Source organism: Bombina bombina, chromosome 5 (assembly GCF_027579735.1).
Source record: "Bombina bombina isolate aBomBom1 chromosome 5, aBomBom1.pri, whole genome shotgun sequence".
Taxonomy (NCBI): Eukaryota; Metazoa; Chordata; class Amphibia; order Anura; family Bombinatoridae; genus Bombina; species Bombina bombina.
In genome coordinates, this window is record NC_069503.1 from 1,066,642,383 (window position 1) to 1,066,714,471 (window position 72,089).

General features: G+C 39.3%; 1 protein-coding gene across 1 annotated transcript; it reads left to right on the forward strand.

Annotated features, from left to right (window-relative positions):
* Positions 1-9,833: 9,833 nt before the first annotated feature.
* Positions 9,834-54,067, forward strand: SQLE (squalene epoxidase). Its single transcript, XM_053715347.1, has 11 exons — positions 9,834-10,361; positions 17,572-17,821; positions 18,226-18,406; positions 20,168-20,264; positions 23,462-23,575; positions 25,555-25,726; positions 27,699-27,794; positions 28,643-28,785; positions 29,124-29,220; positions 30,990-31,077; positions 51,423-54,067. Exons 1-11 carry the CDS (start codon positions 10,104-10,106, stop codon positions 51,613-51,615), a joined length of 1,689 nt encoding a protein of 562 aa, XP_053571322.1. The 5' UTR covers positions 9,834-10,103; the 3' UTR covers positions 51,616-54,067.
* Positions 54,068-72,089: the final 18,022 nt, after the last annotated feature.

The following is a 72,089-nucleotide window of genomic DNA, read 5'->3' on the forward strand; positions in this document are numbered from 1 at the left end:
GCTCACCGCTATTCTAATAAATGTATTAACCCCTAAAGCTAAGTCTAATCAGCCAATCGGATTGAACTTGATTCTGATTGGCTGATTCCATCAGCCAATCAGAATATTCCTACCTTAATTCCGATTGGCTGATAGAATCCTATCAGCCAATCGGAATTCGAGGGACGCCATCTTGGATGACGTCCCTTAAAGGAACCGTCATTCTTCGGGAAGTCGTCGTCGGAAGAAGATGGGTCCGCGGTGGAGGTCTTCAAGATGGAGCCGGTCCTCATCGGATGAAGATAGAAGATGCCGCTTGGAAGAAGATGGTTGCCGGTCCGGATCTACTCTTCTTCCCGGATAGGATGAAGACTTTGGACCCTCTTCTGGACTTCTTCAGCCGTCGGATGATGGATGTCTAGCCCCCTCTTGGGTTGGATGAAGATATCGGAGCCAGGACGGATCGGTGTGATACCCGGTGAGGTGAAGACAAGGTAGGAAGATCTTCAGGGGCTTAGTGTTAGGTTTATTTAAGGGGGGTTTGGGTTAGATTAGGGGTATGTGGGTGGTGGGTTGTAATGTTGGGGGGGGTATTGAATGTGTTATTTTACAGGCAAAAGAGCTGAATTTCTTGGGGCATGCCCCGCAAAGGGCCCTGTTCAGGGCTGGTAAGGTAAAAGAGCTTTGAACTTTAGTAATTTAGAATAGGGTAGGGCATTTTTTTATTTTGGGGGTCTTTGTTATTTTATTAGGGGGCTTAGAGTAGGTGCAATTAGTTTAAAATTGTTGTAATATTTTTCTGATGTTTGTAAATATTTTTTTATTTTTTGTAACTTAGTTCTTTTTTATTTTTTGTACTTTAGTTAGTTTATTTCATTGTATTTATTTGTAGATATTGTATTTAATTAATGTATTGATAGTGTAGTGTTAGGTTTAATTGTAGGTAATTGTAGGTATTTTATTTAATTAATTTATTGATAGTGTAGTGTTAGGTTTAATTGTAACTTAGGTTAGGATTTATTTTACAGGTAATTTTGTAATTATTTTAACTATTTTAGCTATTAAATAGTTATTAACTATTTAATAGCTATTGTACCTGGTTAAAATAAATACAAAGTTACCTGTAAAATAAATCCTAACCTAAGATTTATTTTACAGGTAAGTATTTAGCTTTAAATAGGAATAATTTATTTAATAAGAGTTAATTAATTTCGTTAGATTTAAATTATATTTAATTTAGGGGGGTGTTAGTGTTAGGGTTAGACTTATCTTTAGGGGTTAATACATTTATTAGAATAGCGGTGAGCTCCGGTCAGCAGATTAGGGGTTAATGTTTGAAGTTAGGTGTCGGCGATGTTAGGGAGGGCAGATTAGGGGTTAATACTATTTATTATAGGGTTAGTGAGGCGGATTAGGGGTTAATAACTTTATTATAATAGCGGTGCGGTCCGGTCGGCAGATTAGGGGTTAATAAGTGTAGGCAGGTGGAGGCGACTTTGTGGGGGGCAGATTAGGGGTTAATAAATATAATATAGGGGTCGGCGGTGTTAGGGGCAGCAGATTAGGGGTACATAGCTATAATGTAGCTGGCGGCGGCGTGCGGACAGCAGATTTGGGGTTAATAAGTGTAGGTAGCTGGCGGCGACATTGTGGGGGGCAGCTTAGGGGTTAATAAATATAATATAGGGGTCGGCGGTGTTAGGGGCAGCAGATTAGGGGTACATAAGGATAACGTAGGTGGCGGTCGGCAGATTAGGAGTTAAAAAAATTTAATCGAGTGTCGGCGATGTGGGGGGGCCTCGGTTTAGGGGTACATAGGTAGTTTATGGGTGTTAGTGTACTTTAGGGCACAGTAGTTAAGAGCTTTATGAACCGGCGTTAGCCCAGAAAGCTCTTAACTACTGACTTTTTTCTGCGGCTGGAGTTTGGTCATTAGATTTCTAACGCTCACTTCAGACACGACTCTAAATACCGGAGTTAGAAAGATCCCATTGAAAAGATAGGATACGCAATTGACGTAAGGGGATCTGCGGTATGGAAAAGTTGCGGCTGAAAAGTGAGCGTTAGACCCTTTTTTGACTGACTCCAAATACCGGCGGTAGCCTAAAACCAGCATTAGGAGCCTCTAACGCTGGTTTTCACGGCTACCGCCAAACTCCAAATCTAGGCCTAAGTTTCTATGGCCTAGATTTGGAGTTTGGCGGTAGCCGTGAAAACCAGCGTTAGAGGCTCCTAACGCTGGTTTTAGGCTACCGCCGGTATTTGGAGTCAGTCAAAAAAGGGTCTAACGCTCACTTTTCAGCCGCGACTTTTCCATACCGCAGATCCCCTTACGTCAATTGCGTATTCCTATCTTTTCAATGGGATCTTCCTATCTCCGGTATTTAGAGTCGTGTCTGAAGTGAGCGTTAGAAATCTAACGAAAAAACTCCAGTCGCAGAAAAAAGTCAGTAGTTAAGAGCTTTCTGGGCTAACGCCGGTTCATAAAGCTCTTAACTACTGTGCTCTAAAGTACACTAACACCCATAAACTACCTATGTACCCCTAAACCGAGGTCCCCCCACATCGCCGCCACTCGATTAAATTTTTTTAACCCCTAATCTGCCGACCGCCTCCTACGTTATCCTTATGTACCCCTAATCTGCTGCCCCTAACACCGCCGACCCCTATATTATATTTATTAACCCCTAACCTGCCCCCCTCAACGTCGCCGCCAGCTACCTACACTTATTAACCCCTAATCTGCCGTCCGCACGCCGCCGCCAGCTACATTATAGCTATGTACCCCTAATCTGCTGCCCCTAACACCGCCGACCCCTATATTATATTTATTAACCCCTAATCTGCCCCCCTCAACGTCGCCTCCACCTGCCTACACTTATTAACCCCTAATCTGCCGAGCGGATCTCACCGCTACTATAATAAAGTTATTAACCCCTAATCCGCCTCACTCCCGCCTCAATAACCCTATAATAAATAGTATTAACCCCTAATCTGCCCTCCCTAACATCGCCGACACCTAACTTCAATTATTAACCCCTAATCTGCTGACCGAATCTCGCCGCTATTCTAATAAATGGATTAACCCCTAAAGCTAATTCTAACCCTAACACCCCCCTAAATTAAATATAATTTAAATCTAACTAAATAAATTAACTCTTATTAAATAAATTATTCCTATTTAAAGCTAAATACTTACCTGTAAAATAAATCCTAATATAGCTACAATATAAATTATGATTATATTATAGCTATTTTAGGATTAATATTTATTTTACAGGTAACTTTGTAATTATTTTAACCAGGTACAATAGCTATTAAATAGTTAAGAACTATTTAATAGCTAAAATAGTTAAAATAATTACAAAATTATCTGTAAAATAAATCCTAACCTAAGTTACAATTAAACCTAACACTACACTAACAATAAATTAATTAAATAAAATACCTACAATTACCTACAATTAAACCTAACACTACACTATTAATACATTAATTAAATACAATATCTACAAATAAATACAATGAAATAAACTAACTAAAGCACAACAAATAAAAAAGAACTAAGTTACAAAAAATAAAAAAATATTTACAAACATCAGAAAAATATTACAACAATTTTAAACTAATTACACCTACTCTAAGCCCCCTAATAAAATAACAAAGAGCCCCAAAATAAAAAAATGCCCTACCCTATTCTAAATTACTAAAGTTCAAAGCTCTTTTACCTTACCAGCCCTGAACAGGGCCCTTTGCGGGGCATGCCCCAAGAAATTCAGCTCTTTTGCCTGTAAAAAAACACATACAATACCCCCCCCCCAACATTACAACCCACCACCCACATACCCCTAATCTAACCCAAACCCCCCTTAAATAAACCTAACACTAAGCCCCTGAAGATCTTCCTACCTTATCTTCACCTCACCGGGTATCACCGATCGGTCCTGGCTCAAAAATCTTCATCTAAGCCCAAGCGGGGGCTAGACATCCATCATCCGACGGCTGAAGAAGTCCAGAAGAGGCTCCAAAGTCTTCATCCTATCCGGGAAGAAGAGTAGATCCGGACCGGCAACCATCTTCTTCCAAGCGGCATCTTCTATCTTCATCCGATGAGGACCGGCTCCATCTTGAAGACCTCCACCGCGGACCCATCTTCTTCCGACGACGACTTCCCGACGAATGACGGTTCCTTTAAGGGACATCATCCAAGATGGCGTCCCTCGAATTCCGATTGGCTGATAGGATTCTATCAGCCAATCGGAATTAAGGTAGGAAAATTCTGATTGGCTGATGGAATCAGCCAATCAGAATCAAGTTCAATCCGATTGGCTGATCCAATAAGCTAATCAGATTGAGCTTGCATTCTATTGGCTGTTCCGATCAGCCAATAGAATGCGAGCTCAATCTGATTGGCTGATTGGATCAGCCAATCGGATTGAACTTGATTCTGATTGGCTGATTCCATCAGCCAATCAGAATATTCCTACCTTAATTCCGATTGGCTGATAGAATCCTATCAGCCAATCGGAATTCGAGGGACGCCATCTTGGATGACGTCATTTAAAGGAATCGTCATTCGGCGAGTAGGCGTCGGGAGAAGAGGATGTTCCGCGTCGGCTGGAAGATGATGGCTCCCGAAGAAAGAAGATTGAAGATGCCGTTGATAGAAGACTTCAGCCGGATCATGGACCTCTTCAGCTCCCGCTTGGATGAAGACTTCAGCCGGATCATGGACCTCTTCAGCTCCCGCTTGGATGATGACTTCAGCCGGATCATGGACCTCTTCAGCCCCCCGCTTGGGCTTGGATCAGGACATCGGAGGAGCTCTTCTGGATCGATCGGTGAACCTGGTATGGTGAAGATAAGGTAGGAAGATCTTCAGGGGCTTAGTGTTAGGTTTATTTAAGGGGGGTTTGGGTTAGATTAGGGGTATGTGGGTGGTGGGTTGTAATGTTGGGGGGGGGTATTGTATGTGTTTTTTTTACAGGCAAAAGAGCTGAATTATTTGGGGCATGCCCCGCAAAGGGCCCTGTTCAGGGCTGGTAAGGTAAAAGAGCTTTGAACTTTAGTAATTTAGAATAGGGTAGGGCATTTTTTTATTTTGGGGGCTTAGAGTAGGTGTAATTAGTTTAAAATTGTTGTAATATTTTTCTGATGTTTGTAAATATTTTTTTATTTTTTGTAACTTAGTTCTTTTTTATTTTTTGTACTTTAGTTAGTTTATTTCATTGTATTTATTTGTAGATATTGTATTTAATTAATGTATTGATAGTGTAGTGTTAGGTTTAATTGTAGGTAATTGTAGGTATTTTATTTAATTAATTTATTGATAGTGTAGTGTTAGGTTTAATTGTAACTTAGGTTAGGATTTATTTTACATGTAATTTTGTAATTATTTTAACTAGGTAGCTATTAAATAGTTATTAACTATTTAATAGCTATTGTACCTGGTTAAAATAAATACAAAGTTGCCTGTAAAATAAATATTAATCCTAAAATAGCTACAATATAATTATAATTTATATTGTAGCTATATTAGGATTTATTTTACAGGTAAGTATTTAGCTTTAAATAGGAATAATTTATTTAATAAGAGTTAATTTATTTCGTTAGATTTAAATTATATTTAACTTAGGGGGGTGTTAGTGTTAGACTTAGCTTTAGGGGTTAATACATTTATTAGAATAGCGGTGAGCTCCAGTCGGCAGATTAGGGGTTAATGTTTGAAGTTAGGTGTCGGCGATGTTAGGGAGGGCAGATTAGGGGTTAATACTATTTATTATAGGGTTAGTGAGGCGGATTAGGGGTTAATAACTTTATTATAATAGCGGTGCGGTCCGGTCGGCAGATTAGGGGTTAATAAGTGTAGGCAGGTGGAGGCGACGTTGTGGGGGGCAGATTAGGGGTTAATAAATATAATATAGGGGTCGGCGGTGTTAGGGGCAGCAGATTAGGGGTACATAGGGATAATGTAAGTAGCGGCGGTTTACGGAGCGGCAGATTAGGGGTTAAAAATAATATGCAGGTGTCAGCGATAGCGGGGGCGGCAGATTAGGGGTTAATAAGTGTAAGGTTAGGGGTGTTTAGACTCGGGGTACATGTTAGAGTGTTAGGTGCAGACGTAGTAAGTGTTTCCCCATAGACAACAATGGGGCTGCGTTAGGAGCTGAACGCGGCTTTTTTGCAGGTGTTAGGTTTTTTTTCAGCTCAAACAGCCCCATTGTTTTCTATGGGGGAATCGTGCACGAGCACGTTTTTGAGGCTGGCCGCATCCGTAAGCAACTCTGGTATCGAGAGTTGAAGTTGCGTTAAATATGCTATACGCTCCTTTTTTGGAGCCTAACGCAGCCATTCTGTGGACTCTCAATACCAGAGTTATTTTAAAGGTGCGGCCAGAAAAAAGCCAGCGTTAGCTACGCGGGTCGTTACCGACAAAACTCTAAATCTAGCCGTATGTTTCTGTGACAACACTGGGTCCAAGAGTAGCCCTTCATACCATGCAGAAAGAACCCAAATCCCCTATCATATTAAGATTTTGTGATCATTGGTCCAAAAGAGGCCATTACTTATTTGTACAGGGAACTATGGCAGTTTACATAAGACATTTTCCTATGTGTAATGCAATATTAATAGTTAAAAATAGAGCTTTTTTTAAATGTATTTACTGTTTGTTTTACAGGCAGGGTAGTCTGCAAATTAATTTAATTCTAGGAAGGCATTATTTGCATGTTTTTTTAAGTTGTGTGATCTTATTGCCATACAGTATATGTAAATATGAACAACTATTTATGGAAATGATTGATTTCAATATGGCTGTAATGTTACATTCATTAACCTCAATAAAAAAAACTTTAAAAAACCCAAAAAACTTTGCTCCTTGTACAGCAACCAACAATTTAAAGGGACATTAAACACTTTGAGATGGTAATATAAAATGATAAATTGTATATAATAAAACAACTCTGCAATATACTTTCATTATTTATTTTGTCCTCTTTGCCTGTAATTCCATTCAGAAAATATAACCTTTTCAGTTCCTGTTAGAAATGGAAGTGCAGAACACTGTTAAATCCAGCACAACCATTGGCTGCACACTCTAGTGACGTATTTATAACTGACCCTAATTGGCCACAGCAGAGAAGGTAACCTAAGTTACAGTTAACAATTAGATTATAAGCGCTAGAGAAGAACAGACCGGCTTAACTACTGAATTCCCCTCCAGGAAAGCAAGAAATCGAGAGCAAAAGGTCAGAAGGTAGTTAAGCGCTAAGAGCAAGGTTTGTGGGAGGATGTTATATATCTATAGATAAAACTATATATCGGTGTATATAGTGGATATAAAATCTAATACTGGATAGGTGATAAGTGCTGTGTACGTACCAGTATTTGGAAATAAATATATAAAGTGAATAAAAGATAAAGGAAGCAAGAAAAGTACAATTGTGGATACAATTTATTTAAAATAGGTTTAAAAACAATATATCAAATATGTGACAGTTAAAACATTTGTATCTAAAAGTATAGGGACGTCTCCCTTATTCGTTACTGTTTAGTAACACTTGGTAAAAGAGATCAAATGGCAGTGTAAAGTACTTGCGTTTTAAATTGCTGTTAGCAACTGTGAGATGAAAATGTATCTCCTTAGATGTTCAGTAGAGATTCGAAGTAGCAGTCGGGTAGTGGCCGCGTTGTATGCGGTTTGGCGTGGCGTTACCAGATGGTATTGATTTGCGCCTTTTTTGTAGCCGGTGTGACGTCACTAAAGCCGGTTGTGTGCGGCGTTTCTGTGGTAGCCCCTATTCCGCAAAAAATTGTGGAAGTCTTGGGGGAGTAAACTGTGGAACTTGGCGGTCAAAATACAGCAGAGAAGGTAACCTAAGTTACAACATGGCAGCTCCCAGTGTTTTATAGACACTAAAACTTTACACTTATTTTGTCACTTTTTAAACAACTAATGAAACATCTACATGTTAGTCATGGACTAATCTTTTCTTTGAATGCATCATTCTATCTAGCATGTATTTAGTGTTTAATGTCCCTTTAATCCCTTGCGCAAAACTGGACATATGTACATCACACATTTTTTTGCCCAGCGTACTGTGTTGATGACACAGAATCTATGTCCAACACAGATGTGCAAGCTGCAGTCCCCACTGTCAGCTTAGACTGGAGCTGGGGGCAGAAGGCATCTGCTTTCATATGGTAAGGGACCACTTATTGTGCTCCCTTACCATATGAAGCCAGATCGCTGAATTGTTACAGAGAGTGACACTGTCTGTGTCCATCGTGCTGAAGAGGGAGGGGGCGGGTGGCCCAGCGGAAAGGGAGTGGTGGAGTTCCATACACAACAGAAACGCAAGGCAGGGGAGAGGGAGGGGACTATGGTACTATATAGGCTGAAGGGGGGACCCTACAGTAATAACTTGGAGGGGGAGATGGAGAAGGGGGCTGCTACACTACAGAAAGAAAGAAAAAAAGGCTACTGGCAAACTGGCTGCAAGTAACAATTGGCAGTGGCAGTAGGAGGTCAAAAAGAGCTGATCAGGGAGGTGGGATTACTACACTACAGAAAATAAAGAAATATAATATATATATATATATATATATATATGTATATATATATATATATATATATATATATATATATATATATATATATATATATATATATATATATATATATATATGTATAAAGCCCTAAACTGCATACTGGCAATCTATTTGTCAGTACCCAAGAAGGTGGTAACCATGAGGGGGGGGGGGGCTGAGAGGTGTTCAGGGGGTAATCTATGCACAACAGAAAAAATAACCTTTAAAGCTACCAGAAGAGTTAAGGGGTTACTTAACTGCCAGGAATTTCAGAAGCCGGTGCACATCTGCAATTAACAAGCAGTCTAATTGCCAACCATACATATCTCATGTTTGTGAACATAGGGAGACCCTGGAGAAGCTTTTTCAAACATTTGTCTATGCAGTAATTGTGTGTAAATAATTTCAGTGAGCAACCCAGTTTGCTTGCCAAGTTTTTCTCTGAAATTCAGACAGTGAAGGGATAAACAAAGACAACACAGCGTTTACCCAAACTCCTGAAATATATGTAATAGTGACTACAGAAATAGTGTAGCACTAACTAAAAATGTACTAATACGACTGATTAGTTAGTGCTCTCGAGGCATCTGGCACGTAACTCAATGCTTTACACAATACTCGCGCCTCCAGCAGTTTACAGGTTAAATCTCCTCCTACCAACACGAACACATTTTCCCTTATACACTATAACTGAAACCTCCGATGCCGGGAAAGTCATCCTTCTCATGTTTACGTCACATCACACTAGACCTACCACCGCACTAGTTCGTGTCTGTAGCTAGGCGCCCGACCATTCCTATTGGTTGTTCCGCTCATAGGGTGAGCTCTGCTCACCTGGAAAGCGAGATTCGATTGGCTTAATATTTGATGGGCGTGTCTAGGAACGCGTATGTTTCACGAAATCCCGCCTTTTGCTCATTACCATTGAAAGTTCCACCTACAGGGATGATGCCACTTTTGCTTGTTGCCTGGCAACAGCTGCTGAGGCTGAGCGCCTGTCTTACACAATGCTTGTTGCATCCATCTTCATGCAAATTGACAACGAGCAGCAGAGAGTGAGCACCGTTACAGTAAATAAAATGGTCACCATTTAGTATTGTATATAGAAAGTATATGCAACTCCAGAGCCTAAAGGTGTGTGAGGCAGCAATAGGTGTGAGGAAAGGGGTAGGTACTACATGAGTTGCAAACAGCTGGTGATGCAGCCTGACAGCTATAGTACACACCCCCTGCATAGAAACAAATGCTCAGCTGCCTCCAGCACTGTTGGCAGAGTCTGATCACATGTGAATGAAGAGGACTGAAGACTCAATGCCCTTCATGTACAACTAATTTATTACATAGCAGAACAGGATTTTTTTTGTTACACTGGACTCTTTATAACGACTTTAAAAAAAGGAATTTAAACATTTTATTGTTTTATATGATTTCATCACATTGGAATCAGCACAATACAGACCATTAAAATATAGATTTATATACGAATTTGGACTTTGAATTGTCGGTACCATCCCCTGCATCCTCTACACCACACCATGTGGACCTTCCTTGGGGTCGCTACTTTTACCTACGTGTACAAGAAGTGCGATGACTTACTGACCTCCCAGCGCCTGGAGCTGGTGGTTGCCGGACTGCTGTGCTGTACCGCTGGGCTGGTTCTGTCTGCGCTGCGCTATAGAGGGAGGCTGGGCACGCAGAAAGATAAGACGGGGGCACCGGGACTCGTTTCCCGTTTATTAAACACGAACGGGACAGTGCAACCCGCAGGCCGGGGGCAGAAGGAGGTCAGGAAGGTATGTGACCCAGATGGTACTGATACATGTGTATACTCTTCTGCCGTGTCTGTATACATTATCTATCTAATCTGTCTATGTCTCTACTGTATATGTCTATAGGTGTCTGTCTGGTATCTGTCTATCATCTATTTATCTATGTCTCTACTGTATATGTCTATAGGTGTCTGGTATCTGTCTATCATCTATTTATCTATGTCTCTACTGTATATGTCTATCTACTGTATAATATCTATCTATCTATATCTATCTATGTCTCTACTGTATATGTCTATCTACTGTATAATATCTATCTATCTATATCTATCTATGTCTCTACTGTATATGTCTATAGGTGTCTGGTATCTGTCTATCATCTATTTATCTATGTCTCTACTGTATATGTCTATCTACTGTATAATATCTATCTATCTATATCTATCTATGTCTCTACTGTATATGTCTATCTACTGTATAATATCTATCTATCTATCTATCTATATCTATCTATGTCTCTACTGTATATGTGTATAGGTGTCTGTCTGGTATCTATCTGTCTATAATCTATTTATCTATGTCTCTACTCTACTGTATATGTCTATCTACTCTATAATTATCTATCTATGTCTCTACAGTATATGTCTATCCACTGTATAATTAATATCTATCTATCTATCTATCTATCTATCTATATATCTATCTACTGTATATGTCTATCTACTGTATAATATCTATAAAGGTGTCTGGTATCTATCTATCTATCTATCTATCTATCTATCTATCTATCTATCTATCTATCTATCTATCTATCTATCATCTATCTATGTTTCTACTGTATATGTCTATAGGTGTCTGTCTGGTATCTGTCTATCATCTATTTATCTATGTCTCTACTGTATATGTCTATCTACTGTATAATATATATCTATCTGTCTAGCTATCTATGTCTCCACTGTATATATCTATCTATCTATTGTATAATATCTATATAGGTGTCTGTCTGGTATCTATCTATTTATCTGTCTATCTATATATCTATGTCTCTACTGTATATGTCTATCTACTGTATAATATCCATATATGTGTCTATCTGGTATCTATCTGTCTGTCTATCAGCCGTCTGGCGGCCAAGTGCATCATCGTGTTTTTAATCTCTTTGTGTAATTTAATCTGTAACCTATCTATGCCACATATAATTATTGTCCAACATCACAGTCAGTGGGTCAGAATACCCTGAGCATTATATATATATATATATATATATATATATATATATATATATATATATATACCTGTGTATATATATATGTGTGTGTGTGTGTTATGTATATTTTCTGTTTGATGTTTGTCCCACCCTCCTTTCATTGCACTTAACAAATGCACATATTATTCATTTTATTGTGCATAAACCAGCTATTAAAAGGCTTCTGACAGTACAAATAATATGACATATCTACAACACAAAAGGTAATATACTGCTCTCATACTGTGGCCTCAAATGACCAAGCATGCAGTATCTGAAGCCACCATGAAAAAGAAAAGTCTACTTCAATATTCTGTATGCCTGACCAGTGAACTACAGACTTGTAGGCTGACATCCCCTTTCTATAGTATAGCAGATACAGTGTGTATAATATGCCCATTTGTTGTATTTTTGTAGACATACACTATCTATCTATCTATCTATCTATCTATCTATCTATCTATCTATCTATCTATCTATCTATCTATCTATCTATCTCTGTCAGTCTATCTTTCAATCTAGCTCTGTCTTATGGCAAACATTGAATTTTAGTTCTCACTGAAATACCAAAAAGCAGATAAACTGTTGATTTAAAGGCTCATTTAAATGGACACCTGCATCCTCCCTCGCAAGGTGCCAGATACTAGTCCAGTTCTTAAAATAAACATGGCACCATCTCAATGATGTCACCTAATTAACTTCAACATGTTAACATTTAGGAGGATGACTAAGTAGAAGTTTCAGATTTTCATTAAGCAACCACACAGCTGCCTACGGCAAAAGTGTTGCTAAATGCTTAATTCTGAAACCGGATAGGTGTAACAACTGTAACAGACTTTGTATTTGTCAGTTTTTATGTTATTATGATCAAGATACAGTATTGTATTCATTTTTCCAATCCGGCTCCTTGCAAAAATATCTGCCCTAACACTAGAACAAGATATATTTTTTGATGCAAATTCCGTGCTGGCAGTAACATTCTGTCCTCATTAAGAGAAAATACTCTTTCAATATTTACACAATTTCTCAAGTGAACAGAAAAATGGCACTTAAAGGGACATGAAACCCAAAAATTTTCTTTCATAATTCAGATAGAGAACACAATTTTAAACAACTTTCTAATTCACTTCTATTATCTAATCTGTTTTATTCTATTGGTATCATTTGCTGAATGAGCAGCAATGCACTAATGGTTTCTAACTGAACAAATGGGTGAGCCAATCACAATCAGTATATATATATATAGGCAGCCACCAATTAACAGCTATAACCTAGGCTCTCTGCTGCTCCTGAACTTGCCTAGATAAACATTTCAGCAAAGGATAACAAGAGAAGGAAGCTAATTAAATAATAGCAGTAAATTGGAAAGTTGTTTGAAATGGTATTCTCTATCTGAATCATGAAAGAAACAATTTGGGTTTCATGTCCCTTTAAACAGTTCATCACAAAACTATTTGTTATAGTTTCTCACTGGAATTGTCCAATATGTCTTCAATCCATTGTGAGAGAAAGTAATCTTTAAAGGGACACAAAACCCCCCAAAATCTTTAGTGATTAAGATAGAACATACCATTTTAAACAACTTTCCATTTTACTTCTGTTATCTGATTTGCTTTGTTCTTTTGGTATCCTTTGTTGAGAAGCATGCCTAGGTAGGTGCAGGAGCAGGGAGCTAGCTGCTGGTTGGTGGCTGCACATGTACACCTCTTATTATTGGCTTACCAATGTGTTCAGCTAGCTCCCAGTAGTGCATCGATGCTCCTTTTAATAAAGGATTCCAAGAGAATAAAGCATATTTGATAATAGAAATTAATTGGAAAATTGTTTAAAGTTGTATGCTCTATCTGAATCATGAAATAACAATTTTGTGTTTCATGTCCCTTTAAAGACTTGCAGTGATTTCTAAATAGAAAGAATTGAGCTTCTACATAAACATTTCTCCAAAACTAGTGTAATAAGTATAGGATCAAAAAGGCAAAGCACATAGGGAATCCTTTTATGATGTAGTATAAAGTTATATAGTGTGTCTAATATCCTGCAGACAGAAGAATTCCACTCATATTTTATAACCTCAACCCAAATCTGAAGTATTGTAAGAGAATATGTGAAATACTATGTTATTCTCCAGGTAAAATGTATTAGTACAGGTACTGTTCCAAACGCTTATGTAGAGAGGTTAAAACTGCCACTATAGAGAAATAGTGTTGATAATCATAACGTAAGGCAATTTTTACATCATTTTTAGAGGCTACCTTACCAATGTACTTAAAAAGAATGTATCTATATTATTTCACACTGCAGGTTAACAATGCATGTATATATTTGTGTTTGTGCTTGTGTGTGTGTTTGTATATGAGTGTGTATGCATGTGTCATTAGTGTGTGCGTATAAGTGTTTGTATGTGAGTATGCATGCATGTGTAGTTAGTGTGTGCGTGTAAGTGTTTGTATGTGAGTATGCATGCATTAGTGTATGTGTGTGTGTTTGTATGTGAGTATAAATGCATGTGTCATTAGTGTGTGCGTGTAAGTGTTTGTATGTGAGTATGCATGCATTAGTGTATGTGTGTGAGTATGCATGTGTCATTAGTGTGTGCGTATAAGTGTTTGTATGTGAGTATGCATGCATGTGTCGTTAGTGTGTGCGTGTAAGTGTTTGTATGTGAGTATGCATGCATTAGTGTATGTGTGTGTGTTTGTATGTGAGTATAAATGCATGTGTCATTAGTGTGTGCGTGTAAGTGTTTGTATGTGAGTATGCATGCATTAGTGTATGTGTGTGTGTTTGTATGTGAGTATGCATTCATGTGTCATTAGTGTGTGCGTGTAAGTGTTTGTATGTAAGTATGCATGCATTAGTGTATGTGTGTGTTTGTATGTGAGTATGCATGCATGTGTCATTAGTGTGTGTGTATGAGTGTTTGTATGGGAGTATGCATAAATGTGTCATTAGTGTGTTTGTATGTGAGTATGCATGCATGTGTCATTAGTGTGTGCGTATTCGTGTTTGTATGTGAGTATGCATGCATGTGTCATTAGTGTGTTCGTATAAGTGTTTGTATATGAGTATGCATGCATGTGTCATTAGTGTGTGCATATAAGTGTTTGTATGTGAGTATGCATGCATGTGTCATTAGTGTGTGCGTATACGTGTTTGTATGTTAGTATTCATGCATGTGTCATTAGTGTGTGTATGAGTGTTTGTATGCATGTGTCATTAGTGTGTGTATGAGTGTTTGTATGTGAGTATGCATGCATGTGTCATTAGTGTGTGCGTATAAGTGTTTGTATGTGAGTATGCATGCATGTGTCATTAGTGTGTGTATGAGTGTTTGTATGCATGTGTCATTAGTGTGTGTATGAGTGTTTGTATGTGAGTATGCATGCATGTGTCATTAGTGTGTGCGTATAAGTGTTTGTATGTTAGTATTCATGCATGTGTCATTAGTGTGTGTATGAGTGTTTGTATGCATGTGTCATTAGTGTGTGTATAAGTGTTTGTATGTGAGTATGCATGCATGTGTCATTAGTGTGTGCGTATAAGTGTTTGTATGTGAGTATGCATGCATGTGTCATTAGTGTGTGGGTATGAGTGTTTGTATGTGAGTATGCATGCATGTGTCATTAGTGTGTGGGTATAAGTGTTTGTATGTGAGTGCATGCATGTGTCATTAGTGTGTGGGTATAAGTGTTTGTATGTGAGTATGCATGCATGTGTCATTAGTGTGTGGGTATAAGTGTTTGTATGTGAGTGCATGCATGTGTCATTAGTGTGTGGGTATAAGTGTTTGTATATGAGTATGCATGCATGTGTCGTTAGTGTGTGGGTATAAGTGTTTGTACGTGAGTATGCATGCATGTGTCATTAGTGTGTGGGTATGAGTGTTTGTATGTGAGTATGCATGCATGTGTCATTAGTGTGTGGGTATAAGTGTTTTTTATGTGAGTATGCATGCATGTGTCATTAGTGTGTGGGCATAAGTGTTTGTATGTGAGTATGCATGCATGTGTCATAGATAGACATTAAAACTGAGACCCTGCCACAGGATATTAGGAATAAGGGCTACATCATTTCATAGAAGATAATTTACAAAAACCTTAAAAAAAACTGAGCCATTGTAGGTGCAAGATGATACAAATAAACACGTTTATTGGGATCATCATGTAACTAGTGGGTTAATTATATATTTGGTTGAGCTAGACAAGGTTGTTTAAACCTGAAAATCAAAGCTGATGATAAAGTTTACTTACAAGAGTATTACTTTTCATTCTCCTTATGCAAACATTCAGCTCAACAATGAAGAAATTCAGCTCTCATGAGCATTATGCAATCTGTGTTTTCCCTCTTACAACTAGGGTTGCCACCTCGGCCATGTTTTCCTGGACACATGCTGCAGGGTATGCAGGGAGGAACATGAATAGTGCTGTTCAGGATAACTATTTGTGTGCTATCCAAGGGTGCAATTCATGTTCCCCTCTGCACACCCTACAACATGTGTGACTCAAAAGGGTCCAGGATAACATGGTAGTGGTGGCAACCTTACTTTCAACACTGCAGCACAGCTTTTTGCAACAGGCTTATTGAATGGAGAAAACATTCAGCATTAAAATGTTTTTCTTGTAATTAAAGTGGATATTCATTAGTATATATTCCGCAAATTCTCTCCTGCAGTAATCCATATACACTGGTTAATCTGTTCTTTCAAGTGTATGACATTTATTTTCACTTAAAGGGACACTCAAGTCAAAATACACTTTTATGATTCAGAAAGAGCATGCAGTTTTAAGACACTTTCCCATTTACTTCCATTATTGAATTTTGCACAGTCTTTTTATATTCATACTTTCTGGAGCACTAGATCCTACCGAGCATGTGATTGGCTGATGTCTGTCACATGATACAGGGGGCCAGAAAATGGGAGAAAAAATGAATTTGTCAGAAAAAAATTCTACTGCTTATTTGCAATTCAGAGTAGGTGACAAATCATTGTCTTTTTATTATGCTATTGTTATGTGATTCTACTGCATTGAGCGGTCTTTTAAACAAATTTCTTTAAACAAAATTGCAGCAATTACACATTTAACTGAAACGGTTACACTACAAATGAACTTGCTTTTGCTTCTAGTTTAGTATATATACATTTTCTGTCAGCTAAATAAGTGTATTGTGAATTTTGAGCAAACGTCACCTGCATACAGCTGACAAGATTAATCAGCTAGACCAGCTTGTGTCTTTCACAAGAATTGTGGGAGAGCATCAGACATACCCTGGGAACTCCCCTGTTCAGCCCGGGGAACTTCCCTGTACTTCCCACTTCCTGAAGCTGCCAGTTTTATTTTACAAATAGAACAAATACAAAGTGTGGTGTAATTTGTAAAAGATACACAGAAATATACAAAGTATGGTCCTAATTTGTTAAAGTAACACAGAAACATTCAATGCATTCTCAGAATTTGTGAAATCACTGTTGTATCTAAATCTAAATGCATTAAAATACAAAATAGAAAGCGCAAAGCTTGAATGCAATACAATTTAAAGGACCCAGTCTGAAGTGTAAAGTAATAAAAAATATTAAGTACAAAATGTAAATGTAACAAAACTCTCATGTTGTGCAGAGCTATATTGCATTGAGTTTGTCTTTCCTTCACATACAGAAGTGCATAGAACGCCCCTTAGAGTACTGTATAGAAAAATTTGCTTGTCTAGAATTTTGCCAAGAGAGCGGATAGCTTTATGGGAGGCATCTGTCATCTCTTTTGGGACTTCCAGGTTCCGCCCTTTTTCTTACAGCATTTAGTAAGTTCAGCCCCTGTGAAGTCTGTACTATAATTTCTCTCCAAGCAGGCCCTATATGTAGGGGTATCTTCAACCTCTTAGTGGAAAGATCAATAGAATCAATAAAATAACATAATGTAAGCTTGAAATCTAAATGTAATCTAAAAATAATAATTTTATTTTTAAAACCTGATCCTATTTTTGACCTTGCAGGGCAAAGTAGAAAATCGCAAATTAGATTCCACACAGACAGATGGTTCCACGGCTTCTGCTACTGCTAATTGTGATCCTGAAGTTATCATTGTTGGATCTGGTGTTCTTGGCTCTGCACTTGCCGCAGTGCTATCTAGGGATGGGAGAAAAGTGGCAGTCATAGAAAGAGACTTGAAGGAACCTGATCGGATAGTTGGAGAGTTACTGCAGCCTGGTGGATATAAAGCTCTTCGAGACTTAGGTCTTGGTGGTAAGTACCATAGATTTTTGTAGATAAGAAACATAGATACTAAATTTTGACAACAGGTAAAAGCTGGATGACCCAAATTGTGTGCACATGTAGGACTTTCAAATGCTCCTAGACTTTGTTTTAAAAAACCCTATAATTATTCTATAAAGATTTAAAGTTACTGATTGATGAAAATTAAGAAGTATTATTGTGGTTAAGGTTAGAGTTAATTACTTGTATTATAAAGAGGGCAACATTTCAGTGGACACATTTTGTTAGTGGGGACACTTTGACATTTGCAAAATATTAGGTGTGAGATTGTGGCAGCTGTAATGTTACAGTTCTGTATTACTATGGTAGAAAACAACTATTTTGGGATATTTACCATGTTCAGTACAGTGTATATATCGTGTGTATATTTTTAGATGCGGTTGAAGGTCTGGATGCTCATGTTGTGCATGGGTACATTGTCCATGATATTGAAAGTAAAGCAGAGGTGGAGATTTCTTACCCACTGAATGACGACAAGCAGCCACAGTGTGGAAGAGCATTTCACCATGGGCGCTTCATCATGGGACTCCGAAAAATTGCCATGGCAGAAGCTAAGTAAGTACCAAATCAGCTGACTCTCTCTGGTGCTCCCTACCCTCTCACCCTCTCAAAGGGGTCAGTTTATCATATCTAGGCACTGTGTTTTCAATGTTCTCTATGAGCTAGATTACAAGTGGAGCGAATTCGTGAGCTCAATAGTGATTTATACTAGAATGATTACCGCAATTTCAGGGCTCTGGTTAACTGTGTCACAAAACAAATAAAAAATACATTTAGAAGTACAGTTACACTCATAATAATACTATCTAATAAAAATAATTAAAAAAAAAATCCAATAAAAAGTTATAAGGGCTTATATGAGACTGCAAAGGGCTTTAACATAGAGATGCATACATACACATGTCTAAATATGTATATGTGTGTGTGTACATATAAACATATAAATATATATGTTTATATGTGAGTACCTATGTATTTATATGTGTATATATGTATTTACAGACATATATACACATATAAACACATAAATACATATGTACACATGTGTGTGTGTGTATGTATATATATATATATATATATATATATATATATATATATATATATATATATATATATATATATATATATATATGTACATTGGAGCCCGTTGCAGTCAAGTAGATGAAAAAATTAAAGATCATATTTATGCAATATTCATGTTTAATAAACTGTTATACTGTGTATGTACTGTAAACATTTTACATTCCAATGTTCTTCACATAAGGGGAATATGCTCTATGTATTTTTAAATAGATATTCCTATATATAGCTGTATATGTCTATACCTATATATAATCATGTATATATAAAGGTATAAATATATATTTGTGCAAAAATCCATCAGCTATACATAGAACATATTCCTCTATGTGAAGAACACTGTATTATGAAATATGCAATATTATCTTCTTATTTTGCGCTTTTAAATAACCGTGTTTGTGTTTGCGCGACTTGCAGGTACTGGTTCAAAAATTGGGTATTTTGTTAGCTGGTGCAAGGATGAGGAGAGAGTAAGTGGGAAAAAGAGAAAAGGCTAGTGAGGGGAGGGAAGAGAGAGCACGGGTAGAGGGGAAAGAGGGAGAAGCAGCGAGCAAAAGAGTTGAAGGGATAGAGGTGCAATGTAGTTAATGAAAGGAGACTAAGGTTTGAGGGCATATAATTGAATGAGAGGTTTAAGGACCATAAAATAATTGTCTGAAGGACTTTCTGAAAGTTCTATTATTTTTAGCACTTATATTTTAAACATTTTGCCATTAAAAGTGTTTTGTATTTTATATGCAGGGGCATCTTATATGCCAAATAGGAATCTTATAGGCTAATGTATGAAGTGGCTCAAAGAAGTATAGAATTAGACAACATATAGGAATATTTAGCTTTCATTTTTCTTAAACTATTTACAGTCACAGATAATCTTTGATTAAAACTGCTTGTTGTAGTCCACCATAAATCTCCCATTTAACTGCTACCAACTATATTAGAGTAGTATGTCTTGGCCCAGCATTTATTTCTCTGAAATATGCTTCCCTTTGTACATTCATGTATTATATTGTATCATGACTATTCTAATGATATTGTATCATGACTATTCTAAAAGAAAAACGTTATTATCCTATATACCACAAAGTAGTAAAGAGACGAGTGCTGCAGAGATTTTCTTTAAAATGCCAATTGTCCCTGTTTTTCTGCTAAGAACCTAACTAATATTTAAAAAGCCATTTGAATTGTTAATTGAAACTCAGCGCTTAATTTTATTTCATGCTATTTTCTTGATATCAGCACTAAATACATTGAAGGGACTGTGCAGCAGCTAATTGAAGAAGATGACTCCATACAAGGAGTGCAATACAAAGACAAAGAAACTGGAGATATTAAGGTAACACAGCTTACATAAGTATTACATATTTAACGGAATATGCTTTATGTCTACATTTAAAGGTGCTATATCAAAATCTATTTTGTTTTAAGCAATTATTACAATATAAAACTCTCAAATCTTTATTCTAACGAGCACAGGAAATTGAATGGTACCATTGTAATGTTAGAGTTATTTTGTATATTGTCATCTGTAATAAGACTATTAGAGATTTGACTGTTTTAATGTAAAATTGCATAACTTTTGCCTTTTTGTTTTGCCTCTCATCAAAGTCTGTATTCTTTTATGATGAAACAAAACAAAAAAACAATATAAAACTCTCTGTTACAGAAAAGGGCTGTGACATATTGCTACACAGTGCTTGTTTAGGAAATGTGCAAAACATTGAAAACCTAGGTAACAGATTTTGCACAATTTTTATTAGTGATGCACCGAAATGGAAATTCTGGACCGAAACCGAATCCGAAAATCCGGGATGCACTTGGCCAAAAACCGAAACTGATACCAAAAATGTATTTTTTCAAATTATTTTCAAATTATTTTTTTTTAGTTTTTTTTTTTTTTTGCATAATTAGAGCCAATAAAAAAAGCCCACACTTTTATTGAAAGTAACACACTAAAATTGGACAAAAATATCTTAAAACAATAATATGCTACACAATAATTTTACCAAGAAAAAAAAAAACCAGGCAAAAAATAATGCCATTTTCGACCAAAATGTTTCTGCGACCAAACTTTTGGTGCATCCCTACTTAAAACAATTATAAATATCAATATACTGTATTATTCTTCATTTAGTTCTATGTAACATAATCATATTTAACATTTTTTTTTTACCAATTATCCAAATAAAGTATAATCCTAGAAAACTCATATGCACAACAGTAAGTGAAGTAATAAACTTAAACAGCAGCTCTAGGCTAGCATCAAATTTCAAATATGCTACACAATAATTTTACCGAAACTAACAGGCAAAAAAACCGAAAACCGAAATAGCCAAAAATGCCATTTTCGGCCGAAACTTTCTGCGGCCGAAATTTTGGTGCATCCCTAATTTTTATATAACAGCAAAAGGTGTTTAATGTTTCTTTAATGTGAATGATTTGGGTTATATGAAATAGTAACTAAACTTTACAGGGAGTGCAGAATTATTAGGCAAATGAGTATTTTGACCACATCATCCTCTTTATGCATGTTGTCTTACTCCAAGCTGTATAGGCTCGAAAGCCTACTACCAATTAAGCATATTAGGTGATGTGCATCTCTGTAATGAGAAGGGGTGTGGTCTAATGACATCAACACCCTATTTCAGGTGTGCATAATTATTAGGCAACTTCCTTTCCTTTGGCAAAATGGGTCAAAAGAAGGACTTGACAGGCTCAGAAAAGTCAAAAATAGTGAGATATCTTGCAGAGGGATTCAGCACTCTTAAAATTGCAAAGCTTCTGAAGCGTGATCATCGAACAATCAAGTGTTTCATTCAAAATAGTCAACAGGGTCGCAAGAAGCGTGTGGAGAAACCAAGGTGCAAAATAACTGCCCATGAACTGAGAAAAGTCAAGCGTGCAGCTGCCAAGATGCCACTTGCCACCAGTTTGGCCATATTTCAGAGCTGCAACATCACTGGAGTGCCCAAAAGCACAAGGTGTGCAATACTCAGAGACATGGCCAAGGTAAGAAAGGCTGAAAGACGACCACCACTGAACAAGACACACAAGCTGAAACGTCAAGACTGGGCCAAGAAATATCTCAAGACTGGTTTTTCTAAGGTTTTATGGACTGATGAAATGAGAGTGAGTCTTGATGGGCCAGATGGATGGGTCCGTGGCTGGATTGGTAAAGGGCAGAGAGCTCCAGTCCGACTCAGACGCCAGCAAGGTGGAGGTGGAGTACTGGTTTGGGCTGGTATCATCAAGATGAGCTTGTGGGGCCTTTTCGGGTTGAGGATGGAGTCAAGCTCAACTCCCAGTCCTACTGCCAGTTTCTGGAAGACGCCTTCTTCAAGCAGTGGTACAGGAAGAAGTCTGCATCCTTCAAGAAAAACATGATTTTCATGCAGGACAATGCTCCATCACACGCGTCCAAGTACTCCACAGCGTGGCTGGCAAGAAAGGGTATAAAAGAAGAAAATTTAATGACATGGCCTCCTTGTTCACCTGATCTGAACCCCATTGAGAACCTGTGGTCCATCATCAAATGTGAGATTTACAAGGAGGGAAAAAAGTACACCGCTCTGAACAGTGTCTGGGAGGCTGTGGTTGCTGCTGCACGCAATGTTGATGGTGAACAGATCAAAACACTGACAGAATCCATGGATGGCAGGCTTTTGAGTGTCCTTGCAAAGAAAGGTGGCTATATTGGTCACTGATTTGTTTTTGTTTTGTTTTTGAATGTCAGAAATGTATATTTGTGAATGTTGAGATGTTATATTGGTTTCACTGGTAAAAATAAATAATTGAAATGGGTATATATTTGTTTTTTGTTAAGTTGCCTAATAATTATGCACAGTAATAGTCACCTGCACACACAGATATCCCCCTAAAATAGCTAAAACTAAAAACAAACTAAAAACTACTTCCAAAAATATTCAGCTTTGATATTAATTAGTTTTTGGGTTCATTGAGAACATGGTTGTTGTTCAATAATAAAATTAATCCTCAAAAATACAACTTGCCTAATAATTCTGCACTCCCTGTACAGTTACAAAACCATTAGGAGACACTGTGGGAGTGTTGGAAAAGAAAAGTTTTCTTAGCTACATTTCCCCCCTCATAATTATGCAGTATCATGCACAGAATTCAGATCCAACATAAATGCAGCTGTACCACTATACCAAAATACTTGCTTTATTCAAGGAGAAAGAAGCATAAAATCACAAACTACTATTCAGCCACATGTTCTTAGCCATGTCTATGGTCATGTAGCCCGAGTAGTAGTCTTTGACTTAATGCTTCTTTCCACCCAATAAAGCAAGTATTTTTGGTATAACAGTACCGCTGCTTTTATATTGGATCTTAAGTTGGTGTTTATTCAGTGACTCCTGCTGCATGCATGCTATGTGGATATAGGTGCTGGACTAACATTTTTTATTTGGATGCTCATAATTCAGGGTATGCTGTCTACAATATTTATTAATACATTTGAAACTTGATCATAAATCCAACTGTTGTAAATTTAACTGTGTCTTTATGTTATAGGAACTCCGAGCACCTTTGACTGTTGTTGCTGATGGACTTTTCTCCAAGTTTAGAAAGAATCTAATTACTGGCAATGTCACAGTATCGTCACATTTTGTTGGCTGTATTTTGAAGGTAGGAATTTAAAATAATGTTTATGATGTTGTGTTCTATATTCTGTTAAAGAGTTAAATAAAAATTCATGCTTTGGTTACTGAACAGTCTACACCAGAATTGTTATTGTTTAAAAAGATAGATAATACCTTTTTTACCCATACCCTAGTTTTGCATAACTAACAAAGTTATATAAATACACTTTTTACCTCAGTGATTATCCTGTATCTACGCCTCTACAAACTGCCCCCTTATTTCAGTTCTTTTGACAAACATCCATTTTAGCCAATCAAAACTGGTTCACTGGAACTTCACATGCTTGAGCACAGTGCTATCTATATGACACACATGAACTAACACCCTCTAGTGGTGAAAAACGGTCAAAATGCCCTGAGAGGAGAGGCGGCCTTCAAGGACTTAGAAATTAGCATATGAACCTCCTAGGTTTAGCTTTCAACTAAGAATACCAAGAGAACAAAGCAAAATTGGTGATAAAAGTAAATTGGAAAATTGTTTAAAATTACATTCTATATCTGAATCATGAAAGTTTATTTTGGACTAGACTGTCCCTTTAAAGTCAGTAAACGTCATTTAAAGGGACAGTCAAGTCCAAAAAAAAACTTTCATGATTTAAATAGGGAATGCAATTTTAAACAACTTTCCAAATTACTTTTATCACCAAGTTTGCTTTGTTCTCTTGGTATTCTTAGTTGAAAGCTAAACCTAGGAGGTTCATATGCTAATTTCTTAGACCTTGAAGACTGCCTATAATCTGAATGCATTTTTACCACTTGAGGGCATTAGTTCATGTGTTTCATATAGATAACATTGAACTCATGCATGTGAAGTTACCCTGGAGTGAGCACTGATTGGCTAAAATTCAAGTTTGTCAAAAGAACTGAAATAGGGGGGCAGTTTGCCGAGGCTTAGATACAAGGTAATCACAGAGGTAAAAATTGTATTTCTATAACAGTGTTGGTTATGCAAAACTGGGGAATTGGTAATAAAGGGATTATCTTTCTTTTTAAACAATAAAAATTCTGGTGTTGACTGTCCTTTTAAGTTAACATCACTATGAATATATGGTTCAGTATTTTATCTGTTCTTATGATTCATACCTTATACTGCTTATAATGCCTTAGAGAGAGGTTATTCTGAAATCTACATTTCAGGCACTTACCCCTAATATTATATAAGTAAAAAAGTCTCATATCTTATAAATGATTTTAAGTACAATATATAAAGGAAAATACATGAGAAAATAAAATAAAAAATATGTGTTTTATTGTCACAAATATACAGTATTATATTACAAAAGTAAAAATGTTTTATTGTTAAATAAATGCAATGAAAATGTAAAAAAAAATATGAATCCAATATTGCAGAGTTACAGTAGTTTAGTCATGCTTGCTTACAAATAAATATTATACCATACCAGACTTGACAGCATTTTGGTCGGACAATATTTTCTGCCCCCTATAAGTTCAGGGAAGCAGCATTTATACCCTTTTAACCTCTTAAGGACATATGACGGAATTTTTCCGTCATAAAACAATTGAGCAAACTGAAAGCTGTGTCCTTAAAGTGTTAAACAATCCTTTGTCCTTACATCATGAGTCATTTGCAAAAAAACTAAAACAATCCTATAACCTTGAGCTAAAACACAAGTAGGATATTGGTACCATAGACATAAACAATTTTATAACCTTGGGTGAAAAAAACAAGAAGTTAATTTCACAATAGCATATCATTTTACTTGATTTCTTATTTTATTTGAAACTATTATATTAATGTATATCACATAATAAAACATTACACTGAAATAAATGTATTCATTAAGAAATTCAGTAAAACATGTTCTCTTTCTTTTTGAATAAATAACTTTATTGATAGCATTATATACATGAATAAATGATGTGCCTGTAACAGTGTAATTATATAAATATGTACATGTACACTATTTGTGTAATGTTGTGCTTTTTGTTATTTTCTCTTGGTAGAATTCACCCCAGTTTAAGGCCAATCACGCAGAGCTTGTCTTGGCCAATCCTAGCCCTGTTCTTATCTATCAAATTTCATCCACTGAGACTAGAGTCCTTGTAGATATTCGAGGAGAATTGCCCAAAAACCTGAAAGAGTACATGATAGAAAAGATTCACCCCCAACTACCAGGTGAGTACCGTGGACAAGAAATATTTACATTCCTGCTGTATTGTTATATTTTATCTTATCAGTAGTACATAGATGTGACACCTGATAAGTAGGCTGGGAGATCATAATTAAAGGGACACTGAACCCAAATTTTTTCTTTCATGATTCAGATAGAGCATGCAGTTTTAAGCAACTTTCTAATTTACTTCTATTATTAATATTTCTTCGTTCTTTTGCTATCTTTATTTGAAAATGAAGGCATCTAAGCTTTTTTTTTTTTTGGTTTAGAACTCTGGACAGCACTTTTTTATTGGTGGATGAATTTATCCGCCAATCAGCAAGAACAACCCAGGTTGTTCACCAAAAATGGGTCGGCATCTAAACTTACATTCTTGCATTTCAAATAAAGATTCAAAGAGAATGAAGAAAATTTGATAATAGGAGTAAATTAGAAAGTTGCTTAAAATGTCATGCTCTATCTGAATCAAGAAAGAAAAAAATTGGGTTCAGTGTCCCTTTAACTAGTAATTGTTGGCATTTAGATACTGTAATACTGCTCTGCTTCCTCTGCTACTTTTCCTTAGCTAATAGAAGACATGGTTATAATAATTATAGATGGTTATATAGAAGACATGGTTATATTTTGAGTAATTAGAAGTTTACTATAGATCAGCATAAGGAAGGTGAAAATTAAAGAGACATTATTACCATTTCTTGCTTTATATATGCATAGTATGTGTGACAATTAGACACTGCATGGTAAAAGGTCTGCATAAAAAATAAATGCTTCATAACTGCTGAAACTGTAATATTTTTGTGGGCAAAATTTGCAGTCTGTTAAATGACCAGTTACCGATCCACTAATTAACAAATTACTGTACAGCATGTTGCAGGGTCATATTTTTTATACAGGATGCACTCCAGCCTTTGTAAAGGGCATGGCAAAGCACAGTGTTTAAATGGATAAAACTAAAAGTTTACTACATGGCTTAAAATAGTGCTGCCATCTAGTGCTCTTGCTAATGTTTAACATTCTTGCAAAACTGCTGCTATATAGTGCTCCAAACACGTGCATGCTCCTGAGCTTATGTCCCTGTTTTTCAACTAAAGATACCAAGAGAATGAAAAAAAATGACAATAGAAGTAAATTAGACAGTTTTTTAAAAAAAAAATCTTGCTATATCTGAATCATAAAAGAAAAAAGTTGTGTTTCATGCCCCTTTAAAGTAAATTACATGAAAACTGGGAAAAATAAACAATAAAAATATTTAGCATATTTATTATTTTTATAATGCATGCTGTTTTTGTGAAATATATTCAGGTGCTCTTGGAGCTTCTGGCAACCTGTTATCATATATGCAAAGTTCTTTCTAATAATCCCCCTCAAAAATAAAGAATAAAAACACTTGTTTCCTGGCAATGTAATTCTTGTCTCAATAATTTCAATGACGCAATATAAAGTGTACACAGTCTAAAAGGAATAGATTATACCCTGAACAACTGTAACAGGGGGATAGAGAAGCTATAGAAATGACAGGTCACATTAAATTTTGCTAAAACTGCACCTCAGTTTGGGTGGTGTTCCTAAATAATTGTATACAAACAGTATTTTTAAGATATGCTATTGTTATCTCCAATATAAAGATACATTTTATTCTAAATAAACTTTATTCTCCAACTCCACAGTACATGGATAAAAGCAGTGTGCTTACTAACGCGTTTCAGCCCATTATATAATGACAGTAATGTGAATGCTACATAAGAAACAGATAAGAGATGAAAAGGGCCCTCAATTCCTCCTGTATGCGTTTGTAAACTTTGTCCTGTCTCTTACAAGTTTTATATTATTGTTTTATTTATATGAACTGTATCCATGGACAGCGCTGCGGAATATGATGGCGCTTCATAAATAAAGTATAATAATAATAATAAAAATAACCATTTAGGGATGTTGCGAAAAGTTGAACTATAGTGTACAGCTTTTTCCCCCCAGATCATTTAAAGGAGCCTTTCATGTTTGCCGTTCACAATGATCGCTTAAGAACAATGCCAGCAAGCTTCCTCCCACCATCACCAGTAAATAAAAAAGGTAATATTTGTTTTAATGTAGTTACCAGTGCTCTTAATATTTTGATGTTGAAAATATTTACTTGGTAATAATGTTCGAAGCATATTAATGTTTCATAACCTTTATTCCAGAGTCAGGATTTCTCCCTGAGTTGAGATGCTTTAGGTTAGTCAGTGATTAGGTTAATGAGGAGAGTTTTAAGGTGGAAGAGTTTTGGCTAAGCATTTGAGTTAGCAGGGTATGATTTAATTGTCACAGGGTCAAACTATATCCCTTCCCTTTAGCCCCAATTGCAGGGTTTAAAATTGTTGAGAAGAGCTTTATTGAAAAGTCTAATAATTAAATTAGGAAAAACATAACATGAAAAATGTATGTAAGGAAATAGCAGTTTAGCTTAATTTGATATAGATTACAATCACTAACTTCACTCGCTAACCTCTAAGTAATAAGAAGTATATTTGGGTTAACAAAGTAAACAATTATATCATGGAATAAACACACATATGATTTATCTAGTCTGGGAGTGGTTTTGGGTTGTACTTTCCATTCTGGATGGGACAATATTAAACATCATTATTTTTTATATATTCTGTATATAAAAAAATAGTCCGCTTCCCTATCTCATTTTAATATATAGTTCAGATTATTAGTTGGTGAAGTAAAAAATAATTTTTAACTAGTTTATCCTCTTATACATATTTACAGTTTTAGGTAAAGCCAACCATGTAAAAAAAACATTTACCAGCACCAATACATTTACAGAAATAATAGAAAATGTAAAAAGAATAAATGTACAAGCAAAGATGACAGAGAAGAAATGTAGCTAAAATGTCAACTCTAAGACAAGTTGTTTTCTTTTTGGACCTCAGGTGTTTTACTTTTGGGAGATGCCTACAACATGAGACATCCGCTGACCGGTGGAGGAATGAGTGTTGTACTGAATGATATTAAGATATGGAGAGATCTTCTGCAGAACCTACCTGATTTGTATGAGCACTCAGATGTTCTTCAGGTGAGAAAAACACCTTATACAAATGTGAAGAGAATCGTTGCTTTGTATTTGTTGTAATAATACAAAATATAAACAGCCACTGTGTGAGAGAAATCCAAGAAGTTAGTGTCATAGAGAAATCAACAAAATGTGACAAATAAATAATATGAGCTTTTCATAAAGTTAATCAATTTATGTATTGAGAACAAGAAATTTGCTGTGTATGCTGTGCTATACAACATTTTGTTGCAGTATGAGACAAGTGGTGTTGTGTGTTAATAGTTGCTATTCTGGATACAATTTAAGCTCACCGTTTATACTTTATAGAATTAACATTTGTATTCTAAAATATTTTACAGGCCAAGAAGACATTTTATTGGTCAAGGAAGTCATCCCATTCCTTTGTGGTTAATGTACTGGCTCAAGCTCTTTATGAGTTATTTGCTGCTACAGATGGTGAGTACAACTATCTTTGTGCATTTTTAAAGTGTTACCCATTTATAGGTGTCTAGTATGGGCTTTTTATATAACTCCACACTTCTTCCATGTCAAACTAATCATTTATCTCTCCATATCTGAAACACACAGGGTGCTGGCTCATTTCCACTCTGTTGTATATATTTGTCTATATATATATTGTTAAATGTAGGTTTCTGGCATTTATCTTTCTAAATAATTGCTAATCTGAAGTATGTTTATGGAGGACATCTATATTTTTATTTTCCTAAAATATGACAAAATTTAAGTTAAAAGTTACACTTCCCCTCACTTTAAAGATTAGAGACCTGTGATGTATACAGTACTTTATGAAGGTAACAAAACAACAGACAATATATGTGGAGCCCCTACAATAAGTTTTTGTTTTTTAGGACTTATATAAGAGTACATGGAAATATGTATGGTTTCTTGTAAATGATGGTTATTCTTGATAGGGGCTGAGGGTTGGTGAGCACCCAAAATAATTATTGTAGCATCCCTAAATCTTAAAGGTATGAACAGCCATACATTTGTAAGGCAGCTCCTTGTTTAGAGGCCACAGCCTTCATATGTAGCTTTGTCTTTGCAGCCCCAGTTTTTGAGTTTTAGAACTGCCCCTGTTGGTCAATGCTTTAAAAAAGTGGCAATATGCTGGAAAACTGGGGGTTACTGAAGAGAGGTTACGCCTAGACTACATTCTAAACAACAAAATGAGGTTTAGCCAACCAGTTGAACATGACAGAAGTACTAAAACTCAGACAATGGGCTTGTGTGTCTATGAGTTATAAGTGATTTCCAGCATTTATTTTGGTGTTGAGGCCCTGATTCTTTGTACTATAACTTTATAAATTGCTACTGTCCGCATAGCAGGAAATGGTCTAAATGCTTCAGAACATAACATTCTAATACAAAATCTGTTATTGAAAAATTAAAACATAATTCCAAATTCAGATAGGGAAAAGTCTCAACAAAAATATTAAAGGGACATAACACCCATATGTTAAATCACCTGAAAATGATGCAGCATAACTGTACAAAGCTGACAACAAAATATCACCTGAACATCTCTATGTAACAAAGGAAGATATTTTACCTCACCAGGGTACATTCTCTGTGAATAGTTATCCTTCATCTACTGTAAGTTGCATGTGAAAAAAAGAAGACAAAAAACAGCAGCCAATCATCTTCATCAGTGCTGATGTCACACTTTGCTTTACTGTGATCTCATGTGATTTCACTGAAATCTCGCAAGATTTCATAGTAAACTTTCTTATACTGAGGGAAATAACATGACTGTATTTGCACATGCCAAATGCACGCTTCCTTGCAAGTCCTGGGACTAGCATTCTGATTGGCTGCTTAAAGTTCCTTTACTATGGAATGTGGCTACTGAAGACAATTTGAGGTAAAATATTTCCCTTTTTACATGGAGATATCCAGGTGCTATTTTAATTTTCTAGTCAGCTTTTTACAGATATGCTGCATTACTTTCAAGTGCTTAAATATTTGGATATAATATCCCTTTAAAAAACAACATTCAATTAAGCTCTGAAAAATAAAAAATATAAAAATAATAATAAACAAAATCCCATCTATTAGCTTTATATGCACATAGTATTTTGTTTTCAAACCTATATAAAAACATTGTTAATCGTTTTATTGATGCTGTAGGACTTTTTTGATACCTCAATGTGCTTTTTTGTTTGCTCAGGATTTTATAAACAGTAATGAGAGATGTTTATTTACAGATTCCCTGTACCAGCTGAGAAGAGCCTGCTTCAATTATTTCAAGCTGGGAGGAGAATGCGTTTCTGGTCCCATTAGACTTCTTTCTGTGTAAGTTGAATTTTCATTATTAAACATTGTTCACAATAACAGAAACAAGTCTATCAACTACAAGGAGTGCATCGATTCCATAGCTACTGAATGCTTTCTAGACACTATTGTATGTTAATGTTCCAAACTGTTGTCATAATTATATAATTCCCTTGTTTTCTATTTATTTGCGAAGGGTTGAGCTGTGCACATCACCTTATCACCTTCTCTGTTGCTGAAAAATCTTCCATAGGTAGCTCCGGTTTATAGCAAGCTGCACAGAGCTCTCCTATTGATTGTTTAATGGAGTGTAGTAGCACAGAATACTTAATTTTACATCATTACAACCACCATAAATCCATTTATTCCAATGAAAAATAAGAAAACATTTTTTTATAACAAAAAGTTGATTTAAAATGTATAAATAAATGTAATATGAGATGGTTATACAAGATGAGATTATGCTGTATATTAATATCTCTGCTTAAAGGGACATGAAAGTTCAAAAAGAAAATGATGTAATATGTTAGATATTTTATTATTGCACTATTGCTTGTACATAACTATGGGGTCAATCAAGATGCTTTAAAAAATTTTTTAAAAAAATTAAATGATTTATCTACAAAATTCCCCTTAGGCTTTAATTATGTTTCTCTTGTTAAGTGTAATCAGTCCACGGGTCATCCATTACTTATGGAATATATCTCTTCCTAACAGGAAGCTGCAAGAGGATCACCCAAGCAGAGCTGCTATATAGCTCCTCCCCTCACATGTCATATTCAGTCATTCTCTTGCAGCCTAACTAAAGATAGGTCGCTGTGAGAGGTCTGTGGTGTTTTTTAACTTAGTTTATTTCTACAATCAAAAGTTTGTTATTTTAAATGGCACCGGAGTGTGCTGTTTATTCTCAGGCAGCATTAGAAGAAGAATCTGCCTGCGTTTTCTATGATCTTAGCAGACGTAACTAAGATCCACTGGCTGTTCTCATCTGAGGAGTGAGGTAACTTCAGAGAAGGGGAATAGCATGCAGGGCCCCCCTGCAAATGAGGTATGTGCAGTAATTATTTTTCTGAGGAATGGAATTGACTGAGAAAATACTGCTGATACCAATGTAAAGTAAGTTCAGCCTTAAATGCAGTGATAGCGACTGGTATTAGGCTGATGAGTGTGTGTACACTGAATGTATTTTTCTAAGGAATGGAATTGACTCTGAAAATACTGTTAATACTGAAATAATGTATGAGCCTTAACTGCAGTAAAAGCGACTGGTAGCAGGCTTATTAATAACAATTCATAACTTTTCAAATGTATGTTTAAAACGTTTACTGGCATGTTAATCGTTTTTTGTGAGGTACTTGGTGATAAAACTTATTGGGGCATGATTTTTACCACATGGCCATCTTTGTTTTCTGCATAGAAACAGTTATCTGAGCTTCCCCACTGTTGTAATATGAGTGGGAGGGGCCTATTTTAGCGCTTTTTTGCGCAGTAAAAATTCAGTCACAATCTGTCTACTTCATCCTCCATGATCCAGATCGTCTCTAGAGAGCTCAGGGGTCTTCAAAATTCATTTTGAGGGAGGTAATCAGTCACAGCAGACCTGTGACAGTGTGTTTTGACTGTGAGAAAAACGTTAATTATTAAATTGTTATCCGTTTTTGGGTATTAAGGGGTTAATCATCCATTTGCTGGTGGGTGCAATCCTTTGCTAACTTAATACATTTACTATGAAAAATTGGTTGCTATAACTATTTTGGTTCATTGTTATTTCAACTGTGACAGCTTTTTGTGCTTCTTAAAGGCACAGTAGCGTTTTTTATATTGCTTGTAAATTTATTTAGAAAAATATTTCCAAGCTTGCTAGTCTCATTGCTAGTCTGTTTAAACATGTCTGACACAGATGAATCTCTTTGTTCACTATGTTTAAAGGCCAATGTGGAGCCCAATAGAAATTTGTGTACTAATTGCATTGATGCTACTTAAATAAAAGTCAATCTTTACATGTAAAGAAATTATCACCAGACATCGAGGGGGAAGTTATGCCGACTAACTCTCCTCACGTGTCAGTACCTTCGCCTCCCGCTCAGGAGGTGCGTGATTTTGTGGCGCCAAGTACATCAGGGAGGCCCTTACAAATCACTTTGCAAGACATGGCTACTGTTATGACAGAAGTATTATCTAAATTGCCAGAATTAAGAGGCAAGCGCGATAGCTCTGGGTTAAGGACAGAGCGCGCGGATGAGGTGAGAGCCATGTCAGATACTGCGTCACAGTTTGCAGAACGTGAAGACGGAGAGCTTCATTCTGTGGGTGACGGATCTGATCCAGGGAGACTGGATTCAGAGATTTCTAATTTTAAATTTAAGCTTGAGAACCTCAGCATATTGCTAGGGGAGGTATTAGCGGCTCTGAATGATTGTAACACGGTTGCAATTCCAGAAAAATTATGTAGGTTGGATAGATACTATGCGGTACCAGTGTGTACTGACGTGTTTCCTATACCTAAAAGGCTTACAGAGATTATTAGCAAGGAGTGGGATAGACCTGGTGTGCCTTTTTCCCCTCCTCCAATATTTAGGAAAATGTTTCCTATAGACGCCACCACACGAGACTTATGGCAGACGGTCCCTAAGGTGGAGGGAGCAGTTTCTACTTTAGCTAAGCGTACCACTATCCCGGTGGAGGATAGTTGTGCCTTTTCAGATCCAATGGATAAGAAATTAGAGGGTTACCTTAAGAAAATGTTTGTTCAACAAGGTTTTATCTTACAGCCCCTTGCATGCATTGCGCCTGTCACTGCTGCGGCGGCATTCTGGTTTGAGTCTCTGGAAGAGGCCATTCGCACAGCTCCATTGGATGAAATTATGAACAAGCTTAAAGCACTTAAGCTAGCTAACGCATTTGTTTCTGATGCCGTCGTACATTTAACCAAACTTACGGCTAAGAACTCCGGATTCGCCATCCAAGCACGCAGAGCGCTATGGCTTAAATCCTGGTCAGCTGACGTGACTTCTAAATCTAAATTGCTTAATATTCCTTTCAAAGGGCAGACCTTATTCGGGCCCGGCTTGAAAGAAATTATAGCTGACATTACGGGAGGTAAGGGCCATGCTCTACCTCAGGACAGGGCCAAATCAAAGGCCAAACAGTCTAATTTTCGTGCCTTTCGTAACTTCAAGGCAGGAGCAGCATCAACTTCCTCCGCTCCAAAACAGGAAGGAGCTGTTGCTCGTTACAGGCAGGGCTGGAAAGTTAACCAGTCCTGGAACAAGGGCAAGCAGGCCAAGAAACCTGCTTCTGCCCCCAAGACAGCATGAAGAGAGGGCCCCCTATCCGGAAACGGATCTAGTGGGGGGCAGACTTTCTCTCTTCGCCCAGGCTTGGGCAAGAGATGTCCAGGATCCCTGGGCGTTGGAGATCATATCTCAGGGATATCTCCTGGACTTCAAAACTTCTCCTCCACGAGGGAGATTTCATCTTTCAAGGTTATCAGCAAACCAAATAAAGAAAGAGGCGTTTCTACGCTGTGTACAAGACCTCTTACTAATGGGGGTGATCCACCCAGTTCCGCGGACGGAACACGGGCAGGGATTCTATTCAAATCTATTTGTGGTTCCCAAGAAAGAGGGAACCTTCAGACCAATCTTGGACTTAAAAATCCTAAACAAATTTCTAAGAGTTCCATCATTCAAAATGGAAACTATTCGAACCATCCTTCCCATGATCCAAGAGGGTCAGTACATGACCACAGTGGACTTAAAGGATGCCTACCTTCACATACCGATTCACAAGGATCATTATCGGTACCTAAGATTTGCTTTCCTAGACAGGCATTACCAGTTTGTAGCTCTTCCCTTCGGATTAGCTACGGCTCCAAGAATCTTTACAAAAGTTCTGGGCTCACTTCTGGCGGTACTAAGACCGCGAGGCATAGCGGTGACTCCGTACCTAGACGACATTCTGATACAAGCGTCAAGTTTTCAAACTGCCAAGTCTCATACAGAGATAGTTCTGGCATTTCTGAGGTCGCATGGGTGGAAGGTGAACGTGGAAAAGAGTTCTCTATTACCACTTACAAGAGTTCCCTTTCTAGGGACTCTTATAGATTCTGTAGAGATGAAAATTTACCTGACAGAGGCCAGGTTATTAAAACTTCTAAATGCTTGCCGTGTCCTTCATTCCATTCCACACCCATCAGTAGCTCAGTGCATGGAAGTAATCGGCTTAATGGTAGCGGCAATGGACATAGTACCATTTGCGCGCCTGCATCTCAGACCGCTGCAATTGTGCATGCTAAGTCAGTGGAACGGGGATTACTCAGATTTGTCCCCCCTACTAAATCTGGATCAAGAGACCAGAGATTCTCTTCTATGGTGGCTTTCTCGGCCACATCTGTCCAAGGGGATGACCTTTCGCAGGCCAGATTGGACGATTGTAACAACAGACGCCAGCCTTCTAGGCTGGGGCGCAGTCTGGAACTCCCTGAAAGCTCAGGGATTATGGACTCAGGAGGAGAAACTCCTCCCAATAAATATTCTGGAATTAAGAGCAATATTCAATGCTCTCCTAGCTTGGCCTCAGTTGGCAACTCTGAGGTTCATCAGATTTCAGTCGGACAACATCACGTCTGTGGCTTACATCAACCATCAAGGGGGAACCAGAAGTTCCCTAGCGATGTTGGAAGTCTCAAAGATAATTCGCTGGGCAGAGTCTCACTCTTGCCACCTGTCAGCGATTTACATCCCAGGCGTGGAGAACTGGGAGGCGGATTTTCTAAGTCGCCAGACTTTTCATCCGGGGGAGTGGGAACTTCATCCGGAGGTCTTTGCTCAACTGATTCATCGTTGGGGCAAACCAGATCTGGATCTCATGGCGTCTCGTCAGAACGCCAAGCTTACTTGTTACGGATCCAGGTCCAGGGACCCGGGAGCGGTGCTGATAGATGCTCTGACAGCCCCTTGGGTCTTCAACATGGCTTATGTGTTTCCACCATTCCCGATGCTTCCTCGTTTGATTGCCAAGATCAAACAGGAGAGAGCTTCGGTGATTCTGATAGCGCCTGCGTGGCCACGCAGGACCTGGTATGCAGACCTAGTGGACATGTCGTCCTGTCCACCGTGGTCTCTGGTCCTTTCAACCATCCAAATCTAATTTCTCTGAGGCTGACTGCATGGAGATTGAACGCTTGATTCTATCAAAGCGTGGCTTCTCGGAGTCAGTTATTGATACCTTAATACAGGCTAGGAAGCCTGTTACCAGAAAAATTTACCATAAGATATGGCGTAAATATTTATATTGGTGCAAATCCAAGAGTTACTCATGGAGTAAGGTTAGGATTCCTAGGATATTGTCCTTTCTACAAGAGGGTTTAGAAAAGGGCTTATCTGCTAGTTCGTTAAAGGGACAGATTTCTGCTCTGTCTATTCTTCTACACAAACGTCTGGCTGAAGTTCCAGACGTTCAGGCTTTTTGTCAGGCTTTAACTAGGATTAAGCCTGTGTTTAAGACTGTTGCTCCGCCGTGGAGCTTAAACTTAGTTCTTAATGTTCTTCAAGGCGTTCCATTTGAACCCCTTCATTCCATTGATATCAAGCTGTTATCCTGGAAGGTTTTGTTTTTGATGGCTATTTCCTCGGCTGGAAGAGTCTCTGAGTTATCTGCCTTACATTGTGATTCTCCTTATCTGATTTTTCATTCAGACAAGGTAGTTCTGCGTACTAAACCTGGGTTCTTACCTAAGGTAGTTACTAACAGGAATATCAATCAAGAGATTGTTGTTCCATCACTGTGTCCTAACCCTTCTTCAAAGAAGGAACGACTTTTGCATAATCTGGACGTAGTCCGTGCCCTGAAGTTCTATTTGCAGGCAACTAAAGATTTTCGTCAAACTTCTTCCCTGTTTGTCGTTTACTCTGGACAGAGAAGAGGTCAAAAGGCTTCGGCTACCTCTCTCTCTTTTTGGCTTCGTAGCATAATATGTTTAGCCTATGAGACTGCTGGACAGCAGCCTCCTGAAAGGATTACAGCTCATTCTACTAGAGCTGTGGCTTCCACCTGGGCCTTTAAAAATGAGGCCTCTGTTGAACAGATTTACAAGGCTGCGACTTGGTCTTCGCTTCACACCTTTTCAAAATTTTACAAATTTGACACTTTTGCTTCTTCGGAGGCTATTTTTGGGAGAAAGGTACTTCAGGCAGTGGTTCCTTCTGTTTAATGTTCCTGCCTTGTCCCTCCCTTCATCCGTGTACTTTAGCTTTGGTATTGGTATTCCATAAGTAATGGATGACCCGTGGACTGACTACACTTAACAAGAGAAAACATAATTTATGCTTACCTGATAAATTTATTTCTCTTGTAGTGTAGTCAGTCCACGGCCCGCCCTGTCTTTAAGGCAGATCTAAATTTTAATTAAACTCCAGTCACCACTGCACCCTATGGTTTCTCCTTTCTCGTCTGCTTTGGTCGAATGACTGAATATGACATGTGAGGGGAGGAGCTATATAGCAGCTCTGCTTGGGTGATCCTCTTGCAGCTTCCTGTTAGGAAGAGATATATTCCATAAGTAATGGATGACCCGTGGACTGACTACACTACAAGAGAAATAAATTTATCAGGTAAGCATAAATTATGTTTTTTCTGCTAATAATCATTAAGTGTTTCTAAAGGATTGTAATTGACCCCTATGTGTTTAACTCCTGAAAATTGATTAAACACATAGTTAAAGTCAGCTCCAGATCAGCAGTACACTACTGGGAGCTAGCTGAACACATCTGGTGAGCGAATAATAACAGACACATATATTAGACACCAATCACCAGTTAGATTCCAGTAGTGCGTTGCTGCTGCTGATGATGATGATGATATGTGCATATTGTTTTTTTTAACATAGTATACCAATAGAGGAAAGAACATTTTATAATAGAAGTGTGTTCCCCACATCCCCACCACTATCAGTTTTATATCATATTTGCCTCATTTATATTTCTCACAAATGAGAAGGCAGTTATTTTCTCTTGTAAGGTGTATCCAGTTCACGGATCATCCATTACTTGTGGGATATTCTCATTCCCAACAGGAAGTTGCAAGAGGACACCCACAGCAGAGCTATTATATAGCTCCTCCCCTAACTGCCATATCCAGTCATTCTCTTGCAACTCTCAACAAGCATGGAGGTAGTAAGAGAGAGTGGTGAAATATAGTTAGTTTTTTTTCTTCAATCAAAAGTTTGTTATTTTTTAAATAGTACCGGAGTTGTACTATTTTATCCCAGGCAGTAAATAGAAGAAGAATCTGCCTGAGGTTTCTATGATCTTAGCAGGTTGTAACTAAGATCCATTGCTGTTCTCACATATGTCTGAGGAGAGAGGTAACTTCAGCGGGATAATGGCATGCAGGTTACTCTGCTATGAGGTATGTGCAGTTACATTTTTTTCTAGAAATGGAAAATGCTAGAAAATGCTGCTGATACCGGATTAATGTAAGTTAAGCCTGAATACAGTGATTTAATAGCGACTGGTATCATGCTTACTCTCAGGGGTAATACCCTTTTAAAATTGCAATATAAAACGTTTGCTGGCATGTTTAATCGTTTTTATATATGCTTTGGTGATAAAACTTTATTGGGGCCTAGTTTTTTCCACATGGCTGGCTTAAATCTTGCCTAGAAACAGTTTCCTGAGGCTTTCCACTGTTGTAGTATGAGTGGGAGGGGCCTATTTTAGCGCTTTTTTGCGCAGTTAAAATTACAGACTGAGATATCCAGCTTCCCTCAGAAGTTCCCTGAATGCTATAGGACATCTCTAAAGGGCTCAAAGGCTTTCCAAAATCGTTTATTGGGGAAGGTAGGGCCACAGCAGGCTGTGGCAGTTTGTTGTGACTGTTAAAAAACGTCTATATCGTTTTTTTGATCCGTTTTTTGAACTAAAGGGTTAATCATCCATTTGCAAGTGGGTGCAATGCTCTGTTAGCTTATTACATACACTGTAAAAATTTCGTTTGATTTACTGCCTTTTTTCACTGTTTTTCAAATTTTGACAAAATTTGTTTCTCTTAAAGGCACAGTACCATTTATTATATTTGCTTGTTAACTTGATTTAAAGTGTTTTCCAAGCTTGCTAGTCTCATTGCTAGTCTGTATAAATATGTCTGACATAAAGGAAACTCCTTGTTCATTATGTTTAAAAGCCATGGTGGAACCCCCTCTTAGAATGTGTACCAAATGTACTGATTTCACTTTAAGCAATAAAGATCATATTCTGTCTTTAAAAAATTTATCACAAGAGGAATCTGACGAGGGGGAAGTTATGCCGACTAACTCTCCCCACGTGTCAGATCCTTTGACTCCCGCTCAAGGGACTCACGCTCAAATGGCGCCAAGTACATCCAGGGCGCCCATAGCGTTTACTTTACAAGACATGGCGGCAGTCATGGATAATACACTGTCAGCGGTATTAGCCAGACTACCTGAATTTAGAGGTAAGCGAGATAGCTCTGGGGTTAGACGAAATGCAGAGCATACTGACGCTTTAAGAACCATGTCTGATACTGCCTCACAATATGCAGAAGCTGAGGAAGGAGAGCTTCAGTCTGTGGGTGATGTTTCTGACTCATGAAAGATACCTGACTCTGATATTTCTACATTTAAATTTAAGCTTGAACACCTCCGCATGTTGCTCAGGGAGGTTTTAGCTGCTCTGAATGACTGTGATACAATTGCAGTGCCAGAGAAATTGTGTAGACTGGATAAATACTATGCAGTGCCTGTGTGTACTGATGTTTTTCCAATACCTAAAAGGTTTACAGAAATTATTAATAAGGAATGGGATAGACCAGGTGTGCCGTTCTCTCCCCCTCCTATTTTTTAGAAAAATGTTTCCTATAGACGCCACCACACAGGACTTATGGCAGACAGTCCCTAAGATGGAGGGAGCAGTTTCTACTCTAGCAAAGCGTACTACTATCCCTGTCGAGGACAGTTGTGCTTTTTTAGATCCAATGGATAAAAAATTAAAAGGTTACCTTAAGAAAATGTTTATTCAACAAGGTTTTATCCTACAGCCCCTTGCATGCATTGCTCCTGTCACTGCTGCTGCAGCGTTCTGGTTTGAGTCTCTGGAAGAGGCTTTACAGGTAGCGACTCCATTGGATGACATACTTGGCAAGCTTAGAGCACTTAAGCTAGCCAATTCTTTTGTTTCTGATGCCATTGTTCATTTGACTAAACTAACGGCTAAGAATTCTGGTTTTGCTATACAGGCGCGCAGGGCGCTATGGCTTAAATCAGGGTCAGCTGACGTGACTTCAGAATCTAAGCTGCTTAACATTCCCTTCAAGGGGCAGACCCTATTTGGGCCTGGTTTGAAGGAGATTATTGCTGATATCACTGGAGGAAAAGGTCATGACCTTCCTCAGGACAGGTCCAAATCAAGGGCCAAACAGTCTAATTTTCGTGCCTTTCCAAACTTCAAGGCACTTCCTCTAATGCAAAACAAGAGGGAACTTTTGCTCAGTCCAAGACGGTCTGGAGACCAAACCAGACCTGGAACAAAGGTAAGCAGGCCAAAAAGCCTGCTGCTGCCTCTAAGACAGCATGAAGGAACGGCCCCCTAACCGGTAACGGATCTAGTAGGGGGCAGACTTTCACTCTTCGCCCAGGCGTGGGCAAGAGATGTCCAGGATCCCTGGGCATTGGAAATTATATCCCAGGGATATCTTCTGGACTTCAAAGCTTCCCCCCCAAAAGGGAGATTTCACCTTTCACAATTATCTGCAAAACAGATAAAGAGAGAGGCATTCTTACACTGTGTACGAGACCTCCTAGTTATGGGAGTGATCCATCCAGTTCCAAAGGAGGAACAGGGACAGGGTTTTTACTCAAATCTGTTTGTGGTTCCCAAAAAAGAGGGAACCTTCGGACCAATTTTGGATCTAAAGATCTTAAACAAATTCCTCAGAGTTCCATCATTCAAGATGGAAACTATTAGTACCATCCTACCTATGATCCAGGAGGGTCAATATATGACTACAGTGGATTTAAAGGATGCTTATCTTCACATTCCGATACACAAAGATCATCATCGGTTTCTCAGGTTTGCCTTTCTAGACAGGCATTACCAGTTTGTAGCTCTTCCCTTTGGATTAGCTACAGCCCCAAGAATCTTTACGAAGGTTCTAGGGTCGCTTCTGGCGGCCCTAAGGCCGCGGGGCATAGCAGTGGCCCCTTATTTAGACGACATCCTGATACAGGCGTCAAACTTCCAAATTGCCAAGTCTCATACGGACGTAGTACTGGCATTTCTGAGGTCGCATGGGTGGAAAGTGAACGAGGAAAAGAGTTCTCTATCCCCTCTCACAAGAGTTTCCTTCCTAGGGACTCTGATAGATTCTGTAAAAATTAAAATTTACCTAACGGAGTCCAGGTTATCAAAGCTTCTAAATTCCTGCCGTGTTCTTCATTCCATTCCGCGCCCTTCAGTGGCTCAGTGTATGGAAGTAATCGGCTTAATGGTAGCGGCAATGGACATAGTGCCGTTTGCACGCTTACATCTCAGACCGCTGCAACTATGCATGCTCAGTCAGTGGAACGGGGATTACACAGATTTGTCCCCTCTACTGAATCTGGATCAAGAGACCAGGGATTCTCTTCTCTGGTGGCTATCTCGGGTCCATCTGTCGAAAGGTATGACCTTTCGCAGGCCAGATTGGACAATTGTAACAACAGATGCCAGCCTTCTAGGTTGGGGTGCAGTCTGGAACTCCCTGAAGGCTCATGGATCGTGGACTCAGGAGGAGACACTCCTTCCAATAAATATTCTGGAATTAAGAGCAATTTTCAATGCTCTCCTGGCTTGGCCTCAGTTAGCAACTCTGAGGTTCATCAGATTTCAGTCGGACAACATCACGACTGTGGCTTACATCAACCATCAAGGGGGAACAAGAAGTTCCCTAGCGATGTTAGAAGTTTCAAAAATAATTTGCTGGGCAGAGATTCACTCTTGCCACCTATCAGCTATCCATATCCCAGGTGTAGAGAACTGGGAGGCGGATTTTCTAAGTCGTCAGACTTTTCATCCGGGGGAGTGGGAACTCCATCCGGAGGTGTTTGCACAATTGATTCATCGTTGGGGCAAACCAGAACTGGATCTCATGGCGTCTCGCCAGAATGCCAAGCTTCCGTGTTACGGATCCAGGTCCAGGGATCCCAAGGCGACGCTGATAGATGCTCTAGCAGCGCCCTGGTCTTTCAACCTGGCTTATGTGTTTCCACCATTTCCTCTGCTCCCTCGACTGATTGCCAAGATCAAGCAGGAGAGAGCATCAGTGATTCTGATAGCACCTGCGTGGCCACGCAGGACCTGGTATGCAGATCTAGTGGACATGTCATCCTTTCCACCATGGTCTCTGATTCTGAGACAGGACCTTCTACTTCAGGGTCCTTTCAACCATCCAAATCTAATTTCTCTGAGACTGACTGCCTGGAGATTGAACGCTTGATTTTATCAAAGCGTGGCTTCTCCGAGTCAGTCATTGATACCTTAATACAGGCACGAAAGCCTGTCACCAGGAAAATTTACCATAAGATATGGCGTAAATATCTTTATTGGTGTGAATCCAAGGGTTACTCATGCAGTAAGGTCAGGATTCCCAGGATAATATCCTTTCTCCAAGATGGTTTGGAAAAAGGATTGTCAGCTAGTTCCTTAAAGGGACAGATTTCTGCTCTGTCTATTCTCTTGCACAAGCGTCTGGCAGATGTTCCAGACGTTCAGGCATTTTGTCAGGCTTTAGTTAGAATCAAGCCTGTGTTTAAACCTGTTGCTCCGCCCTGGAGCTTAAATTTGGTTCTTCAAGGAGTTCCGTTTGAACCTCTTCATTCCATAGATATCAAACTTTTATCTTGGAAAGTTCTTTTTTTGGTAGCTATTTCCTCGGCTCGTAGAGTCTCCGAGTTATCTGACTTACAATGTGATTCTCCTTATCTGATTTTTCATACGGATAAGGTAGTCCTGCGTACCAAACCTGGGTTTTTACCTAAGGTGGTATCTAATAAGAATATCAATCAAGAGATTGTTGTTCCATCCTTGTGTCCTAATCCTTCTTCGAAGAAGGAACGTCTATTACACAATCTGGACCTGGTTCGTGCTTTAAAGTTTTACTTACAAGCTACTAAAGATTTTCGTCAAACATCTGCTTTGTTTGTTGTCTACTCTGGACAGAGGAGAGGTCAAAAGGCTTCGGCAACCTCTCTTTCTTTTTGGCTACAAAGCATTATCCGCTTAGCCTATGAGACTGCTGGACAGCAGCCTCCTGAAAGGATTACAGCTCATTCTACTAGAGCTGTGGCTTCCACTTGGGCCTTTAAAAATGAGGCTTCTGTTGAACAGATTTGCAAGGAGGCGACTTGGTCTTCGCTTCATACTTTTTCAAAATTCTACAAATTTGATACTTTTGCTTCTTCGGAGGCTATTTTTGGGAGAAAGGTTTTACAGGCAGTGGTACCTTCCGTTTAAGTACCTGCCTTGTCCCTCCCTTCATCCCTGTACTTTAGCTTTGGTATTGGTATCCCACAAGTAATGGATGATCCGTGGACTGGATACACCTTACAAGAGAAAACACAATTTATGCTTACCTGATAAATTTATTTCTCTTGTGGTGTATCCAGTCCACGGCCCGCCCTGTCATTTTAAGGCAGGTAATTTTTAAATTTAAACTACAGTCACCACTGCACCCTATGGTTTCTCCTTTCTCGGCTTGTTTTCGGTCGAATGACTGGATATGGCAGTTAGGGAAGGAGCTATATAACAACTCTGCTGTGGGTGTCCTCTTGCAACTTCCTGTTGGGAATGACAATATCCCACAAGTAATGGATGATCCGTGGACTGGATACACCACAATAGAAATAAATTTATCAGGTAAGCATAAATTGTGTTTTCTCCTGTTAAGTGTAGTCAGTCCACGGGTCATCCATTACTTATGGGATTATAACTCCTCCCTAACAGGAAGTGCAAGAGGATCACCCAAGCAGAGCTGCTATATAGCTCCTCCCCTCTACGTCATATCCAGTCATTCTCTTGCACCTAACTAAAGATAGGACGTGTGAGAGGACTGTGGTGTGTTAAACTTAGTTTTTATTTCTTCAATCAAAAGTTTGTTATTTTAAACGGCACCGGAGTGTGTTGTTTGTTCTCAGGCAGCATTAGAAGAAGAATCTGCCTGAGTTTTTCTATGATCTTAGCGGTCGTAACTAAGATCCACTTGCTGTTCTCGGCCATTCTGAGGAGTGAGGTAACTTCAGAACAGGGGATAGCATGCAGGGCCCACCTGCAAGGAGGTATGTGCAGTAAATTATTTTCTAAGGAATGGAATTGACTGAGAAAATACTGCTAATACCGATGTAATGTAAGTGCAGCCTTAAATGCAGTAGTAGCGACTGGTATCAGGCTGATAAGTATGTATGTATACTCTGAGGTATTTCTGGGGAATGGAATTTCACTAAGAAAATACTGTGAATATTAAAGTAATATTTGAGCCTGCACTGCAGTGAAAGCGACTAGCAGCAGGCTTATTAATAACACTTCATAATATTCAATTTTAAAACGTTTACTGGCATGTTAATCGTTTTTTCTGAGGTACTTGGTGATAAAACTTTATGGGCATGATTTTTACCACATGGCTGTCGTTTTTTTCTGCATAAAAACAGTTTACTGAGCTTCCCCACTGTTGTAATATGAGTGGGAGGGGCCTATTTTAGCGCTTTATTGCGCAGTAAAAATTTAGTCACAGTCTTCCTATTTCTTCCTCCATGATCCAGGACGTCTCTACAGAGCCCAGGGGTCTCCAAAACTAGTTTTGAGGGAGGTAATCAGTCACAGCAGACCTGTGACAGTGTGTTTGACTGTGATAAAAACGTTTATTATTTCAACTGTTATCCGTTTTGGGAATTAAGGGGTTAATCATCCTTTTGCTGGTGGGTGCAATCCTCTGCTAACTTTATACATTTTCGGTTAAAATTTGGTTGTTTTAACATATTTGCTTCATTGTTAATTCAACTGTGTCACATTTTTATGTTTCTTAAAGGCGCAGTAGCGTTTTTTATATAGCTTGTAAATTTATTTAAAAGTTTTTTCCAAGCTTGCTAGTGTTATTGCTAGTCTGTTTAAACATGTCTGACACAGATGAATCTGTTTGTTCACTATGTTTAAAGGCCAATGTGGAGCCCAATAGAAATTTGTGCACTCAATGTATAGATGTTACTTTGAATAAAAGTCAAACTTTATATGTTAAAAGAATATCACCAGACAACGAGGGGGAAGTTATGCCGACTAACTCTCCTCACGTGTCAGTACCTTCGCCTCCAGCTCAGGAGGTGCGTGATATTGTGGCGCCAAGTACATCAGGGCGGCCCATACAAATCACTTTGCAAGACATGGCTAATGTTATGACTGAAGTACTATCTAAATTGCCAGAATTAAGAGGTAAACGCGATCACTCTGGGGTAAGAACAGAGTGCGCTGATAATAGTAGAGCCATGTCTGATACTGCGTCACAATTTGCAGAACATGAGGACGGAGAGCTTCATTCTGTGGGTGACGGATCTGATCCAAGTAAACTGGATTCAGAGATTTCAAATTTTAAATTTAAGCTTGAGAACCTCCGTGTATTACTAGGGGAGGTATTAGCGGCTCTGAATGATTGTAACACGGTTGCAATTCCAGAGAAAGTATGTAGGCTGGATAAATATTTTGCGGTACCGGCGTGTACTGACGTTTTTCCTATACCTAAAAGGCTTACAGAAATTGTTAACAAGGAGTGGGATAGACCCGGTGTGCCCTTTTCACCCCCTCCTATATTTAGAAAAATGTTTCCAATAGACGCCACCACACGGGACCTATGGCAGACGGTCCCTAAGGTGGAGGGAGCAGTTTCTACTCTGGCTAAGCGCACCACTATCCCGGTGGAGGATAGCTGTGCTTTTTCAGATCCAATGGATAAAAAGTTAGAGGGTTACCTTAAGAAAATGTTTGTTCAACAAGGTTTTATATTACAACCCCTTGCATGCATCGCGCCTGTCACTGCTGCAGCGGCATTCTGGTTTGAGTCTCTGGAAGAGACCCTTAGCATAGCTCCATTGGATGAGATTATGAACAAGCTTAAAGCCCTTAAGCTAGCTAATTCATTTATTTCTGATGCCGTAGTACACTTAACCAAACTTACGGCTAAGAACTCCGGATTCGCCATTCAAGCGCGCAGAGCGCTGTGGCTTAAATCCTGGTCAGCTGATGTGACTTCTAAATCTAAATTGCTTAATATTCCTTTCAAAGGGCAGACATTATTCGGGCCCGGCTTGAAAGAAATTATCGCTGACATTACTGGAGGTAAGGGCCATGCCCTGCCTCAAGACAGGGCCAAACCAAAGGCTAAACAGTCTAATTTTCGTGCCTTTCGTAACTTCAAGGCAGGAGCAGCATCAACTTCCTCCGCTCCAAGACAGGAAGGAACTGTTGCTCGCTACAGACAGGGCTGGAAACCTAACCAGTCCTGGAACAAGGGAAAGCAGGCCAGAAAACCTGCTGCTGCCCCTAAGACAGCATGAAGTGAGGGCCCCCGATCCGGAAACGGATATAGTGGGGGGCAGACTTTCTCTCTTTGCCCAGGCTTGGGCAAGAGATGTCCAGGATCCCTGGGCGTTGGAAATCATGTCTCAGGGATATCTTCTGGACTTCAAAGCTTCTCCTCCACAAGGGAGATTTCATCTTTCAAGGTTATCAGCAAACCAGATAAAGAAAGAGGCGTTTCTACGCTGTGTACAAGACCTCTTACTAATGGGAGTGATCCACCCAGTTCCGCGGTCGGAACACGGGCAGGGATTCTATTCAAATCTGTTTGTGGTTCCCAAAAAAAGAGGGAACCTTCAGACCAATCTTGGACTTAAAGATCCTAAACAAATTCCTAAGAGTTCCATCGTTCAAAATGGAAACTATTCGAACCATCTTACCCATGATCCAAGAGGGTCAGCACATGACCACAGTGGATTTAAAGGATGCCTACCTTCACATACCGATTCACAAGGATCATTACCGGTATCTAAGATTTGCCTTCCTAAACAGGCATTACCAGTTTGTAGCTCTTCCCTTCGGGTTAGCTACGGCTCCAAGAATCTTTACAAAGGTTCTGGGCTCTCTTCTGGCGGTACTAAGACCGCGAGGCATAGCGGTAGCTCCGTACCTAGACGACATTCTGATACAAGCATCAAGTTTCCAAACTGCCAAGTCTCATACAGAGTTAGTTCTGGCATTTCTAAGGTCGCATGGGTGGAAGGTGAAAGTAGAAAAGAGTTCTCTATTGCCACTCACAAGAGTTCCCTTTCTAGGGACTCTTATAGATTCTGTAGAAATGAAAATTTACCTGACGGAGGACAGGTTATCAAAACTACTAAATGCTTGCCGTGTCCTTCATTCCATTCAACACCCGTCAGTGGCTCAGTGCATGGAGGTAATCGGCTTAATGGTAGCGGCAATGGACATAGTACCATTTGCGCGCCTGCATCTCAGACCGCTGCAATTGTGCATGCTAAGTCAGTGGAATGGGGATTACTCAGATTTGTCCCCTCTGCTAAATCTGGATCAAGAGACCAGAGATTCTCTTCTATGGTGGCTTTCTCGGCCACATCTGTCCAAGGGGATGCCCTTCCGCAGGCCAGATTGGACGATTGTAACAACAGACGCCAGCCTTCTAGGTTGGGGCGCAGTCTGGAATTCCCTGAAGGCTCAGGGATCATGGACTCAGGAGGAGAGACTCCTTCCAATAAACATTCTGGAATTAAGAGCAATTTTCAATGCTCTCCTGGCTTGGCCTCAGTTAGCAACTCTGAGGTTCATCAGGTTTCAGTCGGACAACATCACGACTGTGGCTTACATCAACCATCAAGGAGGAACAAGGAGTTCCCTAGCGATGATGGAAGTCTCAAAGATAATTCGCTGGGCAGAGTCTCACTCTTGCCACCTGTCAGCGATCCACATCCCAGGCGTGGAGAACTGGGAGGCGGATTTTCTAAGTCGCCAGACCTTTCATCCGGGGGAGTGGGAACTTCATCCGGAGGTGTTTGCCCAACTGCTTCATCATTGGGGCAAACCAGATCTGGATCTCATGGCGTCTCGCCAGAACGCTAAGCTTCCTTGTTACGGATCCAGGTCCAGGGACCCGGGAGCGGTGCTGATAGATGCTCTGACAGCACCTTGGGTCTTCAACATGGCTTATGTGTTTCCACCTTTCCCGATGCTTCCTCGATTGATTGCCAGGATCAAACAGGAGAGAGCATCGGTGATTCTAATAGCGCCTGCGTGGCCACGCAGGACCTGGTATGCAGATCTAGTGGACATGTCGTCCTGTCCACCATGGTCTCTGCCTCTGAGACAGGACCTTCTGATTCAGGGTCCTTTCAACCATCCAAATCTAATTTCTCTGAGGCTGACTGCATGGAGATTGAACGCTTGATTCTATCAAAGCGTGGATTCTCGGAGTCAGTGATTGATACCTTAATACAGGCTAGGAAACCTGTTACCAGGAAAATTTACCATAAAATATGGCGTAAATACTTATATTGGTGCGAATCCAAGAGTTACTCATGGAGTAAGGTTAGGATTCCTAGGATATTGTCTTTTCTACAAGAGGGTTTAGAAAAGGGTTTATCTGCTAGTTCTTAAAGGGACAGATTTCAGCTCTGTCTATCCTTTTACACAAACGTCTGGCAGAAGTTCCAGACGTTCAGGCTTTTTGTCAGGCTTTGGCTAGGATTAAGCCTGTGTTTAAGACTGTTGCTCCGCCGTGGAGCTTAAACTTAGTTCTTAACGTTCTGCAAGGTGTTCCGTTTGAACCCCTTCATTCCATCGATATCAAGCTCGAAGAGTCTCTGAGTTATCGGCCTTACATTGTGATTCTCCTTATCTGATTTTTCATTCAGACAAGGTAGTTCTGCGTACTAAACCTGGGTTCTTACCTAAGGTAGTCACTAACAAGAATATCAATCAAGAGATTGTTGTTCCATCATTGTGCCCTAACCCTTCTTCAAAGAAGGAACTACTTTTGCACAATCTGGACGTCGTCCGTGCCCTGAAATTTTATTTGCAGGCAACTAAAGATTTTCGTCAAACTTCTTCCCTGTTTGTCGTTTATTCTGGACAGAGGAGAGGTCAAAAATCTTCGGCTACCTCTCTCTCTTTTTGGCTTCGTAGCATAATACGTTTAGCCTATGTGACTGCTGGACAGCAGCCTCCTGAAAGGATTACAGCTCATTCTACTAGAGCTGTGGCTTCCACTTGGGCCTTTAAGAATGAGGCCTCTGTTGAACAGATTTGCAAGGCTGCAACTTGGTCTTCACTTCACACTCTTTCAAAATTTTACAAATTTGACACTTTTGCTTCTTCGGAGGCTGTTTTTGGGAGAAAGGTTCTACAGGCAGTGGTTCCTTCCGTGTAAAGATCCTGCCTGTCCCTCCCGTCATCCGTGTACTTTTAGCTTTGGTATTGGTATCCCATAAGTAATGGATGACCCGTGGACTGACTACACTTAACAGGAGAAAATATAATTTATGCTTACCTGATAAATTCATTTCTCCTGTAGTGTAGTCAGTCCACGGCCCGCCCTGTTTTTACGGCAGGTCTAAATTTTAATTAAACTCCAGTCACCACTGCACCCTATAGTTTCTCCTTTCTCGTATGGTTTCGGTCGAATGACTGGATATGACGTAGAGGGGAGGAGCTATATAGCAGCTCTGCTTGGGTGATCCTCTTGTACTTCCTGTTAGGGAGGAGTTATAATCCCATAAGTAATGGATGACCCGTGGACTGACTACACTACAGGAGAAATACATTTATCAGGTAAGCATAAATTATATTTTTTTTCTGCAAATAATATACACAAAGCTGGAATTTAACACTTTTCCAACCGGTGAAATTTACAAAACAGAACTATAATCCAATTATTGCCAATACTACAAGCAGTGCATATTTAATCACATGCAGTATATACAGTCAGTAACACACACAGTGCAGCATTGTAACCCTATATTGTCAGTAACACACAGTGTATATTTAACTACTTACTACTAATACCATGCACAGTGCAGAAATTTAACCTTTAAGTGCCACACACACAAACACATACAGGGATTTAACCCTGTCTTTGCCAGTAGCTAACACATTGCAGTAATTTAATCCCCATAGTGCCAGGAACAAATAGAAAGTATAAGCACTCAGTGCAGGGATATATCTCACATACTGCTAGTTTCCCATGCTGTACATGTATTTAATCTCCCTACTACCAGTAATCTACCGATAACACTGCTCCTCTATGCTAGGAGGAGGTGTACATCATATAGTGACACATTACTATACTGTTTTCATTTATTTAGCTCCAACTGGTACAGACGTCCCTCTGCCATTTAGTAAAGCAGTGCAGCGTCTTTTCAGCAAAGGAAAGGATTGTGCAAACCTTTTTTTTTTTAAATATCAAATAACCCAATTTTGTAACGTACAATTACAGCAGTTTCAACATTTGTTTTGGAATCTCTAGATAGTAGAATCTATCATATTCTTACAGATATTAAGCATTTTAACATCTTGTAGTACATATTTACATTTTTCTATTTAATTTTATTTGCAGCAACATGTGTTCATGTACCACTTAACTTCTTAAAGGGACATTCTGAGCAAAACTTAAATGCACATAGATGAATTATATTTTTGAATAGAAACATATTTACAATATATATGTATGTCTGCACGTGCATGTGAAGCATAGCTAGATATTCTCAGTGCACCAGCATTTTATATACTGCAGCTGCTCAGAGCACCAGTGGGGCTTGTATCATGTCAGCAATTAACAAATGTTACAAGCACCTTAGGCTCTCTGAGCAAGTGCTGTGTTTATGGTGCATACTTAAATACACATTTGAAATGATAGTGCTATAGCTTTTATTAGAAGCATTTTTACTAATACATGCATATTACAAAAAATATTCTATTTAAAAGTGAAATGCATCCATGTGGATTCCAATTTTGACCATAATGTCCCTTTAAACACTAGAATAAAAAATCTAGCGCTTTGAGACTCTAAACCCGATGTTATTTATATGCAACAGAAAGGTGTTTTTTGGCTACATCATAACAACTAGATTTCCTGAATGTTATTTTGTCTACAGGGTTTAGCCTGGGGGTGATAAACTGTGCATGACAAATATATACTAGTATCAATAGGATGCACAGATCATGTGATATGTATAAAGACACATTTCTTCTTTCTTTTGTGAGCTGAGTGCACATTGTATGCTGAATTGTTTACAGAACATCTTTTGTTTTATTTACCTGCAGGTTGTCTCCCAAACCCATGCTGCTTATCGGCCACTTTTTTGCTGTTGCATTTTATGCTGTCTACTTCTCTTTCAAGAATGAACCCTGGTTGACAAAACCACGTGCCTTGTTCAAAAGCACCGCCGTGCTGTACAGAGCATGTTCTGTTATATTTCCTCTTATATACTCAGAAATGAAATATTTGGTTTATTGAAGCCATCTACAGGACAGTTGAATTCAGTAACCGGCTATGGTTGGACCACCTGATGTGAACAGAAGACTTTTGGTGCTGTCACCCACACACGACCAGACTGAAATACATGTTACGGCTCATTATATTTGTTGAGCTAATAATTTTGAATTATTACAGGAAAAGTGATTGGAAATGTGGCATCACTGGTTTATAATTGACTGTCAATCAAAGGCAAAGTTTGCAATGCAACAATAACTGGTTTATTCTGGAGATCTGTATCAGCATCTCTTAGACTTTGAGAAGGATTTCATACCTAAAGAGTGGCTTACAACTCAAATATTTATTTGCAAAAACACAGAGGTATTGATTTAAATTCCTACATTATATAATATTTGATATGAAATATTAATTTAATACAGCTGGATATGAGATGTTTATGCGATTTATATTCCATTTTGTCTAAATAATATGCACCAGATTGCATTCACCTAGAATATGGTGCTGCTTAAATTAAGGGTTACAAGTTTGTAAATGGTTAATGTACACACGGTTGTGCATTACTACTTCCCAAACCCGTACATCTATTTCACATTTCTATCCAGATGGATCTCCTATATCGTGGAATACAATATAATTTGTAAAATACCTCTCTGAAGCTGGTGTTTTGGTTACTTTATTTTCCCTAGAGAAAGGATTTTTCTTGTATAAACAGTACATTAAACTGAGTGACAGTTTCTAAAACTGATGTAAAATACCCACTGATGCAACAAATATTCTACAGCGGTTTCTCAATGAAACATTTGATATAAAAAAAAAAATCTTCCATATTTCCTTATTTTGATCAACAGAATCCAGAGGTGTACTTCGTTTTTGTGCTAGGTAAAATGTTGTCCTCCAGATCGCCATAACCCCAATATTTTGTCACACAACAGGAGGCCAAAGCTGCATGGGGATCATGCACCCACACCTTCTAAATATCCAGAGATAACTTATTTTCATAAAAGTTGGAGGGAATACGAGTGGAAAGACATGATCTCATAGAACCATGCATCAACCCCCCACCACCACCAAATCCTGCTGTCCTGGTCTAATTTGTCTAGGCTAAAATACTCCTCATTATGTATACAAAAGTTTACTAACTGCACAAATATACCCAAAAAAGTCAAATTATCTTGCTCTAAAACTAACACAGTGGGATTAATTTAATTTCTTCACCAACCATCTAAACATGTTTTGCGATTCTAAAGCAAGGATGTCCAAATCATCGCTCTTGCACACTGCGTTTTGCTCATAAATGTCCTGTAGTTCTGGGTCCACATTTATATGCAGTGTTGTTCTATTTGTCTTTAGAAATAATTTAATTTTTATTTTATTTTCACTGGCCTATTGCTTAAAAGTATAAAAACACATTTAGTGTAGCCTTTCATCTTTAAAAGCTGGGCATTCCTGCTGTGAAGAAATCAAGTCTCAATGTTTGAGCAAAGCAGCAATATTTCCATAGCTCTTATAAGGCTCTCATGACTTTTCTATGTTGCTGTTTTTTAAATTGAAAGGTTAACAACTGTGCTGAGTACTAATAGCTTGTGTACCTTGGTATAATCAGTTTCCCTTTAAAGGAATTTGTGATTCAGATAGAGTATATCATTTTAAATAACTTTCCATTCTCTTGGTAATCTTTGTTGAAGAAGCAGCAATGCATTACTGGGAACTAGCTGAATGTATTTGGAGAGCCGATAACATAAACCATATATAAGCAGCCACCAGCAGCTCCTGGGTCTACCTAGGTATTCATTTCAATAAAGGATATAAACAGAACAAAACAAATGAGATAATAGAAGTAAATTGGAAAGTTGTTTAAAATCACTTGCTCTACCTGAATCATGGAAGCTTTTTTGGGGTTTTTATGTCCCTTTAATCAAGTGACACAAATGTAAAAATGACATTCTAATAAATTACAGCACAACATTTATGTCCCTTTAATTTTCCATATATCGTCAATACAAATTGTTGAATTATTTCTTCTGTTAACTGATGTATGTAAAATTTACATAGGATCTTTCAGCAACTTGACTACCATTACATCTTCAGTCTTTAAAGGGATTCATGGAATGATTTTTTTTTAACTACCTCTGTGAAAACCTGATGTGGAAATAGTTGCTTGAATTGTAAAATATTTAATTTGCATAGACAATGTTGCACAATGTCCTTAATTGTGTTTGGTTTTTTTTTGCATTTTTTTTAAAATTAATATCACTTCATGTTTGACTGAACTGTTCTCAAAAGCAAATATAGTATTTTCTGCAAATTTTTGTACAGTATATTTCACATGTATAGTGTATTGTTTTTATTTTTTTATAATATGGAATAAACATTTATGAAAAAAAAAGAACATTCAGTTTGGGCATATGTGAAAAAAAATCAAAGTTATTTGTATATAATTTTCCTCTTTTCATAAACAGTCATGACAATTCAACCTTGTTGTTTTTTTCTTTTTTTTAGTAAGCAGAACAAAGTAAAAAAGGAAATTTATGCTTACCTGATAAATTTGTTTATTTTACGATACGATGAGTCCACGGATTTCATCCTTATGGGATATCGCCTCCTGGTCAGGAGGAGGCAAAGAGCACCACAACAGAGCTGTATATATAGCTCCTCCCTTCCCTCCCACTCCAGTCATTCGACCGAAGTTAGGAAGAGAAAGGAAAAGCCAAGGTGCAGAGGTGACTGAAGTTTAACAAAAATAAAAGACCTGTCGTACAAAACAGGGTGGGCCGTGGACTCATCGTATCGTAAAAGAAACAAATTTATCAGGTAAGCATAAATTTCCTTTTTCTTTTACAAGATACGATGAGTCTACGGATTTCATCCTTACTTATGGGATACAATACCAAAGCTATAGGACACGGATGAAAGGGAGGGACAAGACAGGGAACCTAAACGGAAGGCACCACTGCTTGAAGAACTTTTCTCCCAAAAACAGCCTCAAACGAGGCAAAAGTATCAAATTTGTAAAATTTTGAAAAAGTGTGAAGAGAAGACCAAGTTGCAGCTTTGCAAATCTGTTCAACAGAAACATCATTTTTGAATGCCCATGAGGAAGCCACAGCCCTAGTGGAATGAGCCGTAATTCGTTCAGGAGGCTGCTGTCCAGCAGTCTCATATGCAAAATGGATTATACTCTTCAGCCAAAAAGAAAGAGAGGTAGCTGTAGCTTTCTGACCCCTACGCTTCCCAGAAAACACAACAAACAGGGAAGAAAATTGACGAAAATCCTTAGTTGCCTGTAAGTAAAATTTCAAGGCACGGACCACGTCCAAATTATGTAACAGTCGCTCCTTCTTAGAAGGATTAGGACACAAGGAAGGAACAACAATTTCCTGATTAATATTTTTATTTGAAACAACCTTAGGAAGAAAACCAGGTTTGGTACGTAACACTACCTTATCCGAATGAAAAATAAGATAAGGAGAATCAAATTGTAATGCTGAAAGCTCAGAACTCTGCGAGCAGAAGAAATAGCAACCAAAAACAAAACTTTCCAAGATAATAACTTAATATCTATGGAATGCATAGGTTCAAACGGAACCCCTTGAAGAACATTAAGAACTAAATTCAAACTCCATGGAGGAGCAATTGGTCGAAACACAGGCCTGATTCTAGTCAGAGCCTGACAAAAGATTGAACAACTGGAACATCTGCCAGACGTTTGTGCAACAAAATAGACAAAGCAGAAATCTGTCCCTTTAAGGAACTTGCCGACAACCCTTTCTCCAATCCATCTTGGAGAAAAGACAAAATCCTGGGAATCCTAACCCTACTCCATGAGTAGCCCTTGGAGTCGCACCAAGAAAGATATTTACGCCATATCTTATGGTAAATTTTCCTAGTAACAGGCTTACGTGCCTGAATCAAAGTATCTATAACCGAATCAGAAAACCCTCGCTTAGATAAAATTAAGCGTTCAATCTCCAAGCAGTTAGCTGGAGAGAAACTAGATTCGGATGATCGGCATACCAAGTCCTGCGAGGCCATGCAGGGGCGATGAGTATCACTGATGCCCTCTCCTGCTTGACTCAGGCAATCACCCGGGGAAGGAGAGCAAAAAGGAGGAAGCACATAAGCTAGGCTGAATGACCAAGGCACTGCCAAGGCATCTATCAGCTCGGCCTGGGAATCCCTGGACCTGAACCTGTATCTCGGATGCTTGGTATTCTGGCGAGATGCCATGAGATCCAACTCCGGCCTGCCCCATCTGAGAATCAGGTCGGCAAATACCTCCGGATGGAGTTCCCACTCTCCCGGATGAAATGTCTGTCTGCTCAGAAAATCCGCTTCCCAGTTTTCCACCCCTGGGATGTAAATCGCGGACAGATGGCAAGAGCGAGACTCCGACCACTGTATTATCCTGGCTACTTCTGTCATCGCTAAGGAACTTCTTGTTCCCCCCTGATGATTGATGTAGGCCACCGTCGTTATGTTGTCCGACTGGAATCTGATGAATTGGGCCGAAGCCAACTGAGGCCAAGCCTGAAGCGCATTGAAAATTGCTCTCAACTCTAGGATATTGATGGGAAGGAGAGACTCCGTCTGAGTCCAGACCCCCTGAGCCCTCAGGGAATTCCAGACTGCTCCCCATCCTAACAGGCTGGCATCCGTTGTCACTATCACCCATGAGGGTCTGCAAAAGCATGTCCCCTGGGATAGATGATCCAGCGACAACCACCATAGAAGAGAGTCCCTTGTCTCCTGATCCAGATGTATTTGAGGAGACAAATTTGTATAATCTCCATTCCACTGTCTGAGCAATGCTCAGTTGCAGAGGCCTGAGATGAAACCGAGCAAATGGAATGATGTCCATTGCCGCTACCATCAATCCAATTACCTCACTGCACTGAGCCACGGACGGACGGGGGTTGGACTGAAGGACTCGGCATGTGTTCAGAATTTTAAATTTTCTGACCTCCGTCAAAAATATTTTCATGGATAGAGAGTCGATTAGAGTTCCCAGGAAAGGAACTCTTGTCTGTGGTACTAGAGAACTCTTCTCCAGATTCACCTTCCACCCATGAGTCCTCAGGAAGGACAGAACAATGTCTGTATGAAACTTTGTTAGCTGATAAGACGACGCCTGGATCAGAATATCGTCCAGATAAGGCGCAACTGAAATGCCCCGCGGTCTCAGAACCGCTAGCAGCGACCCCAGAACCTTTGTAAAAATTCTGGGTGCCGTGGCTAGACCAAAAGGAAGAGCCACGAACTGAAAATGTTTGTCCAGAAAGGCAAACCTCAGGAACTTGTGATGATCTCTGTGGATAGGAACATGAAGATATGCATCCTTTAGATCCACAGTAGTCATAAATTGACCCTCCTGGATCAATGGAAGAATGGTACGAATAGTTTCCATCTTGAAAGATGGAACTCTGAGAAACTTGTTTAGACTCTTGAGATCTAAGATAGGTCTGAAAGTTCCCTCTTTTTTGGGAACTACAAACAGATTTGAATAAAACCCCTGTCCCTGGATTGGAATGGGACAAATTACTCCCATGGAGGAGAGAACGCCTTTTTATCTGGTCTACAGACAATCGAGAAAGAAGGAATCTTCCTCTGGGGGAAGAATTTTTTAATTCCAGTTTGTATCCCTGAGATACTATGTCTATTGCCCAAGGATCTTGGACGTCTCTTATCCAAGCCTGGACGAAAAATGATAGTCTGCCCCCCACTAGATCCGGTCCCGGATCGGGGGCTGCCCCTTCATGCTGACTTAGTGGCAGCAACGGGTTTCTTGGGTTGTTTGCCCTTGTTCCAAGCCTGGTTGGGCCGTCACGTGGACTTGGGTTGAGAATTGCCCCCCTCCTGCTTAGTGGAAGGGGGAGAGGGGGTTCTCTTGAAATTTCGAAAGGAACGAAAATTACTCTGTCAACCCCTCTGTTTGGATTTCTTATCCTGAGGGAGGAGGTGACCCTTACCTCCCGTGATGTCAGAAATAATTTCTTTCAAGTCGGGACCAAACAAGGTGTTACCCTTGTAAGGGATAGCCAAAAGCTTAGTTTTGGATGACACATCTGCAGACCAGGACTTCAGCCATAAGGCCCCTATGTGCTAAAATGGAAAATCGTGAGCTTTTAGCCGCCAACTTAGTAATTTGCAGCGAAGCATCTGTCACAAAAGAATTAGCCAGTTTAAGGGCTTTAATTCTGTCCTGTATCTCTTCCAAAGGAGTCTCAGTTTTAAGAGACTACTCCAGAGCATCAAACCAATAAGCAGCCGCCGTGGTAACCGTGACGATGCAGGCTGTCGGTTGTAAAAGTAACCCTTGATGAACATAAAGTTTCTTAAGCAGACCCTCTAATTTCTTATCCATAGGGTCCTTAAAAGCACAACTATCCTCAATAGGGATAGTAGTCCGTTTAGCCAAAGTGGAAATGGCACCTTCCACCTTAGGCACTGTCTGCCAAGAATCCCTGATAGAATCCGCTATGGGATACATCTTCCTGAAAACGGGAGGAGAGAATGGTATACCTGGTGTCTCCCATTCCTTAGCAATAATTTCCGAAGTTCTCTTGGGAACTGGAAAAACATCTGAATAAGAAGGGACTTCTAGATACCTGTCCAACTTACTCAATTTTTCTGGAGGGACCACAATTGAATAGCAGTCGTCCAGAGTCACCAAAACAGGCGGAGGTGTTCCAGTTTAAACCGGAAAGGCATTACTTCTGAATCCGTCGGTAGCAGGGCGCTATCTGATTCAGAAAGCTCACCTTCAGATAGGGGCTCCAATTCTGAGCCCTGCAAAGGCATTTCTGACCTCGCTATTAAAGCATCCGAAGTCGTATTGGCCACGAGGTCGTCCTTCCTTCTGCGTTTGCCTTGCAGTATGGGAAAGGCAGACAACGCTTCAAAAAGTGTAGAGGACATAACAGTTGCTATGTCCTTCAGAGTAAATGCAGTCAAAACTGCAGAGGTACTGGACTGCGCATGGGTAGGCGTTAGGGGCTGTGACGCTTGGGGAGAAAGATGCGGCATACTCTGGATCTCATCGGTAGAATCTTGAGAAGCATCCGCTCTTGTTAAAGCTTTATCAAAAAACATGTGTTCTCTAAACTGTAATGCCCCCTCAGTACACGAGGGGCAAAAAGTAACAGGAGGTTCCACATTAGCATTCAAACATAATTAACATGTGACATTCACAATATCATCCATGTTAGCAAATAAACAAAACAGACTTGGTCGTGAATTTGCAAACTAATATGACATTAAATAAGAAAAAACAAAACAAAAAAAAGTGTATCTATGTCTTTAAATTTTATGAAGCAAAACGTGTAACTGTGCCTTTAAATAATATTAAACAAGCGACAGTATTCACACTCTAGGAAAAACTACACACGGACATAAGAAGAAGGGTTAAAAGAAACAAACAAGTCTTAGCCCTTTCCCACAGGTCCGTTAACTAAGAAGCCTCTGCCACAGCTCTGCTGAGGCGCCTACCTGCCCCCTCGTGAAAACATCCGTTGACAAAGTAATCTGCCTAAGACCGCTTGCTTTAAAAACAGAAACCATGCAGTCTCAGCAGTTAGGGAATGCTCCGCTCCGTCTTTACCCACGGTCCAGAAGGCACTGTCGGAGGAAAACAGCCGCACGGCTTTCCTGAGCGCTGGAGAATAACTCTGCCCTGCGATCTGAATGCCTGAAAGTGTAAGCACACCATGCGGTCCACTCAGTACATAATAAAACTGTTAATAAAAAACATGCCCCGGAACACATTATAACAGAAAAGCTTGGTACACTTAAAGGGACAGTTTACTCAAAAAATTTCTCCCCTTTAATTTGTTCCCAATGATCCACTTTACCTGCTGGAGTGTATTAAATTGTTTACAAGTAGCTCCTTTACCCTTGTATTGGCATTTGAAATTGTTGATTTAGCATGTGGTATCCCCACCTATTCTGAAAGTTTGTGGCCGCGCGTTCCAGCTATAGATAAGCTTTGTAAACACAGCCAGCAGAAGAAATTACACTCCCAGTCAGTTATAGCAGAGATAAGGTAATACAATGTTGATTTTCCATTGTTCTCTCAAAGTACTGGTGATTATTTTATGGACAGATATAAAATAAAGAAGCAGGTATATGTGCACAATGTGATACAGTAATGAGATCTGATTATACCTACAAGCTCAACCCATTTTATTAGGTTGTGGCTTCAAAACACAAAATCAGAGCTTTAATATACACAAATAAGTCTTAAAAAGCTAATTTTCATAAATTTTTTACTCTGCAGTTGGTAAAAAAAGCAATTGTAAACACATTAAGGGAAAAACTATTTTACAGTATACTGTCCCTTTAAGCTTATGACTTAAGGATCCCAGCGTCTAGCCCACAGTCCATCTACACTCTCACATAAAAATGAAAATGTGATCTGAGCGTTCCTATTCTGTCATCCCCCACCCCATCTTCCCTTAAGATATTAGAGAAGCCCTGAGGAAAACTTTACACAGGGAGACATAGGAACCATTACAGCAGCCATATCTGAGTTAGTTGCTGTCCCAGAAGTTAAAAGCTGCACATACCTGGTTGCTGATCAACAGCATGAACAGTCCCACAGCCATCAAGAAGTCTTCTTACATCCTTGCCAATCTGTGGAGACATACCGGGTCTTAGTTAGTAATTGCTAAGACCATATTGAAAAAGGGCAGCACTCTGGGAGGCACAGTGAGAAGTGAATCCCACCAGTTCCCAATGCCTTAAAGCCACCTGTAGCTCTGCTAACAAGAGGCTGACCAGGTCCTGGCTACACCCTGCAATAAAATAGTACTCACTGGTACCATTTAAAAATAAAAAAACTCTTGATTGAAGAATCTAAACTAACACCTCACTTTACCTTTTCCTATTACTAACACAGGCAAAAAGAATGACTGGGGTGGGAGGGAAGGGAGGAGCTATATATACAGCTCTGCTGTGGTGCTCTTTGCCTCCTCCTGTTGACCAGGAGGCGATATCCCATAAATTAGGATGAAATCCGTGGACTCATCTTATCTTGTAAAATAAATAATATGTTAAATCAAAGTAAACATAAAACATTAAAAAGATTGTGTTATAAACAGCAAACGACTCATATACTGAGCAAAGGCAAGAAACTGACTAGAGCAAGTGCAAGTGTCTCCTAGCAACCTTTGCTTTCCTGTAGAGACAACAGCCCCCCTGTGGGTCTGTGACAGGTAATGGACACTGCACAAGTTAAGTAAAAAATAAAGAAATAAAAGGTAAAACCTTTTAAAATTATAATATAATTTGCAAGGATTTCTATTAAGTATAACCTACTGCTTAGTGTTTTTATTTATTACAACAATGAAACAAACTGTTTTATAACAAATAAATGTATAAACTTTATAACTTTAATGAAAACAGTGAAAATAAAATGCATAAAAAGAAATACACCACCATGCACTACAGCTAATAAGCAGATGAATTATAAGTCAGTATTTCTAGTGGTCTTTAAAAATCAAATCTTGCTTGTTGAATAACCTCAAAGAAAGCAGAAAAGAACTTCTATAGTAAATAATATGTAAATGTGCAATCTGTGTGGAATAGTACTCATATGTACTAGAGCTACTATAGCTTGTACATTCAGTAAAATGGATTCAATCTTTGCAGGGGATTCCAATTTTTTATTTTTAAAATATAACATATAACAAACATTGAAGAGCAATGCAGTTTTTAAAGTCACTCTAGCGATGTTTTATTATGCCCTCCTTCCAAAGTCTATACGCTTTTATGCAACGGCTGCTAGCTACAAAGCTATTACAATATAGCCAGCATTTGTGTGTAGGGAATGGTGCCCCTTCATGTCGATGTGCCATGTAGCCTCCAACGTACGTTTCATCTTTTGGGCTTTGTCAAGAATCATTTATGTCCCTTTAAACTATGTTATGTTTCAAAATAAATCACTGTAGAAAAAAAAAGAAACACCATAATTATTTGGTCATCTTGGAAAAACAAAACTTATGCTTACCTGATAAATAATTTATCAGTGTATATAGTATAAAATTGATCAGTGGGGGGAATGTTAATGTTCAGTCATTTGTTCAGGCTCTTGCCAGAATTAGACCTGTTTTCAAACTTGTTGCTCTTCCTTTGAGCCTTAATCTTGTTCTTAGAGTTCTTCAACATGCTCTATTTGAGCCTATGCATTCTACTGATATTAAAATTTTACCTTGGAAAGTTTTGTTTTTTGTTAGAGATTTCTTCCGCTCATAGGCCTAGATTTGGAGTTCGGCGGTAGCCGTCAAAACCAGCGTTAGAGGCTCCTAACGCTGGTTTTGGCCGCCCGCTGGTATTTGGAGTCAGTGATTATAGGGTCTAACGCTCACTTTTCAGCCGCAACTTTTCCATACCGCAGATCCCCCTACGCCATTTGCGTAGCCTATCTTTTCAATGGGATCTTTCTAACGCTGGTATTTAGAGTCGTTTCTGAAGTGAGCGTTAGAGCTCTAACGACAAGATTCCAGCCGCCTGAAAATAGCAGGAGTTAAGAGCTTTCTGGCTAACGCCGGTTCATAAAGCTCTTAACTACTGTACCCTAACGTACACTAACACCCATAAACTACCTATGTACCCCTAAACCGAGGCCCCCCCACATCGCCGACACTCGATTAAAATTTTTAACCCCTAATCTGCCGACCGCCACCTACGTTATATTTATGTACCCCTAATCTGCTGCCCCTAACCCCGCCGACCCCTGTATTATATTTATTAACCCCTAACCTGCCCCCCACAACATCGCCGCCAGCTACATAAAATAATTAACCCCTAATCTTCCGACCGCAAAGCGCCGCCACCTACGTTATCCTTATGTACCCCTAATCTGCTACCCCTAACACCGCCGACCCCTATATTATATTTATTAACCCCTAATCTGCCCCCCACAACGTCGCCGACACCTGCCTACACTTATTAACTCATAATCTGCCGAGCGGACCTGAGCGCTACTATAATAAAGTTATTAACCCCTAATCCGCCTCACTAACCCTATCATAAATAGTATTAACCCCTAATCTGCCCTCCCTAACATCGCCGACACCTACCTTCAATTATTAACCCCTAATCTGCCGATCGGAGCTCACCGCTATTCTAATAAATGGATTAACCCCTAAAGCTAAGTCTAACCCTAACACTAACACCCCCCTAAGTTAAATATAATTTACATCTAACGAAATAAATTAACTCTTATTAAATAAATGATTCCTATTTAAAGCTAAATACTTACCTGTAAAATAAATCCTAATATAGCTACAATATAAATTATAATTATATTATAGCTATTTTAGGATTAATATTTATTTTACAGGCAACTTTGTAATTATTTTAACCAGGTACAATAGCTATTAAATAGTTAAGAACTATTTAATAGTTACCTAGTTAAAATAATAACAAATTTACCTGTAAAATAAATCCTAACCTAAGATATAATTAAACCTAACACTACCCTATCAATAAAATAATTAAATAAACTACCTACAATTACCTACAATTAACCTAACACTACACTATCAATAAATTAATTAAACACAATTCCTACAAATAAATACAATTAAATAAACTAGCTAAAGTACAAAAAATAAAAAAGAACTAAGTTACAGAAAATAAAAAAATATTTACAAACATAAGAAAAATATTACAACAATTTTAAACTAATTACACCTACTCTAAGCCCCCTAATAAAATAACAAAGCCCCCCAAAATAAAAAATTCCCTACCCTATTCTAAATTAAAAAAGTTACAAGCTCTTTTACCTTACCAGCCCTGAACAGGGCCCTTTGCGGGGCATGCCCCAAGAATTTCAGCTCTTTTGCCTGTAAAAAAAAACATACAATACCCCCCCCCAACATTACAACCCACCACCCACATACCCCTAATCTAACCCAAACCCCCCATAAATAAACCTAACACTAAGCCCCTGAAGATCTTCCTACCTTGTCTTCACCATACCAGGTTCACCGATCCGTCCTGGCTCCAACATCTTCATCCAACCCAAGCGGGGGTTGGCGATCCATCATCCGGTGCTGAAGAGGTCCAGAAGAGGCTCCAAAGTCTTCCTCCTATCCGGCAAGAAGAGGACATCCGGACCGGCAAACATCTTCTCCAAGCGGCATCTTCGATCTTCTTCCATCCGGAGCGAAGCGGCAGGATCCTGAAGACCTCCAGCGCAGAACATCCATCCGGACCGACGACTGAACGACGAATGACTGTTCCTTTAAGGGACGTCATCCAAGATGGCGTCCCTCGAATTCCGATTGGCTGATAGGATTCTATCAGCCAATCGGAATTAAGGTAGGAATTTTCTGATTGGCTGATGGAATCAGCCAATCAGAATCTAGTTCAATCCGATTGGCCGATCCAATCAGCCAATCAGATTGAGCTCGCATTCTATTGGCTGATCGGAACAGCCAATAGAATGCGAGCTCAATCTGATTGGCTGATTGGATCAGCCAATCGGATTGAAGTTGATTCTGATTGGCTGATTCCATCAGCCAATCAGAAAATTCCTACCTTAATTCCGATTGGCTGATAGAATCCTATCAGCCAATCGGAATTCGAGGGACGCCATCTTGGATGACGTCCCTTAAAGGAACAGTCATTCGTCGTTCAGTCGTCGGTCCGGATGGATGTTCCGCGCTGGAGGTCTTCAGGATCCTGCCGCTTCGCTCCGGATGGAAGAAGATCGAAGATGCCGCTTGGAGAAGATGTTTGCCGGTCCGGATGTCCTCTTCTTGCCAGATAGGAGGAAGACTTTGGAGCCTCTTCTGGACCTCTTCAGCACCGGATTATGGATCGCCAACCCCCGCTTGGGTTGGATGAAGATCTTGGAGCCAGGACGGATCGGTGATACCTGGATGGTGAAGACAAGGTAGGAAGATCTTCAGGGGATTAGTGTTAGGTTTATTTAAGGGGGGTTTGGGTTAGATTAGGGGTATGTGGGTGGTGGGTTGTAATGTTGGGGGGGGGGTATTGTATGTTTTTTTTTTACAGGCAAAAGAGCTGAACTTCTTGGGGCATGCCCCGCAAAGGGCCCTGTTCAGGGCTGGTAAGGTAAAAGAGCTTGTAACTTTTTTAATTTAGAATAGGGTAGGGAATTTTTTATTTTGGGGGGCTTTGTTATTTTATTAGGGGGCTTAGAGTAGGTGTAATTAGTTTAAAATTGTTGTAATATTTTTCTTATGTTTGTAAATATTTTTTTATTTTCTGTAACTTAGTTCTTTTTTATTTTTTGTACTTTAGCTAGTTTATTTAATTGTATTTATTTGTAGGAATTGTGTTTAATTAATTTATTGATAGTGTAGTGTTAGGTTAATTGTAGGTAATTGTAGGTAGTTTATTTAATTATTTTATTGATAGGGTAGTGTTAGGTTTAATTATATCTTAGGTTAGGATTTATTTTACAGGTAAATTTGTTATTATTTTAACTAGGTAACTATTAAATAGTTCTTAACTATTTAATGGCTATTGTACCTGGTTAAAATAATTACAAAGTTGCCTGTAAAATAAATATTAATCCTAAAATAGCTATAATATAATTATAATTTATATTGTAGCTATATTAGGGTTTATTTTACAGGTAAGTATTTAGCTTTAAATAGGAATCATTTATTTAATAAGAGTTAATTTATTTCGTTAGATAAAAATTATATTTAACTTAGGGGGGTGTTAGTGTTAGGGTTAGACTTAGCTTTAGGGGTTAATCCATTTATTAGAATAGCGGTGAGCTCCGATCGGAAGATTAGGGGTTAATAATTGAAGGTAGGTGTCGGCGATGTTAGGGAGGGCAGATTAGGGGTTAATACTATTTATGATAGGGTTAGTGAGGCGGATTAGGGGTTAATAACTTTATTATAGTAGCGCTCAGGTCCGCTCGGCAGATTAGGGGTTAATAAGTGTAGGCAGGTGTCGGCGACGTTGAGGGGGGCAGATTAGGGGTTAATAAATATAATATAGGGGTCGGCGATGTTAGGGCAGCAGATTAGGGGTACATAGGGATAACGTAGGTTGCGGCGGTTTACGGAGCGGCAGATTAGGGGTTAAAAAAATATGCAGGGGTCAGCGATAGCGGGGGCGGCAGATTAGGGGTTAATAAGTGTAAGGTTAGGGGGGTTTAGACTCGGGGTACATGTTAGGGTGTTAGGTGCAGACGTAGGAAGTGTTTCCCCATAGGAAACAATGGGGCTGCGTTAGGAGCTAAACGCTGCTTTTTTGCAGGTGTTAGGTTTTTTTTCAGCTCAAACAGCCCCATTGTTTCCTATGGGAGAATCGTGCACGAGCACGTTTTTGAGGCCGGCCGCGTCCGTAAGCAACTCTGGTATCGAGAGTTGCATTTGCGGTAAAAATGCTCTACGCTCCTTTTTTGGAGCCTAACGCAGCATTTGATTAAACTCTCGATACCAGAGTTAAATTTATGGTGCGGCCAGAAAAAAGCCCGCGGAGCGTTAACAGCCCTTTTACCGCCGAACTCCAAATCTAGGCCTTAGAGTGTCTGAGTTATATGCTTTTCTGTGTGATCCACCTTATCTAATTTTTCATATGGACAAGGCAATCTTACTAAGTTAGGGTTTTTACCTAAGGTTTCTACTCCTAACATCAATTAGGAATTGTTTGGTCCTTTTGTCCCAATCAGTCTTCCTCTAAGGAGAGGTTGCTGCATCATCTGGATGTGGTTAGAGTATTAAAGTTATACCTTCATGATACCATGGAATTCCGTCAGTCTCTTTACTTATCCATGTTGCATTCTGGTAAGCGCAAGGGTCAGAAGGCAACTGATGTTTATCCTTCTGGATCAGGAGTTTAATTTGCATATATTGAAGCGGGCCAGCAGCCTCCATCTCGAATTACGGCACAATCTACCTGTGTGGTGTGTTCATCCTGGGACTTCAAGAATGAGGTTTCAGTGGATCAGATATGCAAGGCTGCTACTTGGTCATCTCTACATACTTTAATCCCTTAATGACTGACGACGTACAGGGTACGTCCTAAAAAAAAAAAAAAAAAGACAGTTAAGGCCTTAGGACGTACCCTGTACGTCCTCGGTCTGGGAAAGCGATCCTGATCGCTTCCAGCCGCTTTCCGGTTATTGCAGTGATGCCTCTATATCGAGGCCTCCTGCAATAACATCTGTTGGCCATCCGATGCAGAGAGAGCCACTCTGTGGCCCTCTCTGCACCGGAACATCGATGGCCGGTATCGTTGGTGGGTGGGAGCCGGTCTGGGAGGCGGGTGGCGGCCATCGATGGGCCCAGTGATGTGGAGGGGGGGCGGGAACGTGGGCGGGGGTAGCCAGAAGCGCACGGACGCGGGCATGCACGAGGGGGCGTAGGGGGGGCGCGTGCCTGGGGAGGGAGCGGGTGGGAATCGCTACACTACAGAAAATGTATATAGTATAAAATTGATCAGTGGGGGGAATGTTAAAAAAATAAATTAAATTACTACAGAAAAAGAAAACAGGCCAGTACCCAAGATGTCCCCCAAAAAGGCAGAGGGGGGGGGGGGTAAGGGAGGTTGAGGGCTAAGGGGGGATCCTACACAGCAGCATATGTAAATATGCTAAAAAAAAAAAAAATCTGATACCTTTTATTTTAGTACTGACAGACTTTCTGCCAGTACTTAAGATGGCGGGACAATTGTGGGGTGGGGGAGGGAAGGGAGCTGTTTGGGAGGGATCAGGGGGTGTGATGTGTCAGGTGGGAGGCTGATCTCTACACTAAAGCTAAAATTAACCCTGCAAGCTCCCTACAAGCTACCTAATTAACCCCTTAACTGCTAGCCATAATACACGTGTGATGTGCAGTGGCATTTAGCTGCCTTCTGATTACCAAAAAGCAACGCCAAAGCCATATATGTCTGCTATTTCTGAACAAAGGGGATCACTGAGAAGCATTTACAACCATTTGTGCCATAATTGCACAAGTTGTTTGTAAATAATTTCAGTGAGAAACCTAAAGTTTGTGAAAAAGTGAACATTTTTTTTTTTTATTGCTTTTGGCGGTGAAATGGTGGCATGAAATATACCAAAATGGGCCTAGATCAATACTTTGGGATGTCTACTACACTAAAGCTAAAATTAACCCTACAAACTCCCTACAAGCTACCTAATTAACCCCTTCACTGCTGGGCATAATACACGTGTGGTGCGCAGCGGCATTTAGCAGCCTTCTAATTACCAAAAAGCAAAGCCAAAGCCATATATGTCTGCTATTTCTGAAAAAAGAGGATCCTAGAGAAGCATTTACAACCATTTGTGATATAATTGCACAAGCTGTTTGTAAATAATTTCAGTGAGAAACCTAGAATTGTGAAAAAATGTAGCGTTTTTTTTTAATTTGATCGCATTTGGCGGTGAAATGGTGGCATGAAATATACCAAAATGGGCCTAGATCAATACTTGGGGGTTGTCTACAACACTAAAGCTAAAATTAACTCTAGAAGCTCCCTAATTAACCCCTTTACTGCTGGGCATAATACACGTGTGATGCGCAGTGGCATTTAGCAGCCTTCTAATTACCAAAAAGCAAAGCCATATATGTCTGCTATTTCTGAACAAAGGGGATCCCAGAGAAGCATTTACAACCATTTATACCATAATTGCAGAAGTTGTTTGTAAATAATTTCAGTGAGAAACCTAAAGTTTGTGAAAAAATTTGTGAAAAAGTGAAAGTTTTTTTTTATTTGATCACATTTGGCGGTGAAATGGTGGCATGAAATATACCAAAATGGGCCTAGATCAATACTTTGGGATGTCTTCTAAAAAATATATATATATACATGTCAAGGGATAATCAGGGATTCCTGAAAGATATCAGCGTTCCAATGTAACTAGCGCTAATTTTGAAAAAAAGTGGTTTGGAAATAGCAAAGTGGTACTTGTATTTATTGCCCTATAACTTGCAAAAAAAGCAAAGAACATGTAAAGATTGGGTATTTCTAAATTCAGGACAAAAGTTAGAAACTATTTAGCATGGGTGTTTTCTCCAACATTGGTGTGTCCGGTCCACGGCGTCATCCTTACTTGTGGGATATTCTCTTCCCCAACAGGAAATGGCAAAGAGTCCCAGCAAAGCTGGTCACATGATCCCTCCTAGGCTCCGCCCACCCCAGTCATTCTCTTTGCCGTTGCACAGGCAACATCTCCACGGAGATGGTTAAGAGTTTTTTGGTGTTTAAATGTAGTTTTTATTCTTCTATCAAGTGTTTGTTATTTTAAAATAGTGCTGGTATGTACTATTTACTCTGAAACAGAAAAAGGATGAAGATTTCTGTTTGTAAGAGGAAGATGATTTTAGCAGAAGTTACTAAAATCGATTGCTGTTTCCACACAGGACTGTTGAGATGAAGTAACTTCAGTTGGGGGAAACAGTTAGCAGACTTTTCTGCTTAAGGTATGACTAGCCATATTTCTAACAAGACCATGTAATGCTGGAAGGCTGTCATTTCCCCTCATGGGGACCGGTAAGCCATTTTCTTAGTTAAACATAAAAGAATAAAGGGCTTCAAAAGGGCTTAAAAAACTGGTAGACATTTTTTCTGGGCTAAAATGATTGCTTTACTAGGCATATTATGCAGATTCTAACTATTAATGGTTATTATAATCTTGGGTATTGTTTAGAAAAACGGCAGGCACTGTGTTGGACACCTTTTTCAGATGGGGGCCTTTTCTAGTTATAGACAGAGCCTCATTTTCGCGCCACTAATGCGCAGTTGTTTTTGGAGAGCAAGGCATGCAGATGCATGTGTGAGGAGCTAAGAATCACTGAAAAAGCTTATAGAAGGCATCATTTGGTATCGTATTCCCCTCTGGGCTTGGTTGGGTCTCAGCAAAGCATATAGCTGGGACTGTATAGGGGTTAAATGTAAAAACGGCTCCGGTTCCGTTATTTTAAGGGTTAAAGCTCTGAAATTTGGTGTGCAATACTTTTAATGCTTTAAGACACTGTGGTGAAATTTTGGTGAATTTTGAACAATTCCTTCATATTTTTTCACATATTCAGTAATAAAGTGTTTTCAGTTTGAAATTTAAAGTGACAGTAACGGTTTTATTTTAAAACGTTTTTTGTGCTTTGTTGACAAGTTTAAGCCTGTTTAACATGTCTGTACCATCAGATAAGCTATGTTCTATATGTATGAAAGCCAATGTGTCTCCCCATTTAAATTTATGTGATAATTGTGCCATAGTGTCCAAACAAAGTAAGGACAGTAATGCCACAGATAATGATATTGCCCAAGATGATTCCTCAAATGAGGGGAGTAAACATGATACTACATCATCCCCTTCTGTGTCTACACCAGTTTTGCCCACACAGGAGGCCCCTAGTACATCTAGTGCGCCAATACTTATTACCATGCAACAATTAACGGCTGTAATGGATAACTCTATAGCAAATATTTTATCCAAAATGCCTACTTATCAGAGAAAGCACGATTGCTCTGTTTTAAACACTGAAGAGCAAGAGGATGCTGATGATAATTGTTCTGTCATACACTCACACCAATCTGAAGGGGCCATGAGGGAGGTTTTGTCTGAGGGAGAAATTTCAGATTCAGGAAAGATTTCTCATCAAGCTGAACCTGATGTTGTGACATTTAAATTTAAATTAGAACATCTCCGCGCACTGCTTAAGGAGGTATTATCTACTCTGGATGATTGTGACAATTTGGTCATTCCAGAGAAGTTATGTAAGATGGACAAGTTCCTAGAGGTTCCGGTGCCCCCCGACGCTTTTCCTATACCCAAGCAGGTGGCGGACATAGTAAATAAAGAGTGGGAAAGGCCCGGCATACCTTTTGTCCCCCCCCCCCTATATTTAAGAAATTATTTCCTATAGTCGACCCCAGAAAGGACTTATGGCAGACAGTCCCCAAGGTCGAGGGGGCGGTTTCTACTCTAAACAAACGCACTACTATTCCTATCGAAGATAGTTGTGCTTTCAAAGATCCTATGGATAAAAAATTAGAGGGTTTGCTTAAAAAGATTTTTGTTCAGCAAGGTTACCTTCTACAACCAATTTCATGCATTGTTCCTGTCACTACGGCAGCGTGTTTCTGGTTCGAGGAACTAGAAAAGTCGCTCAATAAAGAATCTTCGTATGAGGAGGTTATGGACAGAGTTCAAGCACTTAAATTGGCTAACTATTTTATTTTAGATGCCGCTTTGCAATTAGCTAGATTAGCGGCGAAAAATTCAGGGTTTGCTATCGTGGCGCGCAGAGCGCTTTGGCTAAAGTCTTGGTCAGCGGATGTGTCTTCCAAGACAAAATTGCTTAACATTCCTTTCAAGGGTAAAACATTATTTGGACCTGATTTGAAAGAGATTATTTCAGACATCACTGGGGGAAAGGGCCACGCCCTCCCACAGGATAGGTCTTTTAAGGCTAAAAATAAGCCTAATTTCCGTCCCTTTCGCAGAAACGGACCAGCCTCTAATTCTACATCCTCTAAGCAAGAGGGTAATACTTCACAACCCAAACCAGCCTGGAGACCAATGCAAGGCTGGAACAAGGGTAAGCAGGCCAAGAAGCCTACCACTGCTACCAAAACAGCATGAAGGGATGGCCCCCGATCCGGGACCGGATCTGGTGGGGGGCAGACTTTCTCTCTTTGCTCAGGCTTGGGCAAGAGATGTTCAGGATCCTTGGGCGCTAGAAATAGTTTCTCAAGGTTATCTCCTGGAATTCAAGGAACTACCCCCAAGGGGAAGGTTCCACAGGTCTCAATTATCTTCAAACCAAATAAAAAGACAGGCATTCTTACATTGTGTAGAAGACCTGTTAAAGATGGGAGTGATTCATCCAGTTCCAATAAGAGAACAAGGGATGGGTTTTTATTCCAACCTGTGCTTAGTTCCCAAAAAAGAGGGAACATTCAGACCAACTTTGGATCTCAAGATCCTAAACAAATTTCTCAAGGTTCCATCGTTCAAAATGGAAACTATTCGAACGATCCTACCTACTATCCAGGATAATCAATTTATGACTACCGTGGATTTAAAGGATGCGTACCTACATATTCCTATCCACAAGGAACATCATCAGTTCCTAAGGTTCGCTTTTCTGGACAAGCATTACCAGTTTGTGGCACTTCCATTCGGATTAGCCACTGCTCCAAGGATTTTCACAAAGGTACTAGGGTCCCTTCTAGCGGTTCTAAGACCAAGGGGCATTGCAGTAGTACCTTACTTGGACGACATCCTGATTCAAGCGTCGTCTCTGTCAAAAGCAAAGGCTCATACGGACATCGTCCTAGCCTTTCTCAGATCTCACGGATGGAAGGTGAACAAAGAAAAAAGTTCTCTGTCCCCGTCAACAAGAGTTCCCTTCTTGGGAACAATAATAGATTCCTTAGAAATGAGGATTTTTCTGACAGAGGTCAGAAAATCAAAACTTCTAAGCTCTTGTCAAGTACTTCATTCTGTTCTTCGTCCTTCCATAGCGCAGTGCATGGAAGTAATAGGATTGATGGTTGCA

What these genes read in the sequence shown, in the direction of transcription:
- SQLE (XM_053715347.1), top strand. Translation starts at nt 10,104, where the DNA reads ATGTGGACCTTCCTTGGGGTCGCTACTTTTACCTACGTGTACAAGAAG. An exon ending in GATTCACCCCCAACTACCAG is followed by an intron (nt 25,727 to 27,698) that starts GTGAGTACCGTG and finishes TTTTCCCCCCAG; the next exon opens with ATCATTTAAAGGAGCCTTTC. An exon ending in ATCACCAGTAAATAAAAAAG is followed by an intron (nt 27,795 to 28,642) that starts GTAATATTTGTT and finishes TTTGGACCTCAG; the next exon opens with GTGTTTTACTTTTGGGAGAT.